The sequence below is a fragment of the Mus musculus genome, chromosome 11, assembly GCF_000001635.26.
Source record: "Mus musculus strain C57BL/6J chromosome 11, GRCm38.p6 C57BL/6J".
NCBI lineage: Eukaryota > Metazoa > Chordata > Mammalia > Rodentia > Muridae > Mus > Mus musculus.
Window position 1 is genome coordinate 46,731,817 of NC_000077.6, and position 71,866 is coordinate 46,803,682.

The 71,866-nt window shown below is 42.4% G+C and overlaps 1 protein-coding gene and 1 long non-coding RNA gene across 9 annotated transcripts in view; one reads left to right on the forward strand and one right to left on the reverse strand.

Moving 5' to 3' along the window:
- Positions 1–8,005: 8,005 nt before the first annotated feature.
- Positions 8,006–47,762, forward strand: Havcr1 (hepatitis A virus cellular receptor 1). 8 transcript variants are annotated; one of them, XM_006532393.3, is made up of 9 exons: positions 8,006–8,451; positions 19,352–19,409; positions 20,488–20,826; positions 24,313–24,471; positions 34,825–34,893; positions 38,675–38,724; positions 41,818–41,929; positions 43,674–43,710; positions 46,695–47,762. In XM_006532393.3, the coding sequence occupies exons 2-9, from the start codon at positions 19,361–19,363 to the stop codon at positions 46,795–46,797; spliced, it is 918 nt and encodes a 305-aa protein (XP_006532456.1). In that variant the 5' UTR covers positions 8,006–8,451; positions 19,352–19,360; the 3' UTR covers positions 46,798–47,762. The 8 variants fall into 8 exon arrangements, with proteins under 8 accessions (XP_006532456.1, XP_006532455.1, XP_011247086.1 ...); XM_030245623.1 differs by lacking the exon at positions 8,006–8,451 and adding an exon at positions 18,682–18,855; XM_006532392.3 differs by lacking the exon at positions 43,674–43,710 and having other exon boundaries at positions 46,695–47,758.
- A 19,035-nt stretch (positions 47,763–66,797) lies between these two features.
- The window catches only part of Gm39817, a 6,342-nt gene continuing 1,273 nt past the window's right edge, over positions 66,798–71,866 (reverse strand). Inside the window, exons 2-3 of the long non-coding RNA XR_879818.1 lie at positions 67,058–67,123; positions 66,798–66,961 (exon numbers count right to left, since the gene is read on the reverse strand). This is a non-coding gene — a long non-coding RNA (predicted gene, 39817). The remainder of the gene's footprint in view (positions 66,962–67,057; positions 67,124–71,866) is intronic.

A 71,866-nucleotide genomic window follows, 5' to 3' on the forward strand; every position in this document is an offset into this window, starting at 1 on the left:
ATGGTTTTTATTTCCCTTGTTATTGTTCAACTTTTTGTCCTGAAATTATTTGCATTGTCAGCAAAATCACGTGTCTCTGTAGTCATACAGTTTCCTCTAATGTCCGCAGCGAACACACCATGGAATCTTGATCAAAATGAAGAGAGTGGCATGGCCCTGTGAACTGAGCCGTGTTCCTTACTGGGAGTCCTGAGATTGATTCCTCGAGTTTGACTGCTTTAGCTGGGTGTGGTTGCTCATGATTATAATTCTAGCACATGGGTATAGTTCCAGCACTAGGCTGGGAGATTGCTAGTATAATGTCAGTATATAGTATATAGTCTACATAGCAAGAACCTGTGTCAGAAAACCAGTGGTGGTAATGCTACTTAGTGGTAGCATGCTTGCCTCGCGTGTGCAAAGACTTGGTTTTGATTTCCAGCACTAAAAAGAAAAATCAAATTGAAAAGTGTATAGTACAGGGTCTGAATGGATGGCTCAGAAGTTAAGAGCTCTTGATGCTCTTCCAGAAGATCTAAGCTTGGTACCCAGCACCGCTGTTAGACATCCAACAATTGCCTGTAATTCCTGCTTTGAGGGATTCCATCTTTTTCTGGTCTTTGGGAGGGGGGGTGAGGGTCTCAGGATTGTACATCAAGTGAATGTGGGTACACACACACACACACACACACACACACACACAGGAGAGAGAGAGAGAGAAAACACAAATATATATACATAAAAAGAAATATGTAAATAAATAAGAACAAAGACTGTGCTAATCTATACCAAAATTGTATTAAAATTAATATATTAACTATGTATTTATTATATTAAAAATTAACATAAAATATAGCAGAAAAGATGAGCATTGTGTTGCATATTTAAAATCTAGTTATTTGTACACAGAGGCAGAAATGTCATAGTTTAAGGTCAGCCTTGGCTACATTGAGAGTTCTAGGCTAGCCCAGGCTACATGAGATGTCGTTCAAAACGAATAACAAGAACAAGAAACTTCAGTCAACCAAACAGAAATGCAGTAGAGTTTAAGTTTACATTGTTTTACCCTTCCCCCCACCCTCCTCACATTCTCTGTCATTCCCATTTATCACTCCCACAGCCCAGGGGCCATCTGTGTAATGGCTTTGTACTTCTAGACTGGCACTCTCCAGCTCTAATGCAATGAGAACTACATAGGCAGTTTTTATTTCTCTACTATCCATATTTAAAAGAAACAAAGAAGACAGGGCTTGCTACATGGCTCGGTAGTTCAAAGCGTTTGCTGTACAATCCTGAGCCTCAGATTTGTAGATCCCGGCACCCCCAAAACAAACAAGATGTCATGCATGCACCTGTGACTCCAGCTCAGAGAGGGTCAGAGACAGAAGGCTCACTGGATGATGATGCTCACGTTAATTATTTTATTTATTTTACTTTTAGGTAGGTTCTCACTATGTAGCCCTGGATGACCTCAGATGTAGACCAGGCTGGCCTTGAACTCACGGAGATCCATCTGCCTGTGTCACTGATACGACATCTGCAGTTTATGGTCAGATGTTTGGTTATTTCCTCGGAGTCAGCTCTGACAGAGCCAAACCCTTACACAGCTCAGTCAGTGCAGCTCAGTTGTGCACTGAACTTGTTCACACAGCTTTTCATTAAAGGGGACCAGTTATAATGAGCAATTTTCTACATGCTTGTTCTCATGACGGATTTTTACATCAGATCTCAAGACCAGACCATGTCTCATAGGAATAGGCAGAGTGATTGAAGAGGATACCAGATGCCCTCTTCTGGACAGCATGCGCATGTACAGGTTCCTATACAAAGAGGCACCATGCCCTCCCCCCCATGCATTTTTAAGATAAGAATTCACTTGCCTTAACGAAATGCACTGGCAGTACTATTGTGTCAATGTGGAATAGGAAGAAAAATCACTAAGGAGGGTTCATCCTCTTTCTTTGTAAGTCTTAGGAATTCAGTGTGTATTTTCCATGTGTTACACAACAATATGCTCAGGGGCTGGAGAGGTGGCTCAGCAGTTAAGAGCACTGACTGCTCTTCCACAGGTCCTGAGTTCAAATCCCAGCAACCACATGGTGGCTCACAACCATCTGTAATGAGATCTGACTCCCTCTTCTGGTGTGTCTGAAGATAGCTACAGTGTACTTACATATAATAATAAATAACTCTTAAAAAAAAAAAAAAAGATGCTCAGTAGCCATGGGAGTATGGTGACTCCCTCTTCTGGTGTGTCTGAAGATAGCTACAGTGTACTTACATATAATAATAAATAAATCTTAAAAAAAAAAAGCTCAGTAGCCATGGGAGTATGGGTTAGTTCCTGTGACAACTGTACAGCTCCCATAAGGCATTGTTTCTCTACCAACTCCTAAAGTATTGCATATTTTAACGTTCATTTATTTATTTGTTTATTTTTGTCTTGGATAACACACTTTATTTAGGTGGATTTGTAGTGTTAGGTGGAACAAATAAATGCATGTGCTCTGTTAAACCATCTCATATAAAGAAGTAGTTTTTTTTTGTTGTTGATTTTTTTTTTTTGTTTTGCTTTATTTTGTTTCAAATGTGAATGCAAGAAATAGCCTTTAAAACAAAACCCCTATGGGCATTACTGTGCTGTAAAGGTATAGAGTTCTATGTGAAAAATTGTGTCAAAAGAATGGCACATGGTGAGCTGTGAGAGAGGGGAACTGTGAGAGAGGCTCCGAAAAAAATAAAAGGAGAGAGAGAGAGAGAGAGAGAGAGAGAGAGAGAGAGAGAGAGAGAGAGAGAGAGAGCCTTTTACCTCAGGTGCATTTTGTTCCCTGGATGGCTCTTGGATGTGATTTCATGCCTACTGTGTTAAACATTTACATTACATGTTCATTTCTGTGGGATGTCAGAACACAGCTGTAGAACCCAATCTGGTCAGTGTACCCTGAATCTGGATATGGCCTCCTGCCTCGTTTTCATGCCTTCCCAGATATAATCTATAGTACATGCCAGGCACTTGTGTTTAAATTGGTCTGTCCTAAGAAAGTCCTGGGAAAGGGCTGCTCTGTTAATGATTAGTGTGTGCTTACTGACATTTATTGACATGATTTTTTTTGATTCTGATTTTTTTTTTAACTCAAGCAACCTTCCTTGGATCATTGCTCTCTTTGTTACATTGGTGTGTGAGTGTACAGAGAAACTGAAGGAAGGCTGTCTACAGCATCAGACTGTAAGCCGCCCCATTCTTTCAGGTCCTCGAATCCCAGGTCCAGCAGACAAGATCGACACAGGTCGAAGTCAGCAGATGTGTCAAAAAGTGTGATCTTACTTAGGATACTGTGAGTATAAAACAATTAACATTTTAAAAATCACATCAGTAAGTGTGCAGCTGCACTCATTGGTTTTAGTCAGCACCACAACTGGAGACTCCTGGGAAGAGGCAGCCTTGACTGAGGATTGGCCTGCAGGCCTGATTCTGGGCATTGATTACTGATTGATGTGGGAGGGTCCAGTCCACTGTGGGTGGTGCCAGGCTGGGCAGGTGGTCTCCTGTTGTATAAACAGGCAGGCTGAGCAAGCCAGTAAGCAGCCTGCCTTCATGTCTTAGCTCTGTCCTGGCTGAGCTCCTGCCCCTTTCCTCTCTATGGCAGAGTGTCCTCAGGATGTTCAGGAAAGTCAAATAAACCCACTCAGCCCAAACTGCTCCTGAGCACTGTGTTCATCTGTTAGCAACAGAAAGCGAGCTGGGATAAGAGCCAAGTGTCCACTCTCTATTACAAGGCAACTGTTCAAACAAAGAAACAAAACATAACTGTATGTGTGAGACAGGCTCTCATGTAGCTCAGGCTGGCCTTGAACTCCCTACATAGGCAGGCAGTGCTGACCCTTGAACTTGTTATTTCACCCCCACCTTCCAAGCCCTGACCCTGCAGGTGTGAGCCACCATGCTGAGTGTGAAACCCAGGCCTTGGTCCAGGCCAGGCAAACACTCACCTGAGTTACATCCTCAGTCCCTAGGAAATTCCATTTTGATTCCAGCACAGGCCCTTCAGAGTGGGTTTTGCTGTTTAATTCGGCTGAAGAATTTAGTTAGGCTGGTGTGAGGTACACACCCTCAATCCAGCAGTCAGGAGACTGGGGCCTGAGGAGCAGAGCTGGAGACAATCAAACCAATCAAAGCCCGAACACAGTAAGCAAACCATAGAGGCCAAGCAGTTCTCACCAGTTTTCTGTTGGAATCCCAGTGATTTTTATCCTCATTCTCCTCTCCCCTTCTAGCAATCAGTGTCCAGCCTGGGGCCTCTCCTCACTCTTGCTCTCCTCGCAGTCCATTCTCCTCCTGTGACAGCCCAAGTGGTCCACTTTCTGTGATTATCAGAAGGCTCCCCCTGCTGTGTTGTTCAGGTCCCTTCAGTCACTGCCTGGAGGGACTGCCTCTCTCCTGCTTTTGCCAGCCCCTCCTTGTCCTCTCTGTTTCAGCCACACTGCCTTCCTGTCTGCTTCTAGGATAGCCTGAGTTCTCCCGGTCCCTGCACCTATTCCAAGGCTAGTCCCTTTCCTAGAACACTTGTCTCTGATGGCCATTGGAGCTTCTTCATAACTTTCATTCTCTGGCTTACATTTGTTGTCCAGAAAACAACTCTCTTGTTTGTACTCAGTTTATTTCTTGGATAATTTATCCCAGTTAAACTCTTACCTATAGTGTGAACTCTAATATGCCACACCTTAGGATCCTACAGGATGTTTGACCCATAATTGGCACAGAGTGAGCTGGGCACTGTGATGGGAAGGACAAGCACAGGCCTGATTCATTGCCATCCCATGAAGGACGGGGCAGGAGAACTGGCTCAGTGGTTATTGATAGGTTATTTCTCCTCCAGTGAAATGACCAGTTCAAACCAGATTAGATTATAAAGCCAGATTTACTGGAAAGCTGCTCTCTGGAGAGTGGGGGGAGGGGGAAGAGAAAGAGAGAGAGGGCCCATGTGCAGAGAGGGAGAAGAACAGAAGAGAGAGAGAGAGAGAGACCAAAGTATTTGATTTATATGAAGGAGCCTCTGGGGCAAGGGCAGCCTAGCCCCTTGGCTGGGAAGTTCAGGGCAGGGTATGCCAGGTAGGGACTGAGTGATGGTGGGAGAACCTGGAGGCCAGGTCTGCTTTGAGATGCAAAATGTGCACATCTGTCACTCGACCATGGTCTATAACCAGTTAGGAGTTCTGGTCTTCCAGAGAATCAAATACTACTGCCCCCACGGTGGCTCTGGTCTCTGTGGATGCATAACTTCCTTTCCGGCTTCCTCTGGCACCAGGCATGCGTGTGGTGCACATACATCTGGGTGGGGAAAATAGCTACACACACAAAAAGAAAACTGTTTTTAAAAGAAAGGGAAAACTATTCATGAGTTTTTCTTTCAAGGAAGTCAGACTGCAGTAGGAAAGTTTCATCGCCAAGCAAAGTATTTCAGCAAAGCAAACTGAGCACGGAGCAGACATGTTGCCACTACATTCCGAAGGACACTAGGAAGGCGTTCTTTTGACCATGTCTTTTGTTTTTCTCCCACTGTAGAAATAGAAATTTTTAGTGTTATGTTATCTTAATTAGTTCTACAAAATTCAAGTGACTCTTGCTGCACAGAGATGGCCCAATGGATCAGGTGTTCCATAAGTAGGAATTGGTGGCTTCATGAACTACCGCCTGTGGCCGAGCCTAATTTCCACCCGTGGTGTCTTAATATGTTACTTGGTAAAGGAAAAAGTATTTCTTAGTGTAGCATTTGTGTGCTTGTAGCCTCCTATCCTTCCACATGCTTGGTGATGTCCTTCCAGGACAATCTGTCTTACTAAAAGAAGAAGGAAGAAAAGAAAGAAAGAGAGAGAGAAAGAAAGACAGACAGAGAAAAAGAAAGAGTAGTGTAATTAGGCTGAGTAAAATGAAATGTTAATTACAGTACTTTGTAACAATGCATACTTTGGAGATTTGCTATGCGTGTGGGTTTCTTTTTTTCCTTTAAAAAATTATTTACTTTTGATTCTTCTAAGGCAGGAACAGCCATTGGCTCACAGTTTGAGGATATAGCCCTTTATGGCGAAGTCCATGCCGGCAGCAATGTGAGATGTCTGCTGGCATTGCATGCACAGTCGGGAGGCAGAGAGTGATCAACGTTGGTGTTCAGCTGGCTTCCTCTGCTCATTCAGCTCAAGGCTGTGGACTCTTGCTCCCCCCTTGTCTAATTTTATTTACAACATTTAACTTGTGGATGGAGAGATGTGTCTGCAATGCTTGCTGCTCTTCCATTGGATCTGGAATAATTTCCCAGCATCTATGTGGATGGGCTATAATGGCTTGTAACTATCTCCAGGGGATTCAGTGTCCTCTTCTGGCTTCCAAAGGAATGCATACCCATGGCATACACTCATGTACATACACACACACACACACACCACTATTAGACAAATTTAAAAACAAACAAAAGAATCTTTTTAACATACAAATATTAATGAGTCCTTTAAAATACTCAAATGATAACAAAATGACAAATAACAACAAAAAAAATGATACTGCTTCATATGAAGGCTCTGCCATTTCAGCCTGCTTCTCTACAAGAGAGAGCACAATGAAGAGTCTGTGGGGGTTTGTTCATCACGTTTCCACCTCTAGACAAATGTATGCAAAAATGTTGTTATTGTCTCCTGTTCTCACAAAAAGAGGTTCCAGTGGAACTATTTAAATTTTTAAAAAATTATATTTCTTGGAGATATTCTGAAGTCACAAAGTTCCAGTGAATTGTTGACATTCTCTTTGAGCACACATTGTTAATAAGCAGAGTCAACTTTGTTTTAAGTCAGGAGCCCTGACTAGGAAGTTGGCAAAACATAGCACACATTTTAAATAGCTGCTTAAGGGCCGTTCAACTTGGCTTTCAGGGACTCTGGGACATCTTGATTTGAGGGTAGACAGTTCTTTGTAAGATGACCATCCTGGCTGGGATGTAGCTCATTTTTAGTGGACTTGCCAAGCATGCATGAAGTTCTGGGTTGGATCATCAGCACAGCAGAAACCCATAGGTGGTTGCACACACCTGAGATCCTAGCACAAGGGGAAGCAAGAAGATGGGAAGTTGAAAGTCACCCTGGGCTACACAGGAGTTTTAGACTAGCCTGCATTACATAGTGAGACCCTGTGTGTCTTAGTCAGGGTTTCTATTCCCGCACAAACATCATGACCAAGAAGCAAGTTGGGGAAGAAAGGGTTTATTCGGTTTACACTTCCATACTGCTGTTCATCACCCAGGAAGTCAGTACTGGAACTCAAATAGGTCAGAAAGCAGGAGCTGATGCAGAGGCCATGGAGGGATGTTCTTTACTGGCTTGCTTCCCCTGGCTTGCTCAGTCTGCTCTCTTATAGAACCAAGACTACCAGCCCAGAGATGGTCTCACCCACAAGGGGCCTTTCCCCCTTGATCACTAATTGAGAAAATGCCTTACAGTTGGATCTCATGGAGGCATTTCCTCAACTGAAGACTTGTGACATTTCACAGAATAACCTTAAGAACTCCTTGCTTGGTTTACTTAATTATTTATTTGATTTCAAGCTTAGAAGAAGCCCTATGAATTGACCATAACTTCTGGAAGCATTTTGCTTTGAACAATGTAGCATTTTCTAGATGCCAGAACAGAAAATGGTCTTATCCAATTTCCTGTCTTATTTAACTGCCTAACTCTGGAAGCTTCCACAGGTGAGTTAATAAGCCTGAAGGGGGTATCAGGAAAATGGGAAAAGCTCCTCTTCGAAACCTCTCCCTACATTTCTGCAAGCAGAGACTCTAGCTTTGTTTGCTTAAACTGTTCACTATTAGCATGGGCTATGTATAAACATTTTATGAGGGTGATGTTAGCTGAATGTCAGACAAGTGTATATAATTAGTCAGTTTTCACTTCTGCACCACGAGCCTGACTGGGTTCTATTCATATTCTATTCCTCTTTCTGACTTTCAGTTTATTCATCTACAATTAAGAAAGCTGGCCCAGTAGATCAAAGCTCCTTTCTACAGGAACCTCCTCAAAGCCAGCGTGATCTCCAGACCTGGCGTCTGAACTCAATGAAGACTTGGCTGAAGCTTTAAAGATGGCGCAGCAGAAAGTTAGCGTTTGGTTGTTTGTCGGTTGTGGGGACAAGGTCTCACGATGTAGACCAGGTTGGCTTTGAACTCAGAAGAGCCACCTGCCTCTGCTTTCCTGAGTGCTAGTTTGTTTTTTTAAGTATTTTGTTATAAGTTGAACAGATACTATCGGCAAAAGGATTGTAGAACTAGAGAGACGAGATTTTCAAACAAAACACTTGAAGGTGTGGCCAGGAGATAAGGATGGAATTCTGGGACAGATTCCTCTTTATCCATCAGCAGCTCTGGAAGAGTCCATGAGCAGCAGAGGATTAGAAGGAGACACTAACCAGAAGCTACGGCTCTCTCCTAACTGGTAAGTTCCGTCTTCTGTAGGCTCCTGTTAGAGAGAAGCAATGAGGACAGTGCTTCCTGGAGGTTCTGTGCCGTGTGGCTTTGAACTTGGGATGATGTGGGGTTCTATGGGGGCACTGGGACACCGATGAATCTCTCGACGAGAGGACAACTTAATATCCAATAGAATTCTTCGATTCTTGGAAGGTTGATCCTCATTTAAATGGAATAATGGACTTTTATAGGTGAGCTATGAAAGCCTTCTTAGATGGAGTTAACATGAGATATAAGATGGAAACTGTAGAAGAGAATAGTCTGGTACTTTTAGACTAAGCCCTATATAGTTAGGCCTACATCTGTAGATAATATGCAAATTTGTATAAAATGATAATAGGATCAGGAAGTTGAGGGCATAGATATATTTTCAGTCTTGTTCATTGACTTTTGTTGTTTGCAAAGTAAAACTATTTGTAAGGATTGTTGGTTTGGGGTGGAAATTGAGAGCTTCAAATTGGCTGCTAGGATTTGTGGTTTGTAGTTAGGTTTGTGAACTCGGCAAGGCCAGATGTAGAAAAGTTTTGCTTCAGTTGGATTTTGGGGGCACGGGGGTGAGGTACATGGCCAGTTTGGGGAAGGGGTACCTTTTAGAGTTTGGAGTTTTTAACTTTTGGTGACTGAGTTGTCAGTGAATTCTTTCTGTGTTGGGGGAGATATTTAGAGGCAAGCTTGAGAACATATTTTTAAATGTGTGTATTTATGTCAAGCAGAACAGGTGCAGCCCTCCTCCAGAAAGCAGCCTCATCCTCTTCGGCCATTGCATGTCTGATCGGTACTTCACATACTTTGGCATGTGCTTTCATGCCCCAAAGAATCCTCCCCCAAGCCTCTCCCCCACCTACACTGTAAGTTTTTAAAATGAGCCACGAGTCAGACAGTGTAGGAAATACATCATAGTGAACACTCATCAGGTTTTTACAACGCAGTTGTGAAACCTCACTGGCCTAGATCTCCAGTCTTCCCCTGAGTTCTGGGATTCCAAGCATAAAGCTCTGTGACTGGTTCTTACTGTCACTGTCTGTGAGACAGGGCCTCTTGTGTCAGGATTTCCTCAGAATAGAAGCTTTGCTGAGGATGGGCTTGAACTTCTGGTCCTCCCTTCCCCAGTCGCTGTGATTTCTGGCACTAACTCTAGACCCTGTTTATCTGATGACAAACATTGTACTCAGGGCTCTGGCTTGCTTAGCAAGGTGTCTACCATCTAAGCTGTACCCCAGCTTCTAGTCTGCTCATTTAGTCATGAAAATACCAAAGTCCCAAAGCAAGTTGACAAACACTTATAATCCTAACCCTGGCAATTCCAGTCCTTGGGAGACAGACACAGTAGCACTGGTTCAAGCCCAACTTTGCTACAGGGTCAGAGGCTAGCCTTGCTACTTGAGAGTTTGAATTTAAATAAATAAATAAATAGAGAGAGAGAGAGAGAGAGAGAGAGGTCCCCAGTGGAGGAGTCAGAGAAAGGACTGAAGGAGCTGAAGGGCTTTGCAACCCCATAAGAAGAACAACAATGTCAGCCAACCAGACCCTCCAGAGCTCCCAGGGACTAAACCACCAACCAAAGACTACATACACAGGGAGGGAGGGACCCATGGCTCCAGCCGTATGTAGCAAAGGATGGCCTTGTCAGGCATCAATGGGAGGAGGGGCCCTTGGCCCTGTGAAGATTCAATGCCCCAGTATAGGGGAATGCCAGGGCAGGAAGGATGAAGCGGGTGGGTGAGCACCCTCATAGAAGCAGGGGTTGGGGAAGATGGAATAGGGGGTTTCCAGAGGGGAAACCGGGAAAGGGGATAACATTTGAGATGTAAATAAAGAAAAAAATTTCTCTGGCTCCTTCACTGGGGACCTTGAGCTCTGTCCAATGTATGACTGTGAACATCCACTTCTGAGAAATACCCAGGGAGCTGAAGGGGACTGAAGCCCCATAGAAGGAACATCAGTATGAATTAACCAGTACCCTCAGAGCCCCTTGTAACTATACCACCAATCAAAGAAAACACATGGTGGAACTTGTGACTCTAGCTATATTTGTAGCAGAGGATGGCCTAGTTGGTCATCAACGGGAGGAGAGGCCCTTGGTCCTGTGAAGGCTCTATTATGCCCCAGTATAGGAGAAAGCCAGGACCAGGAATGGGAGTGGGTGGGCTGGGGAGCGGGGGGGGGGGGTGGGGGGGGGAGGGAATAGGGGATTTTTGGAGGGGAAACTAGGAAAGGGCATAGATAACATTTGAAATGTAAATAAAGAAAATATCTAATAAAAAAAAAGAAAAGAAAACTACAAAAAATTTATATATATATATATATAAAAAAGAGGGTCTTTATCATGCTACCCAGCCTGTCTTCTCTTTCCTTGTATATGTCTGTCTTTATCTCTCGCTATCTGTGTGTGGGTATGTTATCAAACTCTGGCCATTTAAAACTTTGGACTTATCTTTAACGTGGTAATAAAATAGTTTATTATGATACAAATTTGAGTAACTGGTTTTAGGACATCAATTCTTCCTGAATGACATTCCACAATGTCAAAAATGGAAAAAAAATTACATGAAGTTCTTTTTCATTTGCAATCTTATTTATTTTTTGAGACTTGCTCTTACCATGGACCTTGGGCTGGGATGGAAGTTGCTGTGCATACCAAACTGGCCTCGAACTCACAGAGATCTGCAGGACTTTGCCTCTTGGTTCTGGAATAAATGCAATGTCTCATACTTGGCTCTTTTGTTTCTTTCTCTGTTTATCTATTTGATTTTCCTCATTTTTGTGCTTGTAAAAGATGTAAACAGGGTCTCTCTGCCACTGACCTTTAAATCCAGCCATCCAAACCCATTTCCCCATTTTTTATTTAGAGAAGTTGCTCAGGTAATCTAGGCAGGCCTGAAGCCCATGATTCTCCAGCCTCAGCCTCCTGAGAAGCTGGGGGTACAGAGCTGGGGTACAGAGCTGGGGGTACAGAGCTGGGGGTACAGAAGGCTTGTACTACCAGGTCAAACACGAACTTTGACAGTCCCAGGAATGAAAGTGAAGGGTTAGTGTTTGTACAAAGCCCAGAGGGCAGACTGGGTGTGTTGGGTCATGCCTGTAATCACAGCCTTCTGAGGCAGGAGGATCTCTATTTGTGAGAGACCAACCTGAGATAGAAAGAGTTCCAGGTCGGCCCTACCAAAATAACTAAAAAAATGAATAAACCAACCAACCAACCACACTGGTGGGCCATGAGGTGGGAGCTACAGCAAGGCAAAGGGATTTTTGGTTATGAGATGTCGAGTTTATTGCCTTCCCAGCCTCAGAGCAGATGAAGCTAGCTGAAGCGAATCCAGGCTACATTTCAAGTTTCATCTAAAAGTTAAGAGATTGTTAGAAGCTGAGCTCAGTAGCTAATGGCTACTCAAAGATCTAAGATACCCTGAGATAGCTTTGGCTCTGGTATTCTATCCCTCCACCATCAGCAAGTTCGTCTACTCAGTCAAGGTCAAATAGCCCACATCCAGCCCCTTAGACATCAGCTGCCTAGAGAGTTTCAGTTCACAGCACCTTAAAGGTCTTCTGGGTTTCCAGCCAATGCCTTGGTCTCTTCTTGGTTGACATCATTGCCCTGTGGTTCTTAGCCCTGATTTTTTTGCAGTCTTGGCTTGGGAAGATTGCCTACGCCTATGAATTTGTCTCCCCTGACTTTCAGGACCCCCTTGTCTTTATGCTCCTCTTGCCTCCCTGGGCTGCTTCTGGCTGTCTCTGGGCACCTCTTCCTCTGTTGCCCTTTAATGGAAGGCCATCCCCAGGAGGCCCCAGGGCCTTGCCTCAGCATAAAAACAACAAAGCTTCAGCCAGGCCATTCCCTTCAGGACGATTTGTCCCAGAGTACCGAAGTCTGGCTTCTGCCTTTCAAAGACCATTTCTAAGTCAGCTCTTCCCAATCTGCATCTTTAACCTAGACCTTCCTTCTTTTTGTGGACCCAAAGATATCTCCTACTCAACATGACAAAAAACCCGTGATATCTTTTCCCAACCCTGTGGTGGGCGAGGCTCTTCCCTTCTCTACCAATAGCCCCTCCCCTCATGCACAGCTCAGGCCTGAGTACCTAACTCATCCCCTGCAGACCCCCAGCCTACAGGAAGCCCCTGTGCTCTGCCTTTTGAGCCCACAGACGTAGTCTTGATTCCTTCCACCACGTTGCTCTCTGTTGTCTCTTCCACAGTGAACTCCTGCAAAGACTCCAAGGTGCCCTTGCTTGTCAGCCTAGCAGTCACAGCTGTCCTCAGAGGGCACCAGCTCCTGGGACCCCTACACCCCAGAGTGACTCTCTGTGTCCTTGGGGAGAGGAGAGTCTGCACAAAGTGATTCCTGAGTCCTGTCCCTGCTGTGTCCCCTGTTCTTCTCCATGGCTGTTTCTCACTGTCCCAGCTGCCCTGCCCTCTCCCCTGTCACAGGCACTCTCCTGCATCTGAACCTTTGCCCTCTCTCTCTTCTCCCCTCACAGCTTTCTGGTTGGCTAACCCTCTTCAGCCTTGCTCAGATCCCTTCTGTGTGACAGTGTTAGATCACAGGGCCCCCAATGGAGGAGCTAGAGAAGGTACCCAAGGAGCTAAAGGGATCTGCAATCCTATAGGTGGAACAACAATATGAACTAACCAGTACCCCAGAGCTCTTGACTCTAGCTGCATATATATCAAAAGATGGCCTAGTCGGCCATCACTGGAAAGAGAGGCCCATTGGACACGCAAACTGTATATGCCCCAGTACAGGGGAACGCCAGGGCCAAAAAGGGGGAGTGGGTGGGTAGGGGAGTGGGGGTGGGTGGGTATGGGGGACTTTTGGTATAGCATTGGAAATGTAAATGAGCTAAATACCTAATTAAAAAAAATATATATATATAAAAGAAAGACATTTCAGCCTGACAGTGCAGGGTAAGCTGCAGCCCTGCCCTCCAGCACGGCCCACATCCCTGGGCTTGCTGGATGCTTTCTTTGTCTTTTCCTGACTCGGATCGCTTGTCTATCCAGCATGGTTAGGAGTACGGTCTGCAAACTTACGCCCTTCGTGACTGGCGAAGTTTTACCCTCTCTTACATATATAGTGAGTTAAATGTTTATACATTTTTCTTAATGTATTGATTTCTCACAAAGACACAACCTTCTTGAGACCTGGTCTTTGATTCATTGGTATATACAAAATTGATACAATCATATATAATATACTGTAGATATGTAATAAATGTGAAATGAGCCAAATTTTAGTATGACTAGTAAAGTTTGCTGTACTAAATGTGATAACTTTATAATATCTTTCTGATTTCATAGTCATTTAAATTCTGTGTATATGTGTTTGACTGTGTGCTCATGTGCATATAAATACAGAAGCCTTCTCAACTGCCAGATTCTCTGGAACTAGAGCTAAGGGTGGTTGTAAGTCACCTGAGGTTGGTACTAGGAGCCACACTCAGATCCTCTGCAGGAGTAGTAACCCCTCTTTACTGCTGAGCCCTCTTCAGCCCCCATGTTGGCGTTTTTAGTGTGAGTAGTAAGTGAAGGGAAATGGCTGGCTTACACAGCAGCCAGGACTGACTGGCCAATGGCTATGGGACATAAAGAGACCACTCTGGAAGGGGTTTCAGGACTCTGGTTATAGATGGAGGCCTAGCAGAAGCTCATGGAGTTGGGATACAATTGAGTGCATGCAGTGAGTACCTAGTAGTACAGGGGGAGCAGCGGGGCATGGCGCAGGGGGAGAATAAGGGAATTCAAGATGGTGTACTCCTTCAGAGAGGGCTGCAGTAAGCAAGAATGGAGACTCAACTGAGTGTGTGCTTTGGCAGCATGTTGTTCCCATGTTTCCATGAATACACAAATAAGCTCTTTAGTGAGTTCTGGGAATTCAGTGATGGTCATTGAATCCTGTCACCTCACAGTGCTGCCTTGTGGGTGGTGAGTAACCTTCATGGGATGCCAAAGTTGACCCTAAAATGCAGTGACTCAGGAAGACTGCAAAGTTCAAGTTAACCAAGAAAATTCCATCACCCAAGGAGAAGGCTCAGGGGAGCAAAGGGCCTGGGCAGCCTGACAGCTGAGTTTGCTGTGGAACCCTCCTAAAGGTGGAAGGTGAGACACAACTCCAGAGGGGTTTTCTCCCCTTCTCACGAGTCCATGGCATGCCCACATTCATACACAGCTAGGCGGAGTCAGTGTATTACAAGGGTAACAGATAACACAATAAGACATCCCACTGCACTATGTCCTCTGCAAATGTTAGGGCTCAGTGTCTGGTCTTATGGGAACCCATGGGTTAATGTGGGGAACTTCGACCCTGAGGATTTGGTTATTTGATGCCTCTGTTCCTCAGCTCCCACCTTCTTTACATCCTCACTGCTGATGCAATCTGCCCCTCACCTGTTCTCCTTCAGCTCTTAGCCTGTCCTGTCACTTGCTTTTATTTTGCTTCTTTAATTTTTCCTGTTTTGTAGACCAGGCTAGCTCAGGACTGTCAGTCATACCGCCTCAATCTCACCAATGCTAAAATTACAGAAGTTTGCCACCAGGCCTGGCTTACATCTTGTGCTTCACTTTATTGGAGGGGTTTTATTCTGTAACATTGGCTAGCTTGGTATGTAGTCCAGGCTTCCCTTAATCCTCCTGCCTCAGTCTTATGAGTGCTGTGCATATAGTTTGGAGCCATCATTCCTAATTCTCACTTGTCAAATTTTAAGAGATTTCTTTTTGTTCTCTTATCTTGCTAAGCCTGAATGAAGGAGTCATCTTTCCTGCTACCATTAAATTTCCGTCTGTCCATCCCTTCTATCCACACTTAAATTGCCTGAAAGGGACATAATATGCTACAGTTGGGTGTCATCCAACATTGTAGTCATCTGAAATAGCTTAATAATTAAGACCAAATTAGGTGGAAAAATAAAATGAGGTTTACTCAACCGTGGGCTGCAAATGGTGGCTCATCAGTCAAGAGCATATACTGCTGTTGAAGAGGATATGAGTTGATGTCCTGGCATCCACATGAGGGTTACCCAGAATTCCCTGCAATGCCAGTTCTACAGGATCTGATGTCTCTGGGCTCAGCTGGCACCTGCTATCAAGTGCACATATCCACACAGAGACATATATAACTTAATAGATTATAAAAATCAATGTTTACAAAATTTACTCAGTCTAGCTGGGTGTGGTGATACAGATCTTTATTCCAACAGGTGGGAGTCAGAGGCAATGGATCTCTGTGAGTTTGGGGCCAGACTTATAGACATAGTAAGTTCCAGGATAGCCAGGGCTACATAGAGAGACCCTGTCTAAAATATATATATATATTTTACTCACCTGTACTATCCACATTTCAGGTGCTAAATCAGTCACTAGTGACTACAATATTTCACACAGCTCATATATAATACCATCCTCATTGGAGACATTTCCATTGACTGGGCATGGTGGCACATACCTGTAATCTTAGCATTCTGAACCTGGGCATTGAAAATTGCCATGTGTATTAACTGGAAAATTTAGTGAGTGAGTTTCTGGCATACACACACACACACACACACACACACACACACACACACACACACACACACAGAGAGAGAGAGAGAGAGAGAGAGAGAGAGAGAGAGAGAGAGAGAGAGGAAACCCTATCTCAAAAATAAAACAAAAAGGGGTTCTTGAGTATTCCAGTATTCGTTACTGGGGCCCCTCTACTCTTAGGATCTCTTTTTCACTTTTCCTTACTAAATTCACTTTAGCTCTGCTAATATAAAGAAAAACAACAACACAAAGAAGCAAGGTCCTACTCTAGGAGGGAAGAGATGTGGAGACTAGGCCATCACACCCACCCCAATGGATATTCATAGAACAAAAAAAAAAAAAAAAAAAAAAACCAGATGACAGCTATGAGGAACTGAGATCAGTAAGAGGAGCTGGAGGCTGCTTTAGACTGCAGGTGGACCAGGAGGAACAAACGTCCCACACAGTTAACCAGGGGTCAGTAAGAAAAGAGAAAGAATGGCAGCTGTGGATTAGGAAGAAGAGACAAGACAGGACACCACCTGGGAAAGACCTGAGGTGATGAATTGGGAAGGAAGTCCACGTGGCCTGGGGACAGGTGGTCAGGACAGCAAATCTGAGCCCTAGGCAGGGACCAGATAAGTGAGAATTTGCAAAAATCTCTGAGCTAGGATTGTCAGTGGGACATGTCATGGTCTGATTATACATTTACCATCTGTCTCACTGTTTGTGAATTTATTTGCTAGCTGTTCACTTACCCATGCATGTAAACTGCTTGCGCAATTCTGGATATTTTACATCCCTGTTGGTGTGACTAACACACCTCCATCCTCAGATTATTAGTAATAACTGCATTGAAATAAAATTCTGTTCAAAACTCCTTCTGATTGACAATGATGTTACCATGGCCTTTAGCTATAGAACCACTAGAATGAAAACATTTTGCCTTCCAAATGAATAAGATGTGTGTCATTTCTGTGTGAGACACTTTAGCATGTGTTCTCCTATCTTTTGACAATGCAAAATGGAGCCAGGCCTTGAGCCCTTGAGATGACTGGGCAGATAAAGTCCTCACTTCAACCCCCAAGGTCTGTAAGTAGAAGGCCAGAACCTCCTCCATATGGCTGTTCTCTGACCACATGTGTGCCCTGGCATGTTCATGCACTGCATGACACAAAACTATTTCACATGTAATCTTTAAAAATTACAATAAAAATTACAAAAAAATATAGCTCTTATTCCAAAGGAAATAAGGATTGTAGTGATCCAACTTGGAGTGACTGGGCTCAATAACATGATGTAGGCTAGGTTATTAGGAATGAATTCTGGGTTCCACTGTAGGAGAGGTTATGTGAATTGTTAGAGTGCTAAAAAAAAGAGAAAGCCATAAATCAGGGCATTTTCCAAATATCCTAATGGAAAAATCAGGCAGATAGGCCACAGCAGAGCACAAAAAGTCAGTTTCTCTCTCTCCCTCTCCCCATCCCTCTCTCTCTCTCCATATGTGTGTGTCTGCCTCTCTGTTTCTCTTTCTTTGTTTTGTTTTGTTTTGTTTTGTTTTGTTTTGTTTTGTTTTGTTTTGTTTTGTTTGAGACAGGATTTCTCTCTGTATCCCTGACTGACTCACTCTGAGGACCAGGCTGACCTCAAACTCACAGAGATCTGCCTGCCTGTTCCTTCATAGAGCTGGGATTAAAGGCATGGCCACCACCACTTCACTAGAAATCCCTTCTGCAGATTTCAGATCGTCTAAAAGTCTTAGCTTCAGGGTTGGAGGAAGCTAGCAGTGTGAAAATGTAACCGTACATGTCAGAAGTTGTTCTGACTGTCACAAGGATGTTAGGTGAGATGCAGGGGTTGGTATAAATGACTACTGAGGAGACATTTGAGAATTAAAGTTTGTTATGGCTCTTGAAACAATCTGTTCTATCCCTCCACAGTCTCCCTGCAGGATCTTCACAGGGGTGGCTTCAACAGGGAACCACAACTCAAACTCTGATGTTTGGGATGGACTCAAGTGCTCTTCTCAAACATGTAAATGCAAAAGTAAAAGGATTTCAAGCAACCAGCAAGGTGCTTACAACATGGTAGATCTCATCTAGTTACTCAGTTGAATTCCAGAAGGTGAGAAAGTTAGCTTTGGGAACATACAGAGCTATTCACAGTCAATGTCTGTTCCCTTCCTTTTCAGAGAGTAGGCCATAGGACACCCTGTGAGACACTTCAATGAGAGTTATTTCATGCCAAATGGTAGCCAACTCTGTTAGACAATGAATGCCCCTTTCCATGACCTACCTTAATAGAACTCTTAAAGGGACAGAATGGCCGGTACCATGTTCTACTCACTATTTTTATATGCGAAAGTAAAATAGTTATGTCTCATGTGGGTTTTATATGTTCTGACGTTGTCTAGTGTCCATGGCATTCTCAGTGTTTGGCTACCAGTTCCCAGTACTGGTTTTCTGATCTCTTCTGACGTGTAGAGACTGTTCCTGTGATTAGTGCGGGACCCCAGCCTGAATGCTGAGCTTATGGTGGCCTCAGGAGAACTAGTGCTATCTTTAAGACTGGTAACAGCCTTCTCTCCTCTCTGACAGGAAGTCAGAGAATCTTCTGACCAGAAATGGAGTTAATGAAGTACTAGGCAGGCTTACTCATGTTTTTATGGTTTAGCAATTAAGAAGCAGAAGTTGAAATCTAGAACTTGGAATCTGAAGACATGTAACATTCTCCGTAAATGGGCTTAAAAGTAGCTGCTCTAGGAATTTCTTGAGTATTTGATGCCTGTGAGTAAATAGCTCAGGGTCTCCTTCACAGCAGATGCTTCAGGAAGCTGAGCAAACATTAGTGCTATTTTACCTAAGAAGAAATCTAGGTATGAGAGCTCTGTGGATCTAAGGTTTGGATCTGTAGCTAGTGCTTTTCTAGGTGTCTCTAGACATCTCTCGGCAAGATATAGTCTCTGTCACCATGTGTGACTGCATTCTAGCTCAGTCCATCTTGTTGTGTTTAAGGTAGCTGAGGTCTAGGCACCAAACAGTATGGCTCTGAGCAGAAACAGTACTGTGTCCATCTGAGGGCAAGTGTGACGTTGCCATTAGAAAGTTGGCCTTGGCTTAGAGTTCTACCCAGAGCACACAGTCTAATTTCTGCCCTCAGTTTTTTCTCTGTTTGCTGCCTTATTTGTGTCCTGGCCAGAAGTCATATGGCTGGCTGTACGTGAGAAAGGACCAGGAAAGAAGAGTGTATTTTGGAGGACAGGGTATCCTAGCGGAGAGGCCTGTGGGATTCATACATTCAGGATGAAGACTTGATCAGACATAGTGTGCTGATGCCACAGCTAACCAGAGTGTCTTGTCACTGTCCTTCAGGTCAGTACCATGAATCAGATTCAAGTCTTCATTTCAGGCCTCATACTGCTTCTCCCAGGTAAGTGAGTCAATGGGCTGGGGATGCTGAGAAGTCTAGAGGTGGCAGGAGAGATGGCAAGCCTCTGGCTTGTTTGATCATGGGTTATATAGTTAGCAGAGAACCTGGATAATTTGTAGGTCCAAAGAACTCCCTTAACATGTATGAATTTCAAAACTGATGGCTAAGTAAACATGGTTCACAAGAACCTGCTGTGTTTGGGTCAATCATTAGATGTTGAGAAATTGTTTTGAAATTGTTTTGAGATTGTCTTGGACCTTGTAGAGTTGATGTCTGTCTAGAGACTCTATACTTGGTCCCATGTGAGAACATGCAGCTTCACTAACCTTGTTCCGAAGACAACCCCTTCCCAACCTGGTGTTTTTACTTTTGCTTATGGTTAGCCATGGTCAAAAAGGACATATATTTGTACGAGCTGTCTGCTGTTACTAGAAGCAAGGACAGGATAACGTTTGTAGCTGGAACTTTTCTCAGCTCCAATTAACCTTGTATAATGTTTGTATAAAGTGTCTGGAGTGAGCAAGTTTGGGGACGGTCTTTTCCAAGAAGGCTGAACCCTCTGCTCCTCTGGTCAACGAAGGCTTAGCATCTTCTCTAGAGGTAAGAAGGTGAGCTTGTTTCTCTACTGCAGCATCTCTGATCAATACCATTCAACAGTGGAGTGTACATAATAGTCAAAGATTAATAACAAAATCAGAAACAGTGCTTTCCATGAATGATGGCTAGTCAAAATCAGCCTTCATTCCACTTCTTTGTACCCATTTGGTTAAGTACTTTCAGTTATGTAATATAAAAAACATTCTAATTTAAGGGGCTCTATGGGAGAGGGGAAAGAAGGAATACCATTAATTGTCTTTGAAACAAGGTCTTTGTTAGTCCAGGATGGCTTCAGAGGAAACATGGACAATAAAGAAAGGCCAGAACTGTTCAGCACTCGCCTCTCTTTCACAATACACGTTTAATTCCACTTGAGTCCCACCCCCTTTAATTTTTCTGAAAGGAAATAAAAACAAAATTGTAGGAAAATGTTGAATACTAATTCCCCAATTCTTTTCCTCTCCCTTTTTAAAAATCACAGGCGCTGTGGATTCTTATGTGGAAGTAAAGGGGGTGGTGGGTCACCCTGTCACACTTCCATGTACTTACTCAACATATCGTGGAATCACAACGACATGTTGGGGCCGAGGGCAATGCCCATCTTCTGCTTGTCAAAATACACTTATTTGGACCAATGGACATCGTGTCACCTATCAGAAGAGCAGTCGGTACAACTTAAAGGGGCATATTTCAGAAGGAGATGTGTCCTTGACGATAGAGAACTCTGTTGAGAGTGACAGTGGTCTGTATTGTTGTCGAGTGGAGATTCCTGGATGGTTTAATGATCAGAAAGTGACCTTTTCATTGCAAGTTAAACCAGGTAAGCTTCTATGTATCCTTTGTTTATATTTTGCCAGGGAGTGGGGTCTTTTGTTTGCTAATAATTTGATCTTTTCCTATGACAAGGAAACTGAAGGTCTTATAAACATGTTGATGATTAAACACTTGCTTTTGATTTTTTTAAAGACATAATCTCATGTATCTTGTGGCCTGAGAGTGCAGGCATATGCCACCAAACTCAGTCTTAAGTATTCTCTTTTGAGTAGCAGAACAACTTTATTTGCTTGGATGAGGTCCTAAGATCAATCTTAATATAAGACCAGCATCCATGTCCTAACTGTACGTGGGACCACCTTGTTTGCTCATGAAACTGCATTCACTATCTATCCTGCAACACAGCTTTATTTAAGCTGAATCTATTTGACTTTAAGAACGGCTTCTATTCTATAAGTATACCTTAGGACATTAAAACACCCGTTCTCAACACTGTAGAACTGTAACTGGAAAAGCCGTCAATGCAGGGTGGTACTTTACAGATGAGCTGTCTTCAACAATGGTCAGCTGACCTTCTGAGCACAGGGCACAGGTATAGGTGGGAGGTTCTACTCTCATCCTTGCCCTGATTTAGGTTTTTGAAGTAGGTCTCATATCATATCACAAAAGCTGTTGTTTGAGAAATGGAAATGTCCTGACAGAACAGTGTTTCCCTCCAACACTTGCAATACATCTGTCAGTGTATTAGCAAATGGACAGCAGTGACGAGCCTATAAACAACCCTGACATACAATTTACTCCAATGAACTTTATTTGAACGAGGAAGCCTCAAGGCCACAATCAGAGCCAAAGTTGGGAGGGAGAACATTTGACAGAAACAACACACCTACACTCACTGTATGAGTTCATATCTTGTCAGGATATGAAGAGGCTGAGAAGGAAGGGGAGGCTTCTCTGTAAAACCTGGAGAGAAACTTTATTAAGAGCAATAATGAGAGCATGCTAGGGGAGGAAGAGCGAGAGACTGCTGCCATGGCTGGAAAGGCAGGGCAGTCAGAGCATCCTCTTCAGACAACAGCCTTCAAAATGATCTTAGCAGCCCTCCTGAGGATCTGAGTCCAATCCCCAGAGCGCAGGGCAAGTCTGACTTTTATAACCTTTTAGTCATGGAAGTGAGCATCCTGTCATATGATTTAGTTCACCATAGCACAAGTGACAGAGTACAGAGCAGCCAAGTCTTGGTTATGTCAACAAATCGGGGGACTGCTGTTAGGACACAGAGCAGAGTGCTTAACTGTGTCTCAGCCCAGTGTCAGGGAGGTGTGGCTGGATCTTTTCAGATTGGGATCTGGTCTGAAGGGCAAGCCCATGCTCTAACAGTAAAAAGGTCATGAAAGCCCTGAATCTGGACTTATTACATTATTATGTTTCTCTCCCTCTCCCTCCTTCTCTTTCCCTCCCTCTCTCTCTTTCCCTCCCCCTCTTTCTTTCTCTCTCTTTTTGTGTCTCTGTTTCTCTGTCTCTGTCTCTTTCTCTCTGTCTGTTTCTGTGTGTGTTTGGTTTTGGTTTTGGGGTTTTTTTGAGACAGGGTTTCTCTGTGTAGCTCTGGCTCTCCAGGATCTATAGACCATGCTGGCCTCGAACTCACAGAGCTCTGTCTCCTGAGTTCTGGCATGAGCCACAGCCTCCCAGCTTTACACTTTGCTTTTTGTTGTAGATATCCTAGTTTTCTTGCATTGACTAAAAAAGTGAATTTCTGAGGACTTTCTGGCTTGCGTTTGCTAAGGGTTCACACTGACAAAAGACATCAATAATAACCTTTTTCTGTAATTTTTAATTAAATCATTATTCTGTAGTCTCTCAGATTCTACACTTTGTTATTCAATCATCTATTCACTTCTTTTTATGTTTTATTTGATTTTTAAAACTGTATTTATTATCACGTGGATATATGTGAATGATTGTGTGGTTGGTATGTATACCATAATGTGTTTTTCAGAGGGCAAATTTGAACAGTTGGTATCTATCTCTTTATTCCTTTATGTGAGCCCTAGGGTTCTCAGTCAGGTGGTCAGGCTTGTAAGCATGCTTAATAGCATATAGCTACTAATTTCAGTTAATTAATTGAAGCTTTTATAAAGCTTAAAATTTGACAAAGCATGAGTGCTTAAGAAGCCATTGTGTGACCACCCAGGGAGTCTACAAGTGAGCCAGCAGCTGTTTCATCTTAACAACCAAGTGGACATTCTCTCAGGGCTAAGCACACTGGGCTTCCTCAGCTTCCCAGGACCCCCATCAGCTCCTTTGCACTTTCCCATCCATATACCTGACATCACACAAAGACACAGATACGTGCATCGAATAAATGCGTTAAAACTAAAAGGAGGGCTCTACTCTCACTACTTCCGTACACATAGTAGAGACACTTTAGGGTTTTTTTTTTTTCTTTATTTCAAGGTAAAAACACACTGGATTAAGGGATTTCAGTGTATCTCCCACAAAGCAACTGTTGCTTGTTCCCGAGCTTTAGCTCTTAGGTTGGGCAGTGAGGACAGGCAGGTTACTTAGAGACCACAGGTCTGCTGACACAAAGGAGCCTGAGTGCTTCACTGACTGTTCCCTTCCAGCACCATTTTGCCTCTGCTCTATCTTGGAACTCTGCACACTGAGACCATCAGTAGCTATCTGCATGCTACTGGCAAGTCTGATGCTGTTGGTTTGTAAGTTGCAGGCTGACCATGCCTAATCCAAAACCCCCAGTGTGCAGTGCTCCCAAATCTGAAACCTTTTGAGCATGGACTTGATAATATATCTGCAAAATTCGACACCATGGAACTATCCTGTGCAGAATTATCCACAGTCATAACCTTACCTTAAGCTATCTATATAAAGAAGGCATGTGGATGCTACCTCAATCCATGTTTATACTTGTGCCCTACCAATAAGATACTTTCTATATGCAAATATTCCAAATTGCTAAGAAAGATTTTAATTCTGAAACTCCTGATCCCAAGTATTTTTGGATAGGGGATACTCACCGTGTCTCCTTTAGATTGGAAGAAACTGTTTAAGACAATGTCACTCATTATCAAATATACAAATCCCTTTCTGATGGCCCTTGTATGGAATCTGCATGCTAAGAGGCAGGGCTATAGTGTGTGTCTTCTCAGGGCTGACTGGAATGAGCATGCTGGACTTGAAACTGGGTGAAGTCAGTCACCACTGAGGGGAGTCCCAGCCCCTATACCTCCTCAGTCTCACAGATGCTTAGAGAGATCTGAGGAGCTGACACCTGTCAATCATAAAGTGTTTCCATGGAAACCCGGGCCCTGTTCTCATGCATGCTGTCAGTGCAGCTGCCTCCTATTCGTGAGCCTCTCTCCATTGCCCCACCCTGCCATATCCTAGTCGATAAGAAGTTCAGGAGCGGAGCCTCTGCCTGGTCACAGCCTCTCGCAGGTGCTATAGTCGAAGCTCTTGTCACTTCTTGCCTGACTCATCCTTGCTTTCTCATCTTGATTTCCAAATCCAGAGATTCCCACACGTCCTCCAAGAAGACCCACAACTACAAGGCCCACAGCTACAGGAAGACCCACGACTATTTCAACAAGATCCACACATGTACCAACATCAACCAGAGTCTCTACCTCCACTCCTCCAACATCTACACACACATGGACTCACAAACCAGGTAAAACCCAATGTGTTTTAGGGTTCAGAGTCCTTCTTATAAGAGAAGGTAGGACACACAGACAGTTCTCCCAAATAACAGTTACCAGGCCTGTGATTTTTCAGGCTCAAGCTGTATTCACACACGGTTGTGTTACAACTTGAAGATGGAGGGCACCGACTCTCTTGATCAAATCCCCAGGGCATTCACTAGTAGCCAGATGTAGGTGGATCATAGACCTAGAAAGGTTGATGAGGATGGTGGGAATCTGGTCCAGCTGGGCATGACTCTCTGATGAAGAAATAGGGAATGACTGAGAACCAGGGCCACTGTGGATCATTGTGTCCATTCTGAAATTGTCCCACCCAGCTGAGACCATAGTTCAGTGATGCTAACGGTTAGTGTGTGTTTCCTGAGCACTGGGCAGGAGTCTACATGTTTTATCACACCATGTTTGTTCTCAGACAACTGGGGTCTGTCCCTATTGTATAGTGACAGGATCTGTCATAAATTTGATGGTGGGGTTATGAAGCTAGAAAGTGGCTGAGACTCTGTCCCTGTTTATTTGAGTCAGAGCTGGTTCTTTTAACTCCAGGGTCAGGCCTCCTGTTGTGGACACAAATACTTGTACAATTTGTTCTGTTTTCACATACCAACGGGAAAAAGGCTTCAGAACACCCCCTTTAAAAAGAGGCAGTGGATGCCCAGTAAGGATTGGCTTTAGCATCTTTTAATTCCTTCATGCAGCATGAAAAGTGCACAATATATCCTTGGAGTGAAAAAAGCTCACATCGAATTTGAAGGTTTTAGGAACCCATTTAACCTGCTCATGCTTTTGAGTGAGGCTATGTAGTCCACATTTCAAGTTGCCTACAGGTAAGAGTTCAGAGTCAATATTGATGGGTAGTAACGTGACTTAAGAACGGAAAAATCTTCTCATCTTGGAGGCAAGGTTAGGTCAAACCTTCTACATCTAGGAGTGAAACAATCACTGTTGGAGAGGTTCTCAAAGCTTCCTAAACCCCGTCCATGCTGTGAGGTATGTCTCCATTCTGACAAGCAGCAGAAACCTCAGAGCTGTTTTAGATAGAGGAAACTGATGGCAGGTATTGCTTTCCCTCCTGTCTCTTGGCCTGCAGATACATTCAAGCAGCAGAGTCCTGAAGGACTGGGTGACAGGCTGAGCTTGCAGAGGCCTCTAGGCTTTACCTAGGATTTTAGAGAATGGGATTTGTGAGAAAATCCACTTTGTTCCAGGCAGCTGCACACGCTAAGGACTATGAGACTCTCAGGATGGACAGAACTTTTCAGTTCTTAGCTTTTGGTGCTTTGGAGGATGAGCCCATGGGCTGAGTTTGGAGAACATGGATAAGTTACTGACTTCATTGAAACCTGAGATTTAGAAGAGAAGTGTTGGCTCATCTGTCCATAGGGCCTCTTGGGAGTGGTGTTAGTGTAATCTTATTTGTTGTATTGTTAGCTTCCTAAAGAATTGCAGTTGTGAGTTGAATTGTGCAGCCCGTAGAGAAGACAAACAACCAGGTTAGTGTAAGAAAAGGACACACATCTTCACACCCACTTCTTGTGCTCATCCTGGCTGCCCTAGATTCTGTTCATGGAATATGTGATGTGAGGGTGTAAGTCCAGTGGAGAAAAGTGACCCGGGCTGGGGAAACAAGTTAAGCTCACGATGCCTTTTACTGAGAAAGAAATGGCAGGCATGCAACCATCTAACATCTGTGCTGTCCCGTTTTTAATTCAGAAGGACAGCCACATCATTTTCGATGCTTGAGTATTAGGGTAAAACAAGACAAGAGTGCAGAACGGGGGGCATTGTTCAAATGTGAGCATCAGGTTGTAGTGAGGTAGGGCATCCAGGAAGACCCCTCAGGGGTCCTGAGGAAGCTCAGCTTTAGAATTCCTGTGTGGCCTCAAGCAACTTCCTCTAAGACCCTCTGTCGTTCTGAGAAGGGAAGCATTTATTGGACTCACAGAGAGGCAAGTGCTCAGCATTTCATGTGAATTGTGCCATTGTTGAGGAACCTGTAGGGACTCCAGGAGGAGAAAGGGAAATACAGGCTGTATTGGAGAGTTCCACGTGGGAACCTTTGGAACTCTCTCTCCAAAGCCTTGGAGAAATGGAAGATAAATTAGATAATGAGAAAGTATTCTCAGTAAAGGAATTAGGAGAAGGGGAGAGAGGAGAGCTGGCTTCAATTGGTCACTCACTTAACCAATCAAAGAGTCATAAAGAATTGTTTCTTTGTTTTTAAAGAGAGAAGGATAAAAGAAAATTCTAGAAGGTGAGACAGCTTGCAGGGCAGGAATCTTCATGAGTGAAATGGCTACCTTGTGAAGGACTTTGAGACAGAACAGTGTGTCTACTCCATATTGTGCAGTGAGCACGTCTCCCTGCAACAAAGTGGGAATAATCTTGACCTGGAGTAAGTAAGGCCTGTAGTGAAGACTGGAGTGAGAAACTTCCAGGCTCTTTCCTAGAGAGTCAAATACTGCTTGTTTTAATCCCGATCTTAGCTGAGTATTCTGTTCTCTCTGTGTTAGTATTGATTGTATGTTCCACATGTGTTTATGAATTTAGAAGGGAAGGGGTTAAAACAATTCTGAAGACTGATAACATCTAAAGTTTGAGAACATAGAGCTCACTTGTTTAGGATCGTGAAACAACTACAGACAGTGACCATCTCTGTATACATTTCTTTTTTTTCTCTTTTATTATTAGGTATTTTCCTCGTTTACATTTTCAATGCTATCCCAAAGGTCCCCCATACCCACCTCCCCAACCCCCTACCCACCCACTCCCCCTTTTTGGCCCTGGCGTTCCCCTGTACTGGGGCATATTAAGTTGGCAAGTCCAGTGGGCCTCTCTTTGCAGTGATGGCCGACTAGGCCATCTTTTGATACATATGCAGCTAGAGTTAAGAGCTCCGGGGTACTGGTTAGTTCATAATGTTGTTCCACCTATAGGGTTGCAGATCCCTTTAGCTCCTTGGGTACTTTCTCTAGCTCCTCCATTGGGAGCCCTGTGATCCATCCAATAGCTGACTGTGAGCATCCACTTCTGTGTTTGCTAGGCCCCAGGATAGTCTGGATACATTTCTAAGAGGAGTCAGCAAGTGCAGAAATGGATAGGAAGGAGACATTACTGCTTAAGAAGGTTAGGGGAGGCAGTGTGGGAAGGTGATGGTAACTTTTGCGTTAAGTTCGGTTTCCATTTTCCTTGGTCATTGACAACCTGCTTCACAACTGAAATAGCCTTTTTTTTTTTTTTTTTGAGATCCAAAAGAAAGCAATTTATTTTTTTTTTTTTATTTTTACAAGGATAACATTTAATTGGGACTGGGTTACAGGATCAGACTTTCAGTCCATTATCATCAAGGTGGAAGCATCCAGGCCAGCATGGTGCAGGAAGAGCTGAGAGTTCTACATCTTCATCTGAAGGCTACTAGCAGAATACTGACTTGCAGGCAGCTAGGATGAGGGTCTTTTTTATTTTATTTTTTTTTTCCATTTTTTATTAGGTATTTAGCTCATTTACATTTCCAATGCTATACCAAAAGTCCCCCTTACCCACCCACCCCCACTCCCCTACCCACCCACTCCCCCCCTTTGGCCCTGGCGTTCCCCTGTACCGGGGCACACAAAGTCTGTGTGTCCAATGGGCCTCTCTTTCCAGTGATGGCCGACTAGGCCATCTTTTGATACATATGCAGCTAGAGTCAAGAGCTCAGGGGTACTGGTTAGTTCATAATGTTGTTCCACCTATAGGGTTGAAGATCCCTTTAGCTCCTTGGGTACTTTCTCTAGCTCCTCCATTGGGAGCCCTGTGATCCATCCATTAGCTGACTGTGAGCATCCACTTCTGTGTTTGCTAGGCCCCGGCATAGTCTCACAAGAGACAGCTACATCTGGGTCCTTTCAGTAAAATCTTGCTAGTGTATGCAATGGTGTCAGCATTTGGAAGCTGATTATGGGGTGGATCCCTGGATATGGCAGTCTCTACATGGTCCATCCTTTCATCTCAGCTCCATACTTTGTTTCTGTAACTCCTTCCATGGGTGTTTTGTTCCCACTTCTAAGGAGGGGCATAGTGTCCACACTTCAGTCTTCATTTTTCTTGAGTTTCATGTGTTTAGGAAATTGTATCTTATATCGTGGGTATCCTAGGTTTTGGGCTAGTATCCACTTATCAGTGAGTACATATTGTGTGAGTTCCTTTGTGATTGTGTTACCTCACTCAGGATGATGCTCTCCAGGTCCATCCATTTGGCTAGGAATTTCATAAATTCATTCTTTTTAATAGCTGAGTAGTACTCCATTGTGTAGATGTACCACATTTTCTGTATCCATTCCTCTGTTGAGGGGCATCTGGGTTCTTTCCAGTTTCTGGCTATTATAAATAAGGCTGCTATGAACATAGTGGAGCATGTGTCCTTCTTACCAGTTGGGGCTTCTTCTGGATATATGCCCAGGAGAGGTATTGCTGGATCCTCCGGTAGTACTATGTCCAATTTTCTGAGGAACCGCCAGACTGATTTCCAGAGTGGTTGTACAAGCCTGCAATCCCACCAACAATGGAGGAGTGTTCCTCTTTCTCCACATCCTCGCCAGCATCTGCTGTCACCTGAATTTTTGATCTTAGCCATTCTCACTGGTGTGAGGTGGAATCTCAGGGTTGTTTTGATTTGCATTTCCCTGATGATTAAGGATGTTGAACATTTTTTCAGGTGCTTCTCTGCCATTCGGTATTCCTCAGGTGAGAATTCTTTGTTCAGTTCTGAGCCCCATTTTTTAAGGGGGTTATTTGATTTTCTGAGGTCCACCTTCTTGAGTTCTTTATATATGTTGGATATTAGTCCCCTATCTGATTTAGGATAGGTAAAGATCCTTTCCCAATCTGTTGGTGGTCTTTTTGTCTTATTGACGGTGTCTTTTGCCTTGCAGAAACTTTGGAGTTTCATTAGGTCCCATTTGTCGATTCTCGATCTTACAGCACAAGCCATTGCTGTTCTGTTCAGGAATTTTTCCCCTGTGCCCATATCTTCAAGGCTTTTCCCCACTTTCTCCTCTATAAGTTTCAGTGTCTCTGGTTTTATGTGAAGTTCCTTGATCCACTTAGATTTGACCTTAGTACAAGGAGATAAGTATGGATCGATTCGCATTCTTCTACATGATAACAACCAGTTGTGCCAGCACCAATTGTTGAAAATGCTGTCTTTCTTCCACTGGATGGTTTTGGCTCCCTTGTCGAAGATCAAGTGACCATAGGTGTGTGGGTTCATTTCTGGGTCTTCAATTCTATTCCATTGGTCCACTTGTCTGTCTCTATACCAGTACCATGCAGTTTTTATCACAATTGCTCTGTAGTAAAGCTTTAGGTCAGGCATGGTGATTCCACCAGAGGTTCTTTTATCCTTGAGAAGAGTTTTTGCTATCCTCGGTTTTTTGTTATTCCAGATGAATTTGCAAATTGCTCCTTCTAATTCGTTGAAGAATTGAGTTGGAATTTTAATGGGGATTGCATTGAATCTGTAGATTGCTTTTGGCAAGATAGCCATTTTTACAATGTTGGTCCTGCCAATCCATGAGCATGGGAGATCTTTCCATCTTCTGAGATCTTCTTTAATTTCTTTCTTCAGGGACTTGAAGTTTTTATCATACAGATCTTTCACTTCCTTCGTTAGAGTCACGCCGAGATATTTTATATTATTTGTGGCTATTGAGAAGGGTGTTGTTTCCCTAATTTCTTTCTCAGCCTGTTTATTCTTTGTGTAGAGAAAGGCCATTGACTTGTTTGAGTTAATTTTATATCCAGCTACTTCACCGAAGCTGTTTATCAGGTTTAGGAGTTCTCTGTTGGAATTTTTAGGGTCACTTATATATACTATCATATCATCTGCAAAAAGTGATATTTTGACTTCCTCTTTTCCAATTTGTATCCCCTTGATCTCCTTTTGTTGTCGAATTGCTCTGGCTAATACTTCAAGTACTATGTTGAAAAGGTAGGGAGAAAGTGGGCAGCCTTGTCTAGTCCCTGATTTTAGTGGGGTTGCTTCCAGCTTCTCTCCATTTACTTTGATGTTGGCTACTGGTTTGCTGTAGATTGCTTTTATCATGTTTAGGTATTGGCCTTGAATTCCTGATCTTTCCAGAACTTTTATCATGAATGGGTGTTGGATCTTGTCAAATGCTTTTTCTGCATCTAACGAGATGATCATGTGGTTTTTGTCTTTGAGTTTGTTTATATAATGGATTACATTGATGGATTTTCGTATATTAAACCATCCCTGCATCCCTGGAATAAAACCTACTTGGTCAGGATGGATGATTGCTTTAATGTGTTCTTGGATTCGGTTAGCGAGAATTTTATTAAGAATTTTTGCATCGATGTTCATAAGAGAAATTGGTCTGAAGTTCTCTATCTTTGTTGGATCTTTCTGTGGTTTAGGTATCAGAGTAATAGTGGCTTCATAAAATGAGTTGGGTAGAATACCTTCTACTTCTATCTTGTGAAAAAGTTTGTGCAGAACTGGAGTTAGATCTTCTTTGAAGGTCTGATAGAACTCTGCACTAAACCCGTCTGGTCCTGGGCTTTTTTTGGCTGGGAGACTATTAATAACTGCTTCTATTTCTTTAGGGGATATGGGACTGTTTAGAAGGTCAACTTGATCCTGATTCAACTTTGGTACCTGGTATCTGTCCAGAAATTTGTCCATTTCGTCCAGGTTTTCCAGTTTTGTTGAGTATAGCCTTTTGTAGAAGGATCTGATGGTGTTTTGGATTTCTTCAGGATCTGTTGTTATGTCTCCCTTTTCATTTCTGATTTTGTTAATTAGGATTTTGTCCCTGTGCCCTTTAGTGAGTCTAGCTAAGGGTTTATCTATCTTGTTGATTTTCTCAAAGAACCAACTCCTCGTTTGGTTAATTCTTTGAATAGTTCTTCTTGTTTCCACTTGGTTGATTTCACCCCTGAGTTTGATTATTTCCTGCCGTCTACTCCTCTTGGGTGAATTTGCTTCCTTTTTTTCTAGAGCTTTTAGATGTGTTGTCAAGCTGCTAGTATGTGCTCTCTCCCGTTTTTTCTTGAAGGCACTCATAGCTATGAGTTTCCCTCTTAGAAATGCTTTCATTGTGTCCCAAAGGTTTGGGTACGTTGTGGCTTCATTGTCATTAAACTCTAAAAAGTCTTTAATTTCTTTCTTTATTCCTTCCTTGACCAAGGTATCATTGAGAAGAGTGTTGTTCAGTTTCCATGTGAATGTTGGCTTTCTGTTATTTATTTTGTTATTGAAGATCAGCCTTAGTGCATGGTGATCTGATAGGATACATGGGACAATTTCAATATTTTTGAATCTGTTGAGGCCTGATTTGTGACCTATTATGTGGTCAATTTTGGAGAAGGTACCATGAGGTGCTGAGAAGAAGGTATATCCTTTTGTTTTAGGATAAAATGTTCTGTAGATATCTGTCAGATCCATTTGTTTCATCACTTCTGTTAGTTTCAGTGTGTCCCTGTTTAGTTTCTGTTTCCATGATCTGTCCATTGGTGAAAGTGGTGTGTTGAAGTCTCCCACTATTATTGTGTGAGGTGCAATGTGTGCTTTGAGCTTTACTAAAGTTTCTTTAGTGAATGTGGCTGCTCTTGTATTTGGAGCATAGATATTCAGAATTGAGAGTTCCTCTTGGAGGATTTTACCTTTGATGAGAATGAAGTGTCCCTCCTTGTCTTTTTTGATGACTTTGGGTTGGAAGTCAATCTTATCAGATATTAGGATGGCTACTCCTGCTTGTTTCTTCATACCATTTGCTTGGAAAATTGTTTTCCAGCCTTTCATTCTGAGGTAGTGTCTATCTTTTTCTCTGAGATGAGTTTCCTGTAAGCAGCAAAATGTTGGGTCTTGTTTGTGTAGCCAGTTTGTTAGTCTATGTCTTTTTATTGGCGAGTTGAGACCATTGATGTTAAGAGATATTAAGGAAAAGTAATTGTTGCTTCCTGTTATTTTAGTTGTTAAAGGTGGCATTCTGTTCTTGTGGCTGTCTTCTTTTAGGTTTGTTGAGGGATTACCTTCTTGTTTTTTCTAGGGCGTTGTTCCCGTTCTTGTATTGGTTTTTTTCTGTTATTATCCTTTGAAGGGCTGGATTTGTGGAGAGATAATGCGTGAATTTGGTTTTGTCGTGGAATACTTTGTTTTCTTCCTCTATGATAATTGAGAGTTTGGCTGGGTATAGTAGCCTGGGCTGCAGTTTGTGTTCTCTTAGTGTCTGTATAACATCTGTCCAGGCTCTTCTGGCTTTCATAGTCTCTGGTGAAAAATCTGGTGTAATTCTGATAGGCTTGCCTTTATATGTTACTTGACCTTTTTCCCTTACTGCTTTTAGTATTCTATCTTTATTTAGTGCATTTGATGTTCTGATTATTATGTGTCGGGAGGAATTTCTTTTCTGGTCCAGTCTATTTGGAGTTCTGTAGGCTTCTTGTATGTTCATATGCATCTCATTCTTTAGATTTGGGAAGTTTTCTTCAATAATTTTGTTGAAGATGTTTGCTGGACCTTTGAGTTGAAAATCTTCATTCTCATCCACTCCTATTATCCGTACGTTTGGTCTTCTTATTGTGTCCTGGATTTCCTGGATATTTTGAGTTAGGATCTTTTTGCATTTTCCATTTTCTTTGATTGTTGTGCCAATGTTCTCTATGGAATCTTCTGCACCTGAGATTCTCTCTTCCATCTCTTGTATTCTGTTGCTGATGCTCAAATCTATGGTTCCAGATTTCTTTCCTAGGGTTTCTATCTCTAGTGTTGCCTCGCTTTGAGTTTTCTTTATTGTGTCTACTTCCCTTTTTAGGTCTAGTATGGTTTTGTTCATTTCCATCACCTGTTTGTATGTTTTTTCCTCTTTTTCTGTAAGGACTTCTACCTGTTTGATTGTGTTTTCCTGTTTTTCTTTAAGGACTTGTAACTCTTTAGCAGTGTTCTCCTGTATTTCTTTAAGTGATTTATTAAAGTCCTTCTTGATGTCCTCTACCATCATCATGAGATATGCTTTTAAATCTAGGTCTAGGTTCTCAGGTGTGTTGGGGTTCCCTGGACTGGGCGAAGTGGGTGTGCTGGGTTCTGGTGATGGTGAGTGGTCTTGGTTCCTGTTAGTAAGATTCCTCCGTTTACCTTTTGCCATCTGGTAATCTCTGGAGTTAGTAGTTATAGTTGACTCTGTTTAGAGATTGTTCTTCTGGTGATTCTGTTACCGTCTATCAGCAGACCTGGGAGACAGATTCTCTCCTCTGAGTTTCAGTGCTCAGAGCACTCTCTGCTGGCAAGCTCTCTTACAGGGAAGGTGCGCAGATATCTTGTATTTGGACCTCCTCCTGGCCGAAGAAGAAGGCCCAAAACAGGACCTTTCTCAGACACTGTGTTGCTTTGGCAGTTCCCAGGTGGTACAGACTCTCACCTAAGCAGACTAAATTCCTAAGTTCCTTGGAGTCCCGGGACCAAGATGGCGACCGCTGCTGCTGTGGCTTAGGCCGCCTCCCCAGCCGGGCGGGCACCTGTCCTCTGGTCCGGACGGTGGCCTGCTGTCCCCGGCCCACAAAGGGTGCTGCCTCAGCGCCTCTGTGCCTCCGCCTGTTCCAGAAGCTGTCAGGTTCTCTGGCGCACCCTCTCACCTGTTCAGACCAATTTCCCAAGTTCGGCGGGTCCCGGACCAAGATGGCGACCGCTGCTGCTGTGGCTTAGGTCGCCTCCCCAGCCGGGCGGGCACCTGTCCTCCGGTCCGGAAGGTGGCTGGCTGTCCCCGGCCCACACAGGGTGCTGCCTCAGCCCCTCTGTGCTTCTGCCTGTTCCAGAGGCTGTCAGGTTCTCTGGCGCACCCTCTCACCTGTTCAGACTAATTTCCTAAGTTCGGCGGGTCCCGGACCAAGATGGCGACCGCTGCTGCTGTGGCTTAGGCCGCCTCCCCAGCCGGGCGGGCACCTGTCCTCCGGTCCAGACGGTGGCTGGCTGTCCCCGGCCCACAAAGGGTGCTGCCTCAGTGCCTCTGTGCTTCCGCCTGTTCCAGAAGCTGTCAGGTTCTCTGGCGCACCCTCTCACCTGTTCAGACTAATTTCCTAAGTTCGGCGGGTCCCGGACCAAGATGGCGACCGCTGCTGTTGTGGCTTAGGCCGCCTCCCCAGCTGGGTGGGCACCTGTCCTCTGGTCCGGAAGGTGGCCGGCTGTCCCCGGCCCACACAGGGTGCTGCCTCAGCGCCTCTGTGCCTCCGCCTGTTCCAGAAGCTGTCAGGTTCTCTGGCGCACCCTCTCACCTGTTCAGACTAATTTCCTACGTTCTGAAATAGCCTTTTTAGTGCCCTCCTTCTAGAACCCACTACATTTTGTCCCCATGAGACAACAGCTGAGGTGACAGGAATCCCATCCCATACTCCTACAGGTAACTATGTTCACCTTCCTGAATCCCTTGGAAGGACCAGATACTGATAAAGCTGGTTTTTAATTGCCCACACCCTCTGCTACAAGACAAATCTAATATTGTCAGTGCCTGTAGTAACAGAGGCAGAGTTCTCTTCTATCAGCAGACTGAAGAGCCCCCTTCCCTACAAGAACCCGCCTTCTGCCAACCTAGGCTGTGTGGCTTCTTTGAGAAAAAAAAATGTCAGGGAGAATCAATGTGACAGAGAATTAAGGGTTTCTCAGTGGATATTTAACACAGATCCTAAGCACAGTGATTATTAGGAAAAGAGATGCAAAGGGATCAGATGTAGTAGGGCATGCCTATGGACTTTTCCATGAAGGGGACATTAGGTTTCTTTACATTAATTATATGTGATGTTGGTGGCTCTCAAGTTGAATCTCTGGAGTGCTAACAAGTAACACCCCCGCCCCAATCCTACCACTGCTATTTGTTTAGAAACAAAGCTCCAAGATTTAGTTTTACAATAATGTTATACTTAAATAATTTTATTCCATTGACCATGTTGTCATAGAGACTACTGAGTGATCTTTATTATAGTCATGACTAGGAGAGAAGGGCTAGAAATGGGAGGTTCTACATCATTTGACAACAAGCGTGGCTTGTTTATTGCTTACACCAACTTGGTTTAGATGTCTATCAGTAGCATAGATTGCCTCAGTAGGAATCTCAGTGTTTCTTGAGATTTCTCAACTTCATCAGAAGAATAAACAATGGAGCCGCCCTCCCATTTTCCTTTACCAATTTTCCTTCTCCAAGTCTCAGGCTACCATTAGTAGCCCATTGATTACTTCTGTCTTTCTATCCTGGTTGATTTCTGTCTCAGCTAAGTGTTGTGTGCCTTATAGAAATGTCACTATCTTGAATTGGTTCTATTGTTTGTTCAATTAACAATGTCACTGGTTGTTTAAATGTAAGGTTACTTTACTGTGATAAATTTTACAGAGTATTATGGCTATGAAATGTGATGAAGTACTTGAATCCTATTTGCAAAGGGGCTGATCAATAGAAATGATGACAGCCGCCATTGTTACTCACAGTGCCAGGGCTCTGGAAGACTAGGCACAGGATTTTGGAACATCTATGTTCATGTGCCTGTTTTACAAACCAAATCACCCAAGAGCATTACCATGCTTAATCCTTTGGGCCTTAAAACAGTGAACCCAGACTTCTGGTGTCTACACTAACCTCTCTGCAACTAATACTTCCTTCAATATAGCCAAGAATCTCTGTCTGTGTTTTATCAATCTGTGCTTGCATGGGAAATCTGTGGTGTTGCATTGTGGTCTGAATTTTTGTATTTCCATGAATTCCTTTGTTTTAGTGATATAATCAGTGCAGTAGATTAAGAGCTGGATGCATCTGGAAGACCATTACGTTAAGAGGAAGATGTTCATGCATGGTATTAGATTCTTTATAAGAGGGTTGAAGGTGCTGGTTTTCCTTTTCCTTCACTTGGGGATACACAAAAAGTACCAGCTATGAAGAAAGGACATTCAGCAGCTACACAGTCAACCATGTTGTATTCAACTCTGGGACTCCAAGACTTTAGAACTCTGATCAATGCATTTCTTTTTTTATATTTTATTCACTCTAAGCTACTTTGTTATAGCAATCTGAATGGACTAAGATGGATTAAGTATGCCAACAGCAGCACCCAGTGACTTATAGCCCCAAGACCCTCATTCTCACTGACTCTGACCCTCGATCTCATTGTCCACACTCTGGGTGGATCCCGTACTATCTCCTCTCTTTAAACCTATAGTAGTGGCATGACTTTGCTTGATCAAATAAGGTGATGCTGAACTCTGCCATCTTTCCCAGCTAGCTCTAAGCCAACAATAGTTACAAGTTTTCAGAGTGTCACATGCCTTTGTGTTTCAGAGATGGCTAATACGTCCCTGAGGAGCATCCAAACATGATCAGGCTGTCTAGGAGTCTGCATGTGCACATTTGTAACTCAATATTCTCAGGAGATTATCTGTGGTTCCCTCTATTCCATGTGACCTATCTTTGCCCAGACATTTCTGGACACTGGTTAATTTAGTTACATGCAGTCAACTCATAGAGCCCAGAAGATTAGATAATAATGACCTCAGCTTTTGAAAGGGAAATCCTTAGTATGAACAGTTTTCAAACAGGAAAAAACAAAATGAAAATAGTTAAAACAAACAAACAAGGATGCAGGAACAGCTGTCTGCCACTGTTCCCTTGTGTGATGAAGAAGGAAAGGGAAGTGGGGGATCAATCTATGTAATACCTTACCCTGTTCAAAGAAGCAGTTTCCAGAGTGGAGGAAACACTGGAGCAACTGTGTTCCTGGTGTTGTTGAGACTTTGGCATTTTGGTTTATTATTTGTTATTGAGGCTCCTGGGCTAAGTTCTTACTGTGCCCATATCAACCCTCTGTTGGTGTACATTTTGGAAAAGCAAGAAAATTAAGATCGAAAGGGATTTGGGTAACCACATGGCCCGCTACCTGCCTTTATAGCCATGTCAGTCAGGAATCTTTTTTTTTTTTTAAGATTTATGTATTTATTATATGTAAGTACACTGTAGCTGTCTTCAGACACGCTAGAAGAGTGTGCGGGATCTCATTACGGATGGTTGTGAGCTACCATGTGGTTGCTGGAAATTGAACTCAGGACCTTTGGAAGAACAGTCAGTGCTCTTCTCAGAACCCCTGAGCCATCTCTCCAGCCCATCAGTCAGGAATCTTATAAACTATCTCATTGCATTCTTTCATGGTAATTTATGTCACTGCTAAATTGAGGAGACTCTATAATTCTTCTTTGGCGACACAAACCTTTCAATTTATCCACCAATACTACATACATTTCTTTTGACAAGTTGTTGACATTTCTCATTAGAGATACAATATTGTTAAAGTGAACTCCACAGTATTCACTCTCCTCACTGCTCCGTCATCACATAGCAATAATAATATCACCTGTGTTTTCCAACACAGTGTTGAATGCTCAAGAGTGCATTCTAAGTGCTTCTGTCAGGACCTTGAGGAGGAAGGAAGGTCACTTTGTAATGCATGTGATCAGCATTGAATTCAAATTTTGTCCGATTCAACCTCACCCTACTGAGTCACTCACTCTGATGCCTGGAAGGGCTTACTTAAGGGCCTACGTGCCAAACAGAGCCTAGACTGTAGATGTTGCCTAAACCTAGCCATTGCCTTTGGCTGCTTGGAAGGGCTCTGCCAATGAGTAAAATATAAATACTGGAAAGGTGGAGGGCTAGGAGTCATCCAAAGGGCAGTGCCAGCTTTGGCGGTTGTTAGGGACTCCCACAGACCTGCAGTATTTCCACTCATTGTATGGGTGTTGGGAGGGGCAGGGTTGCCAACAGAGTTGTCTGTCATTTGCAAAAACTAGAATTATATAATCATCTGATATTGGCTTCATCTGTAAATGCAGTTAAAGGATTACTTGTTAGAATGTTATAACCCTTATATGTGCTAGATACTCAGTGGAAAGAGGATGCTGTATTTCCTTCATAGACACACAGAAACAATGAAACCATTGTATTTCTTTTTACAAAATAGACTTCAAAAGTAGTTTGAATATCTGAGTGTTCAAAATTTGATGCTCAGTGACTTTCTTGACATATTAAGTCCTAATCCTCACAATGTGTAAAACACACTGGCCTTGTGGATATTATCTACAGATATAGTAAAAAGAAAAACCCCATATTTTATATTTGTAGTTGATTTTCCTTTTTTGTTGAGCAGACTGGAATGGCACTGTGACATCCTCAGGAGATACCTGGAGTAATCACACTGTAAGTTTATTCCTCCCGAAGTTATTAGCCATGTTCATTTGTATATCTTTCAGGAATCAATTTGTATTTAAAGATTTTTTTGTCTGTAAAATGTGTTCACATATATTTGAATAAAAAAGAAGAAAAGAAAGAGTCAGATATAATGGTATATTCTTTATTCATAGGACTCAGGAAGTTAATACAAGATCAGAGGTTTAAGGCCAGCTTTGACCAATAGGGAACTTGGGACATAGTGAGACCTATTCCAAAGCCTGTAGATAAATATATTAATATATATATATATATATATATAATGACGAGACTGATGCTTACAAAGAATGTTTGAATTCAGAAAGTTCATCTAGAGACCTCTAATATTGTTTATCTCCTCACTGACCACTCTCCATAGTGTCCTCTGATGATGATTTTCCCATAAACAAAACTCCACATATGGTATTAAAGTCTTAGATTCTCAGATTAGTATGATTTTCCCCTAGACTTTCTCTATACCAAGCTTGAGAACAATCTAAGGCCCTCCAGTTCAGAGTTCTTGCCAGAGTTCTATCGCTACTGAAAGGGTAGATAAATTCACCAGTGGTGTGTTTTCCTCTTGGCTTCAGGAAGAAACAATGTTTGTTTTAATATTTCTAAGTAGCACAGGAGAAATGGGGTTAGAGGTAAGAAAAGAGCCAGATATGGAGCTATGAGGAATATTTGACTATTGAAAGTAGCAGAGCCCTTGCTGGGATGTGCAAGGCCTTGGGTTTGAGCTGCCAGAACCCACACAACAACAACAACAACAACAACAACAACAACATAAACCATTCAAGGTGAGCTAGAAATATCTATATAGGACCAATGGCCATATGCCTTATCTATGGACAGTCAGAACATAACAAGTAGATGCTAACAGTAAGACCCTTTGGTTTGTTTTTTGAGACAGGGTCTCATGTAGTCCAACTGATCTTGAACTTACTACATAGCTGAGGATGACCCTGAACTTCTGATCATACTGCTTCTATCTTCCAAGTACTGAAATCATAGTTGTGGATGCTACCATAACTGTCCCCTTCTTTGAGATATCACCTTATTTAGTAGCTCAGGCTGGCCTGGAACTCATAATCTTCCTGCCTCAGCCTATTGAGTGCAGGGTTAATAGGCCTGTGTCACTTCATCTAGCCTGACTCTGAAAAATGTAATGACTTACTTGACATTAGCACCCAGTGGTCTGGCAGATAGGGGAGAATCCGTGTATGCTGGTTAAATATCAGAAACCATCATGCCAGTGTTGCTAAGGGACCAGACTATGTGTGGTTCGGTGTAAAACTAAACAGCCCTGCAGACTGAGGTGGTTCTTGCCCTCAGTCACTAGTGAAGCAGCTGTGGTTAGTAATGAGGGGAAACAATTTAGAGTTAAGGTCAAAACAAGTAATAGAAGAATCTGGACTCTGAGACATGAAACTGACACTCGGCGCATTGAAAACGATGCACGGCAGCACACAGCACTGTTTTCAGATGTGTGTTTAGGTCTCTGAGACAGAATCCCATGTAGCTCAAGCTGGCTGTGAAATTGTTTTGTACCTGGGAAGGATCTTGGCCTCCCAACCCTCCTGCTTCTACCTCTCAGGTTCTGAGAGTAAGGTGTGTTCCCCCATGCCTAGCAACAGCAGTATAGGTCCTGACTCAGTAGATCAACTTCCTGGCCTCTATCTCATGGAACATTGAAGGAAATTCGTGAAGATGAATGAGAAAGGATAGGCTTTGCTTCCATTAGGAATTAGGAAAATGTTATGAAGTAGATAGATGTTCATGTGGGCATGGTGACAGGGCTGTGATCCCAGCAGGTGTCACAGGAGGATCAGAGGTTCAACATCATTGTCACCTAGTGAGTTCCAGAGGAGCCTATGATGCAGAAGGCCCTGACAGAATAACGAACAGACCTTGTTTTCTTCTATATTCCCTGGTATATTTGGCATGAATCACCTGAGAGTACCTTACCCAAGAACCCCACTGAGCATGCCATTTGTAGCTGTAGAGACAGAGCTCACAGAGCTTAGCTAATGTGTCGTGGTCTCACTGACTAAGGAGAGGAGCTGGGGTTGTGATCCAGAGATGAGGCTCATACATGGGCAAAGACCTGATCTCAGGTCTGCTTCCTGCAGTTAAACCCATGCCTCAGGGTCTGCTTATGGCTAGTAGATCAGTGCTGAGCTATGACAGGGCCTATGCTGATGTCCTGTCTGTCTCATGCTTATTCCAGTAGGTAGTGGTCCCTGGTCACCTGCAAGAGGAAGAGAGTCTGCATTTGTGTCTGAGCACATGCTATTAATCAGACTGCATCTATGAGTATAGGCTTTTTAGTTTTTTAATTTTAGGAATTTATTAAATATAATTCTGTCATTTCCTCCTTTCTTCTCCTGGTCCAAACCTTCCCATATAACACCCTCACTTTCTTTTTGATTCGTGATCTTTAATTGTTGGTATGTGTGTATATAAATACATATTTCATTGTATATAAATTATATACTACATATGTTCCTAAAGTCATAACTATAAGCTGCTCAGTCTGAATAATGTTATTTGTGTGTATATGTCTTCAAGATTATCATTTGGTATTGGAAATCTGTAAAGATGTGTAACGTTGAATTGCATCCTGGGATGAAAGACCAGGACCAGCAGATGAGCACACTGAGAATAAGTAGAGTTAGAGATGAATTATTTATTTCTCTTTTATTATCATAAGATGATGCATTGATGAAATATTCCACTGACTATTAAAGCAGACATAACTGGATACATGATATATCAATGTACATGAAGCAGGTAGTTAGAACTGTGACTGGGGTGTACACACATGTACACCTTGAGCAACATAGAACACCTTCCCATCTTCTTTGAAGACACTTTGAATTCTCTTGTCTCCAAGTCCCACTAACTATTATTACCACTTCAGATCTTTGGGTCTTGCTCCATATTCCGGACCAGCCGCAGGCCAGTGAGGATGAAGGTCTAGGTTTAAGGTCTATCTTGTGTTTTCTGTTCCTCTCCCTTGGTGTCCCTTTGGTTTGTATTGCTTATTTATTACTACTGTTATTTTATTTATTGTTTCCTTAGGAAGCAATCCCTCCAGGGAAGCCGCAGAAAAACCCTACTAAGGGCTTCTATGTTGGCATCTGCATCGCAGCCCTGCTGCTACTGCTCCTTGTGAGCACCGTGGCTATCACCAGTAAGTAATTTCATGACTGTCCCCAGGGAAGGAGAGCCAGGGTTCTCAGTCCTTCTGACCGCCTTTAAGCAAGTGTACATGCCACAGGGGTTTTGAGTTCCCATGCTCAGATCCAAGACACTTGGTAAGCCATCACTCTCTCAGGGATGTGTCTATACAAGCAGTGCAGATGATTTCTGGTACTCAGTGAGTGCTCAGTATCTTGAATAATTGCTACTCTGTCTCCAAAGGTCCCTCTTCTGTAAAACTCACAGAGTTTAAATATCAGTGACAATTTTTTCAGTTAACTCCAGTTTTTGTTTTGTTTGTTTTTAATTTTTCATGCTTTTGTTTTGCGTTTAGTTTTTTATATAAGTTGATCTCATGTAGGCCAGGGTGGCAGTGAAATTATTAGGTAGCTAAGAATATCCTTCATCTGAATGTGCCTGCCTCCACCTTCCAAGTTTTAGACACACAGGGATAAGCTGCAGTGCTAGGTAACACTGCTCCTTCTTAACCTCCTCGTTTGTAAAAGGGAAATATTATTTATATTTTCTATAAAAGAAATCAAATACTATGGCATGAGAGATTTTGTATAGGCTTGAAAATTTTTGTATTTTTTTATTATTATATATTATCTTTATTTACATTTCAAATGCTATCCCAAAAGTCCCCTATACCCTCCCCCCCCACACACTCCCCTACCCACCCACTCCCACATCTTGGCCGTGGCATTCCTCTGTACTGGGGCATATAAAGTTTGCAAGACCAAGGGGCCTCTCTTCCCAATGATAGCTGACTAGGCCATCTTCTGCTACATATGCAGCTAGAGACATGAGCTCTGGGGGTACTGGTTAGTTCATATTGTTGTTCCACCTATAGGGTTGCAGACCTTTCATAGCTTGAGATTTTAAGGCTAGTTTAAGACCTATGATGAGTTCTCTCCCTTCTTACCCTTGGGATCTAGTTTCTTTCCCGTGATAATGGTATTGAATGTTTTGGAACATGTTTAGTAGGAGAGAAAGTATCAGTGTTGGGAAAGTCCCACGAGTAACACTGGGGCAGACTACTCGCAGGTGGCACACAGGCCTACATAGCCCTTTCTAGGAGGGTTTGTGCAATTGCATGAGATATTCCAGTTTGCGTAATTCAGACACTGTGTAACACTTTGTTGACTTGTCGAGATGCCGCACGTGAGCTCATTACTGACTTGTTTCCCACAACTGAGCAAAAATGGGAAATAAGAATATGCCTGTCAGATTTCAAGATGTAGTCTTCTAATTACTTAAAACATGTTTATTCAAAATGATTATTTAAGGCGGCATGTGGCTATAATCGCAACATTCTACAAGTCTGAAGCTAGCCTGCGATATCTATCAGATAGTGTCTAATAGGGAGAATTACTTAGATATTGGGTAAAATGCCACAAATGTGTTCCCTTCCCTAGTCAAAGATTGTTTATTCTCCCCTCAAGGACTTGTTCTCTTGCAGCCCATTAGAAAAACCTACACTTCTCTGTTTCGTTCTGTGAACAATAATTTACAATGTCCTTCTAGCAACTTAGGCTAGGTGGGTGAGTATACCAAACAATGAATAAGAAGATCTTTCCTGCACAGCACAGGAAGGAATTAGCCAACGTTACCAGGGAGGGAATCAGTTAAAAACAGAAACAATATCTTTGATTGGAAGAAAATATGATGAGAGTTTCTGATGACATGTTCAATTCTCTTTTCAACTTCTCTTATCACACCCTGCCCCAATTTAGGGTACATACTTATGAAAAGGAAGTCAGCATCTCTAAGGTAAGCTGGCATGGACTGTGCATTTTTGAACTAACAGTCTTGAAATTTTCCCTCTCTGCTCTCTATTGCAAGTAAAGTATTCTTCACTGATGGGTTGCATTGTTGGTTACTTTGAGATAGGGTCTTACTACGGTGGCCCAGACTGACATGAAACTTCCTGTGTAGCCTTTGTAGACAAACTGGAACTCACAATCCTCCTGCCTCGGATTCTATAGATCTGGGATTACATCTGTGTTTCTTAATGCTTAGCTCCCATTGTATACCTTCACCCCAAAATGTAGTTTAAGGGGTCCCTTTCTTATTATCCTCACTTCTCAGAAATATTTTTTCTACATTTGTATTTGTCTGCATTTATGGTGGGACAGGAACAGAAAACCCCTCAAGATTAGAATTAGAATTCAAATCTCTTATGGACAGATGCTGAATTGTAGGGTTTGCCTCCTGGTGCTGGTATTTAATGAGTAGCTTTGATCCACTCCTGTTTTATTCAGTTTTCTTTCACTGAGACCTACCCGATTAAAAACTGATAAAGTATATAACAAAGCACAAAAACTAGTAGACAGGTCCTTTCAGGCAAGTAAAATAGGGATGACAGGGTGAAGTGGTCCACTGTTTGAGGGAGCCTTAAGGGAGCAGAAGATTTAGCGGAAGATAATTCCTGAGGCGGTGAGGAGTGGTGTGGAACTGTGGCATGGCCAGTGTTTCCTCAGCTCCAGGCCAGGCCCCTTCACTCACTACACTCGTGTCTGCCTTACAGGTTCTTCAGTTTACTGTAATTGAGATGATCTTTCAGTCATCTCTAGTCTAAGTCCTCTGTGTCTTCTCTTTGTCACATGGCTTCCCTCCCTGGTATAAAGCCACCTAGTTTCCTTCACTGGGCTAAATATTGGCTGTACACAGGGCCATTTCTTTCAGTCAAAATCCATGTCCTTCAGGCTGCCATCCATAGCCTCACCTGTGTCTCTGTCAATCACAGAATACATCCATAGACTGTGTCTTGAACAGTGTGAGGCCGTCATGAGTGCCTCATAGAGTCAGCTCTTGTTAAGTTCCAGTCATACCTTCCCTTCACAGTAATAAACCTTTAAGGTCAAACGGCTCTAAGTCTCATCTTACAGGTTAGAAAACAGGTTCACAAATGGAAAGGAGCATCCAAGTCCTCAACCTCAGGAGCCCATGCTTAGAAGTCTAAGTGCTAAATGAAATATAATATAAATCGAACTAATTGCTTCTGAAAATGGACAAGAAATAAATATCATAGTTGAAAGGAAAAATCATTTTAGTCCAGAAGTTTTGTTCCTGTATTGGTAAGGTATCTTTTAAAAAATATTTAATTTAAATGTATTATTTGTATATGCGAGAGATAGATAGGGGTAGGGATAGTCAGGGAGGTAGAGGTGGGGCAGAGGGAGGGACAGGGACAGGGACAGGGAGAGGACAGGCACGTGGGTGTGAGGTATACATGCATGGAGACCATAGGAGACAGTGAACAACCTCTGCTTCCCCTGTTTGTGCAACGAGAATGCTTAACTGCTGAGTCATCAATTCAGCCCTAATGTTGACTTGTTAATCACTTCATTTAAAAGAAAATATTGGAGAGTTATAGGATAGCCAGGGCAACCTAGAGAGACACTGACAAAACCAAGTGAATAAATAAATAAACACAATAAAATATAAAATAAATAAATATCAAGAAAGAAAGCCAAACTAAGCACTACTTAACACATTCATGGGCTTCCTCAGTTGTATCTATCACACTGACTCCTGAGTGTCTTGACCCTACTCTGTCTCCCTACATATGCGACTGTCCCAGGCAGAGTGAAGCTGGATCGATCCTTTTCCTTATAATTCTCAGCACAGGTGTCCCTTATGTGGCCGGCTAGAGACCTTCATTTTGGGTCTACATTTCAGTAGGAGAGATAGCCACTGTGTAAAAATGACAAAACTCTACTAGGTCATAACATCACCGACAGTTAAAGCTGGTCTCTTGTCTTCTCTGATTTGCTCTTCCAGGAGTTCCATACTCCCAGATATCAGCCCTCGTGCGTATGCTGATTAACAGGGAGAGCGAATGAGCTCTCCAAGCGAAGCCCCTCCCATAGCTGTCAGGATGGGCCAGCCACCAACACTAGCAGTCCTCTCCCCAAATTAATTTCCTTCGGTTCCATAGGTGATGTTTTTGCTCACATGACGTAAACAAATGTGTGTCATACAAGTAGTCTTTGTCACTATGGCACAGACACCAGTTCCCAGGAAAAAAAAATGACAGCTTTTCGGTTTTAAATGTGTTTCTACTTTATACTTAATGTTAGAGGATGTAGGTGCGATGCAGGTTTCAAATCCCTCTCTTTAAAAGAAAAAATCAACCTTGTATTGTTTCATTCATGGTGTGTGTGTGTGTGTGTGTGTGTGTGTGTGAGTGTGTGTGTGTGTGAGTGTGTGTGTGTGTGTGTGTGTGTGAGTGTGTGTGTGTGTGTGTGTGTGTGTGTGTGTGTGTGTGTGTGTGTGATGGCACCTGTGGAGGTCAGAGGACAACACTGTGGCGCTGATTCTTTCCTTATTCCTTTTCACGAGCTTCAGGGTTATCAGGTCACCAAGCCTTCCTAACCCTTACTAAAGGTTTACAGCCCGATTCTTAGCACAGCCTCAAAATGCACATCTTGACTGGGTACCTTGGTTTGATAGCAGTTATAGTCTCATTAGACCTTCCACTTCACTTTCACGTTCTGTTACATGAGTAATTTGAAGGATTCCAATATGAGCTGGTTTTTTTTGAAATAATTCCTAGCTAGTCTGATACTTATTAAACAAACTTTTCTATGACTTAATACCAAGGCCCTGGGTGGTACTGTTTGCTGTTATAGTTTTGTGTGTGGGGCTCCTGGAGTCCTTAGTATATATCATAAATGTTCTGCTCAGATCAGACATTAAAGATGACCTCTTGTCCTTTCAACATCTCTCCCTCTCTCTTTCTCTCTCTGCAGCGTGGTTGCCTTCCGTGTCTCTAAGATTGAAGCTTTGCAGAACGCAGCGGTTGTGCATTCCCGAGCTGAAGACAACATCTACATTGTTGAAGATAGACCTTGAGGGGCAGAATGAGTACCAGTGGCCCTCTGAGGGACCTTCTGCCTGAGATTTATAGAGACTGTCACTGATGTCATAGAGTCACACCCATTACAGCGCCAAGGCGATTTTCTGTGTTGGTTCTTCCAGCTGCAGCAGAGAGGGTAACCCTCTACTGTGTATACTCAAAACTCAGATTAACATCATCCTAATTTTGGTATCTGCACCACCTCCGTGTCTCTGCTCACTACAGAGATTCTCTCAAACATGAACGTTTTAGAAGTTTGTGTTTCCCTTAGTCAATGTAATCATTGGTAATACTATTCTATTCTTGGTTACTAAAACCATTACTAAGAGAGGGATAGGAATTAAAAGTTGGTGTGAGGGGCCTCCTGAATTTAGAAGCACTTGATTCTGTTTTATCTACTTTCTTGAAATGTTACTTCTACCCTTCCCAATGGGTAAAATCATGGGAGCATGGTGCCCTCATAGATAAATAGAAGAGAGTCTATTGCTGCCAATATAGATGGTTATGCTTTCTCATAGCTCTGAAAATATGACACATTTATTATGAGGTTGATCTTAGGATAAGGATAGGTGTTTTATGTCAGGAGAGGTTATCATGGTGAATATGGACCAGCAGACAGCAGTGGAGGAAAATAATGAACCAAGGGATTGAGTTCATTAGTGCTAATTCTACTCCACTCCTGTCTTTATGCTCCTAAACTTACTGACTGAGCTCTGAATTAGGTGCTAGGAGGAGACAATGCAGACATGAAAGGGGAAGGAGCGCCTTCAGGACACAGGCTCTCTGCTGAGAGAAGTCCTATTTGCAGGTGTGATAGAGGTTGGGACAATCTCTGAGTTGTAAATTTCTAATTGTCTTCAGGCCATATTTATAGTTAAATTCATTTCCGAAAGACATAGCATCTTCCCCAATGGGTCAGTTTGTCAAAATCAATAAAATATTTTGTTTTGCTAAGAATTAACAAAGACTGTTGCAATCTGATTGTTGAAAAGAGCAGATTGGCTAGAATGTGTTAATGTCTATTTCAGGCTGAGTGGTTCCTGATACCAGGTCAGAGACATTCATCCCATGGTAGCCAAGGAGAGCAGCGTGGTGGCTCTTGGTCCACATTCTCAGTGCTGCTCTATAGAGTTCTAGGAAATGAATATGTGTAAGGTTTTGTTTTGTTTTGTAAAGTCAGACAGTGGAAAGTTGCGTTCTGGGTTTGCCTAATGGAGCTTCCCTCATCTGCTCTAAAAGTGTATTGTGTTTAAACTACAGTGACTTCTGTTTCTTAATTTGTAGCAATTCTGCATCAAATCAAGGCTTTAGCAATGCCATCCCTGATTTGTAGATTTTTCTACAGATTAACATCAGCCTGAGTTCTACATCAGTGAGACCACTAGATGGGGCCACCCTCTCCCACACTCTCCTTCCTGCCACCTTTCTCATTCTTGCCTGGTGACTGCAGGGCTCTGAGGTTTTGATGCCTGGTCTGTTCTTCGGGCTTCCTAGAGATGTGGGATAGATGTAAAAGGGTCTGAGAATCTGTCTAGCTGTCCCTCCTAAACTTTCCAAAACTTGCTTAAACTCAACAAGATGATGACTAGTGGTAGTCTGCGAAACAAAGTTCGTGAGACTCCATGGAAAACATGTCTTCTGTTGGGCTCCAACACTGTCAGTAGTAACAATTGGGTAACTTCTTGATGTCTGTTTCCCATCTATTTGCTGTCATCATTTCCACCCTCACCTTGGCAGATAGTGGCCATTGCAATGAAAGATTATTTGTGAGGAGTCTTTCAGCAGTGGAAAATATTCCAGAATGCAAATCCCCATTCTAGCAGATATACTAGCAGTAGCCATTGTTGAGCTGGAGCTAAGTCAATAATTTTATGTTATTACAACCACAAATCTATTTTTATGCGTTATCTGATCTGTTTTTAAAATAACCACGTTTCCTTCTGACACAGTTGGTGTTTGTTTTGTTAGAGTCCTGAAAAAAAAATCATCCATTGAGATGATTGATAGAAAGAGCCTAGATAAATTTTGTTAATATTACCATAGATACATCATTTGTGTTGATTTTTTTGAACTTTTTTTTGAATCTTGAGCTTTCAAGACACCATTGATTCTGTTACCTATAATAGGCAGTGGAATAGTGCATTATAATACTTAATAATTATACTTTTTGTTTTCTTAGATAGGGTTTCACTGTGTAGCCCTAGGTTGACTGGACGTCCCTCTGTAGACCAGGCTTGCCTTCATGTTTTTGCCTATTGCCTCTGCATCCCAAGAGCTAGGATGCCTAAAACTGACTTGCCATTTACTTTTATAAGTTCACTAGTTCATTTGGACCAGACATCTTCACCTTACTATGTGTAGGCTCACAGGACATGGGAAAATTGGGTTAAAATTTGTCATGATTTAACCAGATGCTAAGTGCCTGTCTCAGTGTTGGGGACAGAGCTGAGTCCATTGCTGAACTATAAGCTCCTAAGAAGCTGCAGGTTAGGAGGTAATTAAAAGGACATCATTTTGGGCCCATTAATCTGCTGATTAATTCTAATAAAAGAACGGATGTCATGATGGCACTTGGCACATGACATGTGGAACTAGGAAACTGACATGGAGGATGGCTTGAGACCTTAGCAGAATTTCTAGTCGGCCCACTGTGAACCAGCTACACTCTGTAGTTGTGGCTTCTGGGAAGGTCTTTTGAGTGACAATGCTGTAGAGAACCTCTCTATCAGAGGGAACATAGCCTGTCCCTAGGAAAGAGTGATATTCCAGATGAATCCAAAGGCATGTGTAGCAATGGGAATATCTCCTGAAATGCATCAACCAAGTATAGAGGCTCCTGGATTGCAGGAAGCTGTGTTCTCAGGACTAAAGTATCTGGCTGCCATCAAGGGAGGGAGGAGTATGTGGAGGAGTGGGACTGGAGAGGTGAGCAGAGTCTCATAGATGACAAGTATGAGGGCAATCACTGGTGTGCACCCCACTTCTGAATTGTAGTTCATTCCAGATATAGTCAAATCAACAAATGGGAATAGCCATCACAACAAGGTACCTAGGAACGTATCTGTTTAGAGGAGTTCCCCTTTTAGAAAATGTAACATTTTATAAAGATGTATCTGCTACATAGTACACATTGTTTTAGAATATAGGAATTTGCTTGAGCAGCCTGTTTCTAAGTTAGTTGGCTTGCTGTGGAAAATGGGGCAGTAGGGGAAGGTAGATTATTTACATAGTTTCTTTTTTTAGAGAGTATAATAGGTTTTCATACAGGAAGGTAGAGAAAGGGTAATTTACAGAGCCTGTCATCATCTAAACCTAAGAAAGATCCTGGAGAAGGCAGACAGGATTGGAAACTTCCTCCTAGGTACTCTGAGTTGAACAGGAGCTGAGACCAAACTTCTGACTTTGGGATGGTGATGTTACAGGAGTGATGATGGTCTACAACTTGGTTTTATATATGGTATTGAAGTTTAATTTTTTATGCATTTATACGTATGTAAGTATATGTATAAATCTTTTATAAATATACGTATATATCTTTAATATGGTCATCTTACTTTGTCTTTGTGATTAGCTGGAGGAGAGTATTGAAGTATGGGGAAATGTCAAGGGCTCATCACAACCTGTACTTTTCACTTTGGCCTCTCAGCTGAGTCATCTGGAAAGCTGAAAATTGTCCACTGGCCCATTAATTGCTGCTGGTGTCCAGAATGTTCAATTTCTTTGGATGATTTATGTGTGTCACTCAGACTAAAAACCACTGACCTAGGAAGGCTGAAAAGAGAGAGGATGGAGGACAGAATGCCTTCATGATGTCTGAATAAGTCCTCTGGAAGAACATAAAATGTACAAAATGGAGTAGATCAATACTAACAATGGGCAAAAGCAGGTGTACAACCAAGTTGTGGTCAGGGCGTGAGGTGAGTGAGAGCAGGTCTGGCCCAGGTCTGGCTTCCAGGAGGTAGTGTTGGGAACAGGAAGTCTGAGTGCTCCCATGCATCTGTGAGGCTCCCCAGGAAACTGGTGCACAGCTGTTAGCTGACTCTGTCCCTGGACCTTCTGAGGACTCAATGTTTCATCACAAAAACCATTTTAAAAAAAGCAAAAAAGAAAATCCCCACTGTGCTGTGGGGAGATGCTCGAAGGTGACCCCTGTTCTGTACTGCAGAATGCTGAGATGGGCTGGCTGTCTTCACCAGTTTTTGCACCTGCAGGAGCCTAAAAATACTTTGATGATGACCAGTCACATTTTTAGCAGATTTTGTTTTTTAAGAATAGTTTTATGCTCACAGCAAAATTAAATGGAAAGTACAGAGATTTTCTACAAAATCATCTTCTGCATTCAATACACACACAGACATACACACATTCTGATTGAGAAAGACAATGAGAGAAGCCAAGAGGGAGAGATAGAACAAGGGAGAGAATGGGAGAGAGGTGGAGGAGGAGGGAGAGGAGGAGCAGCAAGAGGAGGAGCAGGAGGAGAAGGAGGAAGAAAAAGATGGAAGAAGAAGAAGAAGAAGAAGAAGAAGAAGAAGAAGAAGAAGAAGAAGAAGAAGAAGAAGAAGAAGAAGAAGAAGAAGAAGAAGAAGAAAAAGAGGAGGAGGAGGAGGAGGGGGAGGGGGGAGGAGGGGGGGTTGGGAGAAGGAGGAGAGGAAGAGGAGAGGAGGGGAAGAGGGAGAGGCCTTGTCAGCATCAGTATTCCCCATCACTGTGACACAGATGTCAAGACAGATGAACCAATGTTGGCACAGTTGTCAACTGAAGACCAGAGTCTTGTTCTCTTGCTGTTCTGTATTCTGAGTTTTGACAAGTATACACTACTATTGCTTCATGGAGAATAGTGTGTGACAGGCCAGGAAATAGTGTGTTCCATCTGGCCATTACCCCTTCTTAAACCCTTATAACATCTTTGTAGCTTTGTATTTGCTCCTCCTACTTCTCCTCCTTTTTTCTTCTTTCCCTCCTCTTCCTCCTATTTCCCCTCTTCCTCCTTATTTTTAAAGACATGTTTTTTTTTCTGTTTAGTCCTGACTGTCCAGGGATTCACTCCATAGATAATGCTGGCTGGGGGGACTTCCAGGGGAGATGGCAAACCAAAGACTGCCTGTTTGTGAATAAAAAACAGGCTGCTTCCCAAGAAAGGAATCACAGAGCTTCAGAAGTGCAGCAGGGAATGAAAGGGTCCCTGAAAGGGGGAAGAGAGGGTTGTGTGATGCAGAGAAGTGAGCAGAAGCCTGGGTCTCATCCCTGCAGTTTCCCAGGAAGCAGAGGGGGAAGAAACAGTTTCCAAAGGTGAGCAGGAACAGAGATGGGCAGTCCTACCACAGGACAGGCCCACAGCCCTCACAAGCCCTGAACCCAGCTGTGGGTTTGATTGAGCTGATTCCTCTGGCTGATGGGTCAGCAGGAGAGAAGAATCCCATTTTCCTACTTGGGACCTAGAGGGCCTCACACAGAAGCCATCTTGAAACAAGGCCTCAGTTGAGCCAGTCTTCACTGAGGGAAGGCCCAGAGTTATAGCTGTGGGAGGACCTAGGATGTAGGGGAGAGAGCCTAGCCTTGCCTTCAGAGTCAGGACAGACCTCACCAACTATCAGTATGACTGGAGTTTGTGTCTCTGAGCCTGAACCAGTAGGTGGAACAAATCCTGGAGTCATCTATTGTTCATTGTTGTAAAGCCTGGGAATTTGGAACTTCTGCGGGTTCGCATGATATCCATACTGAGAATCCTTCCAGCCCTCATAGACTCCTGCTTTTTAAGAAAGAAAAAGTCATATTTATTTTGTGCCACCACTGATTGATATTTACATGCCTTTTATTACAGTTTTCTCTTGATCTTTACTTTCTATTTGCCATGCAAGGGAGAGTTTAGATTTTTAAGTAAGATCAAACATAAGTATGAGTTTCAAAACTTTTGTTGGGAAATCATTCTTAACTATAATACTAGAAACATGAACAACTGAGATAATAGTTAGACATTATCAAAATGTAAACCTTATTGTGTCAAAAGATGGTATCAAGAATGTAGTTGAGCAAAGAGACACCTTGGTGGTGGCGGCGTTCTTGTATCAGTCAAGAGCAGAGCAGTTGGCAGTCCTTTGTTCATCCTAGTTTGATGCCTGCCTTGATGGCTGAAGCTATCTTGTTCCTAGGACTCATAAAAATCAAGTCAAGTCAAATCCAGCAGCAGAGCATAGGAGGAGGAAGACAGAGACCTACCAACTGCAATGCTGCCCACAGACCTACCCTACTGTGTATGGGACAGGTGGGTCACAGATACCTGCTTGCTGCCATTCCACACAGCATGGGTGGAGGATGTCACCCAGGGGCCTGTCAACTGTATGCCCAGCCTACAGTGCGAGCCTCCACAATGTGTGAGCATGTGGTGGTCAGTTGGGAGAGAAAGAGAAGTGGAGCAGCATGAGCATTATGAAGAGATGGAACGGGAGGGTGAAGAGGAGTAGCCTTGAGTGGTCAGCCCCATGGTGACTACCTCAGGCCATGGTGATCTTCCAGCCCAAGTTGCCACTGAGGGTCATGTATGAGTCAGTTGCTATGCTAAGACAGGAACTGGTGTCAATGTCTGTGGATCATATCGCCACTAGAGAACATGGGGTTATCCCTGGTCAGGGCAGCCACAGGGGACAATGTGGATTTCCAGGGCTTGTGTATAACTGGCTCCACCCCTCTCTACATGGCTCCCTCTCTCACTAGCTACAGTATTGAAGAAAGCAGGCCCTGCACTTTGCCCAGGCAGCAAAGTGGAACATGTCATGGCGGTGTGGGTGAGACAGCCTTGGCTTGAGTGAGGGAGAGCTGACCCTGTCACTTGTTTGCTGTGGGATAGCACAAGCTGATATCTCTCTCCCCACCCTCCCCCCACCTCCAGCCATTGGGAATGCCCACTCCATGACCACAGGGTCATGAGTTCCGGAGAACTATCTTCACCCCTTACCAACTGCAGCACTCAGGAGAGCAGGCCCTGTACTTTGACTTGAGAGCACAGCAGAAATGACGTGGGGGCAAGGTAGTGGGAATGAGGGGTGGACAGGTGGGGGCATAGGGAGATGGAAGGGGTACAGGTGAGTCAGCCCCGAGGAAAGAGTGAGGGAAAGCTAGCCCAACACTCATCTGCTGTGAGGTGGTGTGGGTGCCTGCCTGGCTGATGCCCTCCCCATCCTGCCCCTTACCACCTACAGCCTTTGGGAGAACTGGTACCGGGGTCATGAGAGTGGCTGAGTTGGCCCTACACTTTGCCTGGGCAGCACAGTAGAGCTGGCCCTGGTAGAGGGGCACAGGTAAGACAGCCCTGAAGACAAGAGTACTAGAGATCTGGCCCTTCCACACTTCTGCCAAGAGGTGGCCTGGGCATGTCCTCTGCCCCCTCGTCTCTTGCCACCCGAAGGAGTCGGGGCCCCAGGGTCATGAGAGCTGGAGAGCAAGTCATGCTCCCTCACTGGTGTAGCATTCAGGGACCCTGAACCTCAACTGGGCAATGCAGTGGAGTGGGCCCTGATGGAGAAGGTATGGGTGAGCAAGCCCCAAGTGTGAGAGAGAGCTGGCCCAGTCTCTCACAGGCTGCAGCACTCAGAAGAATGAGCTGTGCCTTGACTGGGAAGCACAATGGTATTGTAGAAAGGACACTGTCAATAAGACAAAAAGGCAACAACAGATTGGGAAAAGATATTTACCAATCCTAAGTCTGACAGGGGACTAATATCCAATATGCACAAAGAACTCAAGAAGTTGGACTCTAGAAAACCAAATAGTGTTCTATTAAAAATGGGGTACAGAGCTAAACAAAGAATTCTCAACTGAGGAATACCGAATGGCTGAGAAGCACCTAAAAAAATGTTCAACACCCTTAATTATCAGGGAAATGCAAATCAAAACAACCCTGAGATTCCCACCTCACACCAGTCAGAATGGCTGAGATCAAAATCTCAGGTGACAGCAGATGCTGGCGAGGATGTGGAGAAAGAGGAACACTCCTCCATTGCTGGTGGGATTGCAAGCTGGTACAACCATTCTGGAAATCAGGTTGGAGGTTCCTCAGAAAAATTGGACATAGTACTACCGGAAAATCCAGCAATACCTCTCCTGGGCATATACTCAGAAGATGCTCCAACTTGTAATAAGAACACATGTTCCACTATGTTCATAGTATCCTTATTTATAATAGTCAGAAACTAGAAAGAACCCAGATGTCCCTCAACAGAGGAATGGATACAGAAAATGTGGTACCTTTACACAATGGAGTACTACTCAGCTATTAAAAACAATGAATTTATGAAATTCTTAGGCAAATGGATGGATCTGGAGGATATCATCCTGAGTGAGGTAACCCAGTCACAAAAGAACACACATGATATGCACTCACTGATAAGTGGATATTAGCCCAGAAGCTCAGAATACCTAAGATACAATTTGCAAAACACATGAAACTCAAGAAGAAGGAAGACCAAAGTGTGTATATTTCGATCCTTCTTAGAAGTGGGAACAAAATACCCATGAGAGGGGTTTCAGAGAGAAATTTCGGAGCAGAGAATGGAAGAATGACCATCCAGAGACTGTCCCACCTGGGGATCCATCCCATAAACAACCACCAAACCCAGACACTATTGCAGATGTGAACAAGAGCTAGCTGACAGGAACCTGATAAAGCTGTCTCCTGAGAGGCTTTGCCAGTGTCTGACAAATACAAAAGTGCATACTCACAGTCATCCATTGGACGAAGCACAGGGTCCCCAATGAAGGAACTAGAGAAAGTACCCAAGGAGCTGAAGGGATTTGCAGCCCCATAAGAGGAACAACAATATGAACTAACCAGTACCCCCAGAGCTCCCTGGAACTAAACCACCAACCAAAGAAAACACATGGTGGTTGGGACTCATGGCTCTAGCTGCATATGTAACAGAGAATGGCCTAGTCAGCCATCAATGGGAGGAGAGGCCCTTGTTCCTGTGAAGGTTCTAGGCCCCAGTATAGGGGAATGTCAGGTCCAGGAAGTCAGAGTGGGTGGGTTGGGGAGCAGGGGGATGGGGGAGGGGATAGGGGAATTTTGGAGGAGAAACTAGGAAAGGGTATGGCATTTGAAATGTAAATAAAGAAAATAATAAAAAATCTAGAACACCTTTTTTAAAGCTAAACAACTTTTTATTTTTCTTTTTATGCATACCCTACTTTGTCAATTCTATTTATTGATACTGATCTTTCTCCATATATGATTTTTGACACCTTGTCAAGGTGTAGATTCATGGAAAATTTCTAGAAGTTTCTACTAGTTTTTATGTTGACACTGCACAGTCATGGTTACTGTAGCATGCTTTGAGATCAGGTAGAATGATGTGACCAGCTTTCATCCTTTTTGCTTAATACATCTTTGTCTGCTCAGGATCTTGTGTACTTCCATATGGCTTTTAAGTTTGTCTGCTCAACTTTTTATAGCTCAGAGAAAAGCACATTAGAATTTTGATGAGATTGCATCAAATCTGTGAATCACTTTGATAGTATAGCCATTTCAATGAGAAGAATTTTGAGAAAAACAGGCTGCAATACAGCTGTGAGGGGTTTCAGCATCCATTGATCAATGAACATATATCCTCATCCTGAGACCTGCCCCTACACCCCACAAACAACAACAACAACAACAACAACAACAACAACGGAACATCAGAGTCAAACTCGACTGTCAACAAAATGGAGTTGGCATCTAACACTGTGCTGTTCTACCTGCCACCCCCCCACCCCCACCCCCGTGGAACAGACTCCAGGATAGTCCATGGATTAAGTTACAAAACAAGTTTCAATATGTACAGAAAATCATAATCTCAGATTGTGTGTCCTCTGGCAATTATGCAATAAAACTAAACTTACAAATTGTACAAATACATGAAAGTAAGCAACAGGCTTTTGAATGAACACTGAGCCATCGAAAAAACTGAAGGAGAAATAAGTTATTAGTGCACACATTTTTATTCATTTTGCAATTATTTAATCATTATTTTTTTAATTATGACTGATGTGAAACCTTTGCCAGAAGATTCCAGTATTTGATGCATCTTTATCAGGAGTTGTTGCATATTTTCTTTAATTTCTATTTTGAGTCTCCTGATTTTGTTATGGTGACTGATTTTTGGTAAAACCTGAAAAATAATACTTTGTATTCACGTAGTAATTTCCAGCAGAAGACAGGTCTCTGGTGAAGGAGAGGGTACAGGGTGAAAGTGCAGGTGATCACAATGCCTCCTTCTGCCATGTTGCAGATAGGGAGATAAAGTTTAGCTTTCCCATAGCCACAATGACCACTTTGAGTGGCATTGCTGCCTAACATTTCTCCTCTGTCTCCAAGGGTACATTATACATACAAGGGTGTGGGAAGAGCCGTCTGCAACCTGCATTCATTCATGAGTATAGAATCAGCTCCTTGTCCCCCCGGCCTTCATGCAAGGGTACAGGAAGAGCCCCCTGCTCCTATGACTGCATGCATGATTACAGAATCAGCTCCGTACCCCTTTAACTTTTATGCAAGGGTTTAGGAAGAGCCCCCTATGACTTCATATGTGATTATAGAATCAGCTCCTTGCTTCCTTAGCCTTCACATAAAGTTGTAGGAAGAGTGCTCTGCTCTTATGATACCATGCATGAACATAAGACCATCTTCCTGACCCTCTAATTTCTAATCAGCTACTTATCTCTCTGCCTTAATATATAGATTTAAAATCAGCTCAGTGCCCTGCTCTTTTCATGCATGATTGTAGGATAATCTCTATGCCCTTGTGTCTTGATGCATGGATGTGAATCAGCTCTCTGCCTGGCCTTGAAGGTACCAGGGAATAAGGATAGAAGCAACACAAGTTCCAATTAACATCTTGTCTAACCACCTCTATCTTGTATATATAAGTGAATATTCAGCAGCTGTGAGGTCTGCTGATACTAGGGGAGGAAGGTACATTGACAGTCATGTCTTCCACTGCCTCATAATGGAACATGTTTTTGGTGTTTTTTTGGGGGAGGGGGTGTTAAGAGTAGTGACTAGTTTTCCTTCCCCTTGCCTTGTTCTCTCTGAGGGTAGAGGCTAAGGAACTCACTATGCTTCACTGAATGGGGGTCAGGTAATGTAAATCAGTGGTAACTAGCCTCCCTGTCCAGTGCTTTGTGATGGTTTGAGATGGTTTGTTGGTTACTAGCCTTATATGAATGACAATTGAATTTTTGATGGTTTGAATGAAAATGATCCCCATAGATTCCTATATTTGAATCCTTGCTCCTAAGTAGGTGGAACTATTTGGGAAGAATGAGGACATGTGACATTGTTAGAGGAAGTGTGCCATTAGCAGTGAGCTTGGAGATTTCAAAAGCCTATGCTAATTTCAATGACCAGTTTCTGTCTTCAGCCTGTGGATCAGATGTAAGCTTTCAGTTACCTTTCCAGTGCCATGTCTGTCTGCCTGACGCCATTTCCCCAGGCAGAACGGTTGTAGACTCACTCTCTGAATCTGTAAGCTTCAATAAACTCTTCTTTCAGTAAGTTGCCTTGGCGAAGGCATGATGTTTCTTCACAGCAATAGAAAAGTAATTAATACAGGAACTCTTTCAGCTTCTAGTGGGTAGATAATGGATGGTCAGCTCCACTATGTCTTCATTAGAAAACTAATTTCCACCATGTGCTTCTGCTGGGTATTGGGTATATCACCCAATTCTACAGGATAATGTGGTGGTGGTGGGAGATCAAACTATTATCTCTACTAAGGTCTTTAGCTGCAGGAGAAGCTCTGACAGTATTGAGTCTACACCATGTTGGTGTGTCTAAAAGTTTCATGTTGAGCATTATTTAGTATTCTAAATTTTTAAAAAAGATTTTGAGTCAAAGAAGTATGGCCTAGGAGAGTTTGGGAAGCAATCTTTGTCAACAAGATTTCGAAAGGATGACCTGAGATGACTTCTGAAGAATTGCTGAACACTAAACCAATGAGTTTCTCTCTGAGCATTATCTTAAGACAAATCATAACTATCACATATAAATGTTTAGAAAGAAGGATGTTTGTTCTAATAGTATTCAATTAACTATTTACTTAAGTGCTATCTTGATTTACTGTTTTGACTAGTACACTAATGTTCACTCATCACAAAAGTTCAAACAATATAGAAGAATAGAAAAAGATTAAAAATAATTTGCTGTGCATACACCTGCGGTTGCCCAATGTCTGTTAGGCTAACTGATTTTCCTAGGTATGTGTTGACAGGTAAATAATTGCAATCATAAATAAGAGAGCCCTTGGTCATATTGTTTGTTGTTATTGTTTGTTTGTTTGTTTGAGATGTGTTCTCACTATGTGGCCCTGACTGCCCTGGATTCAATGCACACTCCAGTTAGATTCAGACTCACAGAGATCCACCTGTCTCTGCCTCACAATTGCTGGGATTAAAGTTTTGTGTAGACACTTGATCTGTGCATGCTTTTTCTTGGCTTCATTTTTTTAAAGCTTGAAATGATTTTGTTTTAAGAAAATTAAACCATTCTATCTATCTATCTATCTATCTATCTATCTATCTATCTATCTATCTATCTATCTATCTATCATGTGTGTGTGTGTGTTTTATAAACAGTACTGATGGTACTGATAGTCTATGAAACAAAGTGGGTAGCAATTTACACAGAACAGTGATAATTGTTTGGCAAAGATGGAAAGAACAGTAAGAGTAAGAAGTGGCTAAATGGATAAGTTGCTTGCTATCCAAGCATGAGGACCTAAATTTTCACCCCTAGAACTCAGCAAAAAGCCATATGCAGTAGTATGCTTCTGCAATCCCAGCATTTCTTGGGTGATGTGGGAGGCAGAGATAAGAGAATCCCTGGAAGCTCAAGGACCAGCTAACTTGGGGTGAGCAGTAGCAAATTATGAGAGACCCCTGTCTCAAACATGGTAGAAAGGAAGACTGACACCTGAAATTGTCACTTGACATCTACATGCATGCCATGGTTTGTGTATACCTGTACATGTGCATGTACTCATATACATCATAGATAAACAGACATACAAAGGTTTTAAATGAAGAATTCGGGCTGGAGCAAGAGATAAGCAGTTAGAGCACTGGCTGCTCTTCATGAGGGCCTGGGTTCCATTCCCGGTATTTACATGGTGTCTGTAGCTCCAGTTCTGAGGCAACTAACACCTTCTGCCTTCTGCCAGCACCAGAAACTCAAATGGTGCACAGAAATGCAAGAAGGAAAAATATCTGCACATATACAATGAAATAAAAGGTAAAGTTAAAAAAAAATCTAGGGTTGGAGAGATGGCTCAGTGGTTAAGAGCACTGACTCCTCTTCCAAAGGTCCTGAGTTCAATTCCCAGCAACCACATGGTATCTCACAACCATCTGTAATGGGATCTGATGCTCTCTTCTGGTGTGTCTGAAGACAGCTATAGTGTACTCATATACATAAAATAAATAAATAAATATTAAAAAAAATCTAACTGATCTTTTCAGACCAGAGACTAGAAGGCATTGAAATGATACTATACTTGTCTAAATTTTGTCATTTAAATTTTGGTCAACTATAAAGATTTTACTAAATTTGATTCCATTTTTTCTGCACTAGAGAGGCCCATTGGACATGCAAACTTTATATGCCCCAGTACAGGGGAACGCCAGGGCCAAAAAGTGGGAGTGGGTGGGTAGGGGAGTGGGAGAGAGGGTATGGGGGACTTTTGGAATAGCTTTGGAAATGTAATTGAGGAAAATACCTAATAAAAAATATTAAAAAAAGAAAGAATCCTTTAGAGGAAATGAAGATGCAGCTAAAGGACATCAAATTTTAATAGAGAACAAAAAAAAAAAAAAAAAAAAAGAAAGAAAGAAAAAGCAAGCTATAGATAATTTTTAGGGACTAGGACACTTTTTAAGGTGAAGACTTTTTAAAGTGTTTAGTTATGTATCTCTAAAATATTAGAACATACATAACCACTGTCATTGCATTTTACTTAAAGTAGTCATAAAATGATAATATTGTTCTGTGTTTGATGCTGGGGATGGAACACATGACCTTGTTTATGTCCCCTGAGCTAAACTTCCTCTGGCAATTCCTTACCATGAGTTATTATTATTAATTATGGTGTGTGTGTATGGTGTGTGTTTATGTGTGACACTGTAGGCACATACATTACATGGTATACCTGTGAAAGTCAGAGAACAACTCTTGGAAGTTGGTCTGGGGATTGAATTCAGGTAGAATTCTACAGCATCCACCCAATGTGCCATATCACTGGCCCATAGTACAGATCCTTATGGAGACTTCCTGTGTTCTCTCCCATTTCCATTTTCCATCAAACATCTTTTCATAATTCATTCTTTGACACCATCATATAGGCAGGACCTACAGATTGTGTTGGGGTGTCTTTTTAAAAAAGTTTCTTCTTATTTATAACAATGACACCCCCATTTTTCCGTGCCACTAGCTTGTTGAAGAAACCAGATGAGTTCCTTAAAATGCCTCCCACTGTGGAGTTTCTGGGTGGTTTCATTTCCTATAAACTGGAAGTCAGATCTGAATGCTTGATAAGATTCTCTTTTAATAATTAGGGGGAGAATTCTTCATAAATGGTATTATTAAAGTACAACTTCTAATAGAAAAATTGCAGGGGAAATCTCTCTAGTTGAGAATAGTTATTTAAATAAAACATCAAACACCAGTAGGGTATGCAACCAATCACAAAGAGTGTTCAGTAGAAAAAAAAGTTTAAATTAAAACTCTAGGAATATCAAAAATAGTTGTGGTACAGGAAATGAAAAAATCTGATTAAAAGCAGATGTGTTGATAGATGTGTCTGCTTACACATGTCAGTGTCATCCCTACATTTGAAGGGTGGAGGCAGGAGGATCAGAGATCAAGACCTTCCTGGGCTATGCAGCAAATTCAAGGCCAGCCTTGCATTTTCCTTTTCACTGAAACACTAATCTTTCTTGATCAAGAGACTACCATACTCCAGAAGGACCTCAGCCCATCCATCTATTTAGGTCTTCAATAACCCCACAGCCAAATAAGATCATATTCTGAGGTCTTAAAAGTTGGGATTGTAGCCTCTTTTTTGAGGTACACAATCCAACCCACTTATAACACATTACATTAAGTATAATGATTGTAACCTTAGAATCCAGACCAGGCAGGAAGCCTACAGAGCCTCACTTTGTTGGTGAGTTTAATTGACAGACATCCAGGTGCAAGGATTGCTTACCTGGGGAATGAGTATTGACACAGAGTAATACCCTCTCTGGACATAGCATATAGGTTATTGCTATAAAAGCAGGTATTGGTGGCTACATGGTCTCTTCCTTTCTTACCTCCTGCTGAGAAATTAGTTCCAGACTCATGTTGTGGAACCACTCTTTTCTGAAAGATCTGTAAGAAGAGATCTCCCCAATTCCTGCCTCTTGGGCTCTCATCTGTTTGTGATGTTAATGACCCTCCTAATAAACTCTACCCTCAGCTGTCCATCTTAGTGTTCCCCTAGAAGCCATATTCTAGAACTTTCAGTCATGGGTTGCCTAACAAGTGGGTATATCATGTGTTATTGTGACAGTCAGGGGTGATGTCTCTCACACACTATTAGAACTGAGATCTTGACCTGTGGCTGTTTCTCCTCAGTAGATGTGGAGAAAGAAGAGCAGAGTGATGAACTCTCGAAACTTTATGATACTACTCACAGAGCAGTGGTGGAAGGTATTTGAGAAAAATCCCTCACCAGACATCAACAGTGATGATGGCCCATGTTCTCAAGGACTTTGGGTTCTTGTAAACCTTCAGCGTATGCTTACTAAGGAGGGCTTGGTGACTCATATTTGTACTTCTAACCCTCAGAAGGCTGAGGGCAGAGGTTTACTGCAAGTTTGAAGCCAGCTTGGTCTACATAGTAAGTTGCAGGCTAGCTATGCTATGTACTGAGGAAAGACAGAAACACAAAACCTCCCCCAAACAATAAAATTAACAAAGTGTGTTGAGTCACAGAGACAGAGATGGTACAAGATAATGTTCTCTCTCATTAGAATTAGGAATAGTAGGGGGTGGGAGAGATTGCACAGTGGTTAAGAGCATTGGCTGCTCTTTCAGAGGTCCTGAGTTCAATTTCCAGCAACCACATGGTGGCTCACAAGCTATCTACAATGGGATCTCACTGCCATATCTGGCATGCAGGCATACATTGCAGACAGAGTACTCATACACATGAAATACATAAATAAATAAATCTTCCCAATTAGAAATAGGACACAAGCCAGGCAGTGGTGGCTCATGCCTTTAATCCCAGCACTTGGGAGGCAGAGGCAGGCAGATTTCTGAGTTCAAGGTCAGTCTGATCTACAGAGTGAGTTCCAGGATAGCCAGGGCTACACAGAGAAACCCTGTCTCAAAAAACCAAAACCAAAACCAAAAAAAAAAAAAAAAAAAAAAAAAAAAAAAAAAAAAAAAAAAAAACCAAAAAAACAAAACAAAACAAAAAACAAAAAAGAAAGAAAGAAAGAGAGAAAGAGAGAAAGAAAGAAAGAAAGAAAGAAAGAAAGAAAGAAAGAAAGAAAGAAAGAAAGAGTACATGAAGCTGGGCAGTAGTGATGCACACTTTTAATCCCAGCACTTGGGAGGCAGAGGCAGGCAGATTTCTGAGTTCAAGGTCAGCCTGATCTACAGAGTGAGTTCCAGGACAGCCAGGGCTACACAGAGAAACCCTGTCTCAAAAAACCAAACCCCCCCCCCAAAAAAAAAGAAAGAAAGAAAGAAAGAAAGAGAGGAAGAAAGAAAGAAAGAGAGGGAGAGAGAGAGGAAGGAAGAAGAGAGAGAGAGAGAGAGAGAGAGAGAGAGAGAGAGAGAGAGAGAGAAAAAAAGAAAGAAAGAAAGAAAGGAAGAAAGGAAGGAAGGAAGGAAGAGAGAGAGAGAGAGAAATAGAACAAGAAGCTGGGCAGTAGTGATGCACACTTTTAATCCCAGCACTTACTTGGGAGGCAAGGGCAGGCAGATCTCTGAGTTTGAGGTCAGTCTGGTCTACAGAGCAAGTTCCAGGACAACCAGGGCTATATAGAGAAACCCTGTTTCAGAAGAAAGAAAGAAAGAAAAAAAAAAAAAAAAAAAAAAACGAGCAGGGCTGCTTGCTGCTCCACCCAACACGGGTCAGATTGAGGAAGCCCCCAGCATTCAGATTTTCTGTCTCATGACAGACACACTGGGCTGTCACCCTAGACACAGTCCAGACTATGTCATGGGGCTACCCTCCCCCAGTCTGTGGTAAGGAGTATCAGAAACCAGCTGGGCAACAGATGGGAAAGGAAGACCTGGCTTTTGGTACCTTGACATTTCTCAGGGTTCCTTCGTATGTGGCCGCCACACCTTTACCACTTCTTGTTTCTAAAGCACTTCCCACTCTAGTCTCTGTCATCATCCCGCAGGAGCTTCGAACCATCGCACTTTGTGGAGATACCTCCTGCGTCAGAGGGAGGGTCCGGCCCTGCCATTTCCTAGCACACGTCCTCAGACACACCGTTCACAGTCCCAGGATTCGGTCTATCCAAAACATCCTGGGTCGCGTGAAGGGTAAAGCTGAGGGATTTCTAAATATTTGATAACTGTGTCAACCAGGATTTGAGACTAAAACTGTAAAAAAAATCATTTTTCTTCACCCCTTTTCTATTTTTCAACCAAATATTTAGCAGAAAAGAGTATAAAAGTAATTTAGAAGATGCATATTCTTCACACATCTTCATATTTAGCATAGCTAGAAGAAGTTAAAGGGATAGGGAACAATGATTCCAAATGAGTTCTGCTGTAGATTGTGCCTTGGAGTGGCATGGAATGTTATACTTTAAATATAATACATATTTTCATGGTCAAGTCTCTCTTATCTTAGTATTAAGAAAAGAATAGTGTGTGTGTGTGTGTGTGCGCGCGTGTGCATCCTTAAATTTCATTTATTTATATATTCACTTATTTAACTTTTTTGACACAGAGTCCTGTATAGCCTAAACTGGCCATATATTTATCACATAGCTGACAATGACCTTGAACTTTTGATCCCCTTACCCTACCTGCAGAACACTGGGATTACTAATGTGTGCCAGAGTGCCTAGCTAATGCAGTGCTGGGAGTTAAAAATCATGGCTTAGGGGATAGAGAGGTGGTTCTCAGATTAAGAGCCCTAACTGCTCTTGCAGAGGACGTGGATTTGGTTCTCAGAACACGGGACATTCAAAACAACCCCCTCCTGTAACTACATTCCTAAGGGGATCTGATATTCTCTTCTGGCCTCCTCCAGTACTGCATACATACAGTTCAGTTACCTGGCTTCAGGGAAAACACTCACACACATAAAATAAAGATAAACAATTCTTTAATTAAAAAAAAATCCAAGGTTTGATGCATGGTACGCCACTAAGCTAGATCCCAAGTTCTAGAACTTCATGTGAATATATAATAGTATAGAGTGTGGTTTTTCATGTGAATATATAACAGTATAGAGTGTGTTTTTTCATGTGAATATATAATAGTATAGAATGTGGTTTTTCATGTGAATATATAATAGTATAGAATGTGGTTTTTCATGTGAATATATAATAGTATAGAATGTGGTTTTTCTGGTCTGGATTTTCCATCTGATGTGGTGTTTTAAAAAATATATAATTATTTTGATTGACTTATAGAATGTGGCATATAACCAGAATTTAATTTTATTGCTGAGTGACATATTATCCTATGGATACTTGTGGCATATCCAGCTAGGAACTAGTTTAGAATAATATTGCTATGATCATAAGATATAAGTCCTGAGTGACCTGCTTTCATTCTCTCAAGGAAATACCAAACTGTGCAATTGCTGGGCATTGGGCTAAATGGTGGGAGGTGTTTTGTCAAAAAGTCTGTGTCAGGCTAAGGTGCTATTCCTATTTTGTGGATAAACTGGGGCACGAGGAAAATGTGATGATTTACTCAGACTTTTCTACTAACAACATGCCAAGACTGGGACACGGATCTCCAGTGCTCATTCCCTTTTGAATTGTCATTTTTCTTGCCTTTAAAATTTTTCGTTTCATGCAAAAAATATAAGTGAGTTTTTGCATAAGGTTGTTTAAGACAGGGTCTTGCGCTATGTTGCCCAGGATGGACAACAATGCTCAAGTGATCTTCTTGCCTCAGCTTTCTTACTGGTAGAGCTGCTGGTACGTGCTACAAATTTAGATAACCTTATATGGAATATTCACTTAGGCCTGTATTTGTGCATACATGTTCTTCTTGCATAAATGGATTAAGATCATACATAAGCTTTTGTATCTTGGTTGTCATATTTAGCTATAAAGTTCTCCTATTCTGGAGATCTCTCTATATTAGATGTGCAAGTAAGATGTGTGTTTGTGTGTGTATATGTGTGTGTGTGTATATATGTGTGTATTTGTGTGTGTGTTGCTGTGGATCTATTCAGGGTCCCTTGCATGTTAGCCAAGTGCTTTGCCATTGAGTATCATCCCAAAGATACATCCTTTTCAATGGTTGCTGAATCTTTACTTGAAGCATCTGTGTGACTCTTCATATTAATGTACATGTATTTAGGCCATTTTCTTTTTGATATCAATATTGTATATTGTATGTGTTTATGTGTATGTGTATATATATTTGTATTACCAGCTATTTTAATATACTGTTTTACATTTTGAGGAAATCACTTGATCTTAAGATTTGCCAACCTTCAAAAAAACATAACCAGAATTTATTATGTTCCCTAGAGATGTTGGTGAGACTTTGGACATGCTGTGTTGATAGGGAAATGAAACTCATTTAAGTAAGGAAGAGCCATACTCATTGCATAAGATATTCAATTGGAAAGTTGTGAATTTCAACTCAAATGTGTTTTATTTGAATGTGGAATTCCCCCCCCCCCTGCTTTGATACAAAGGAGCAACTGTGAATAACAATTTGGCAATGAATGGTCTGAAGAAGTGAACATTCCTTAATGATGTGGCCCTGGGGTTTCACTTCTCTTCTCCTTTTAAGTGAGAAAACACTTAACATGCACAGATCCAGCTGCAAAGTGCTTTAGTATTAGAGCGGGGCCTGGAGTGATGGCAAGAGCCAGTTTAGTATCCCAAAATTCAGTCATGCATCTGTGTGTTACTGTGACGAAGGACCTGCAAGCAATCAGAGCAGAGCTAGAAACACCCATTTTGTCCAATGGCGTCCAAAGCTTCCATCAATGGTTGATTGGCTTTATCTCTGGCAGATACCTGTGTCGAGGCAGAACATCACAGAGCAGAGTGCAGGGTGAAGGAGAGATATTTACACTGTGATCCCTAGGTAACAACAGAGAGTCAGAAAGGGGTCAGAAGGTAATATTCTGTCCAAGAGAATGGCCTCAATTATAATTATGTAACTTCCTTCTGTGAGGCCCATCTCCTAAAATCTCCACCACTTCCCAATAGTGCCATGGGCTGATCACCCAGGCCTTTGGCACTTTGCCACTGAATGATATATCAGATCCAAACCATAATACCCTTTGGGTTCCCTTAAAGAATGGATATGCTTGGTATCTCTTTGTCTGCAGAGATGTTAGGAGAGGAATACCATGAGTGAACATCAACCCATGCTTTTATAGTTTTCTATCTTGGCATTTTCCATTTCCATGAAGAATATTTTCAGGCTTGAAGTTGAAGGAAGCTCAGATATCTGTCGGTACAGCCTATCCATGGTACAGAAGCAGGAGGAGAACATGCTCTTTAGATCTCTCTCTAATCTCAATTTTCTTTTTGTTCTGAACGTTCAGTTCCCCAATTCTAAATCTGTGTGTTTTTGAAAAGGACTGTTCCTTAGTTCATCCTGAGTTTATAATGACCCACAGGGATTTCCACCTCTCTGAGTGTCTTCTCTGAGGTTTAAAATCTCTCTGCTCCAGGGACGGCTTGTCTAGTGTCTTTCATGTAACCTGAATATATATATATATATATATATATATATTTAAAATTTTTTAGTTTGCTTTTTTTCTGTTTTAGAGAAAGAAATATCCTACTTCCTTTGCAAATACATTTTTCCTATTTTTTTTATTACAAAGGACAAAATAGTTTTAAAATAGAAGTGTTAGGGCTAGAGAGATAGCTTGGTGATTAAAAGTGCTTGTTGCTCTTTCAGAGAACCTGGGTTTGGTTCCCAGCACCCAGATTGTGGCTCACAACCATCTGTAACTCTATTTCAAGATCTAATGCCCTCTTCTGGCCTCTGAGTGCATTGCACACACTTGATGCACAGCCCTACATGCAGGCAAAAATACAGACATTAAATAAAAATAAATCTTAAAAAAAATAAAACTGTAAGTATTGTGCTCACTTTATTAACACTGAAGTTTGGAACAAAGCATTAAAATGTTACAGGGAGTGTTAATCCCACTGGGTGAGAATAAGACCACTATTACAATTTTAAGCCAAATTTGAAGCAAGTTTTAATTAAACACTGGCCAAGATGATGGATTCTTGCAATTCCATTCCAGGGTTCCCAGATAATGATGATGAATCATGTCTTGAAGACATGTATGAAAGCAAGCCCATAAGGCTATGTATTTCTCACCAGGTCCAATCTGGGGAAACATACATCCTGATGTATTTCCAGCCTATGTACCTCCTGTCTACGCAAGATCAAGCACATCTGGTTCAGTTGGATCAAATACACTTGTTTAAGGAAGCAGAAACATGAGGCTTCTTATCTCCCATAAACAGTACCCCCTGGCATTTCAGGAAGTATCTGTCCTTGAGCAAGGGGCTTACTGGTTAGAGGCATTTTTATTGTATGGATGGCTTAGGCACAGTAATTACAACTTAAAACATAACTGGCTTTCACAGACCTCACCAGAGATGACCACTTAAAGACAGTGTATATCCAACTGACAGTCTTTGTTCCAGCTGCTGGGACCATGCCCAAGTGTTCAGGGGTCTTGAGTATAGCCCAAAGACAGAGACCTTATCCAGATAGCTCACTTGGCAGCTTCAGGAATCAGGAGGATACTTTGCAGAGCAGGCATTTTGAAGCAAGCAGTTTTAACAGAAGCTATGATAAGAAATTAACTGAAGGGGGTTCCACAAAAATAGGCATTTTTAAACAAAAGCAAAGATAAGTCAACTAGCATATCCTGACTTTTCTTTCCTAGAATAGAATTGGGTAGTTTTCCATGGGATTCTCCTCCATCTAGGTGATCAGATTCAAAGTTATATCTGAGCTGGGATTAGCAAGAATAAAAGATGGAGGAACCTTTCCACTGTCTTGCCCAGTCACAATAAAAAGCTGTGATACTGGCAGAATAACAAAATATCCAAGGATGCATAGGAGCAAGGATAGAGCTCTCATATCCACATTTATCTACCTGTCTGACATTCTACATCCAATATGTGGTAAAGAAAGATAGCTTTCTTAGTGGAAAACTAGATAGAAAAAACCTGCAGTTGGACATGGACCTTATGTCACAGATAGAAGTAAATGAGAGTGATTAAAAACCAATATGAAAGTAAAGTGTGACCTGACAAGAAGCAACTCAAGAAAAAAATGGTTTATTTGGGCTTGTGAATTGGGGGGTACAGATCACCATGGCGGTAAGATCCTTTCTTAGCTGTGATGTCAAGTCAAGAATGTAAGGCTGCTTGCTGAAGTCTGCATAGGTTGTGAAATACAGACAGGATAATTCTAGTACTCAACTGTGTTTCTGCTTTTGTAGTTCTGGACTCCATGGAGTAGGATGGCGCCACTCAAATTCAGAATAGATCTTCCCTCCTCAGTTAAGGAGATTGAAAAATGCTCTCAAGGACATACTCAGAGGTTTATGTCCTAGGTGTTTCCAAACACAGTCACATTGACAATGAAGATAAATTATCACAAGTAATAATCTGTTGTGTGGAATTTCAAGCTCTACTCACCTTAGTTCTGGGAGGTGATTGTACTATCAGCCCCTACCCAGCTTCCCTTGAATCCTCAGACAACACACACACACACACACACACACACACACACACACACACACAGAGAGAGAGAGAGAGAGGGGGGGGGGAGAGAGAGGGGGGGAGAGAGAGAGAGAGAGAGAGAGAGAGAGAGAGAGAGAGAGAGAGAGAGGAGAGTTTGTTCCTTTTCAACTTGCCTTCTTGGCACAATTGCTAGATGCTATTATCCTCTACCTGGAAAAGTGTGCCCTTATCAGTTTCTTATCTCAGTCTTTCCCACCTGTCCTAAACTTCAGTTGATAAACTCCTCTGACCACCTGTCTGTAGGAGCAGCCTGTGTGGCCACTCTGTTTTGAGATCTCATATGGTTGCCTGGTTCTCCTCTCCTCCCTTGTGTCTTCTTTTCCTCCAGGCACCCAGAGGTCCTGCCTGTACCTTCAGCCCAGCAATTGGCTCATGGCTTTCTTTACTGATGAATCAAGAACCAATTGGGGAAGAGGACCTTAACATCAGAACCACCCCCTACTATAACCAATAGAAAATTAGGCTAAGATGTGGGAATTCACTGAAGGAGAGACAAGTAGTAAATAGTTGTATGAAGGTGAAGACATGGACTTCTGAGCAAAGAAATTCAAAGAGATCAACACTGAGGAAGCCTATCACATCAATATTCATGGCAGATGTTATGATAAGGGGTAACAGCTTAGCATTCTCACCTACAGATGGTAGAAATTAAATGCTCAGAATCTTCTTGGGCAAGGCTTGGGGATACTTACTTAAATCAGTGTGCAAGTTGCTTATGATTTAATCATCCCATCTCTAGATACATACTTCTAACAAACAGGTTGTTCCATATCGATGAAAAGTTTATGTTCACCAAACTTTTGTATTAGTAGAGAATTGGAGGTGATGTTGAAAGACTCCAAAAGGAGCCCCTCGCTCAGGCCTCAGGACAATATTGGACACCCAAGAACTCACATTAGACCGAGCTTGTTGCAAACCACATGAGGCTTTATTCAGGGAAAGCCAGAGCTCTGGGGACGACTCATATCCCGCGCAGGGATAGAGGAGTCGACCTCGAGGGGAAAGAGGTCCCAGTTTTTATAGGCCCTCAGGGGAGAAAGGAGAAGGGGGGGAGTAGGGGATTTCCAGATGTAAACAATGTCTATTCTCAAGAAATGGGTATGGGAGGGGTACAAGGAAAGAGTCTGGTGCAGGTGTAGCAACTCAGGATTGGCCCGGCTGTGGTTGCTGGGGAGATTTTCTGACTCTTTCTCAGCAACCAATATCACAAACACCTGGCAATGGGCTTCATCAGTGGGCACACACATGAGTCAAGGAATGGTCAAAACATTGGCAGACACACGGGTTCAAGGAGTGGCCAGAGCATTGTGCGTCTCTATTTTTCTAAAGAGTGAAGCTAGTTCTGCTAACAGTGACATCTATCTTGCCAATTTCAGGGCTTCTGTGACCTTTTACATTCTGTCAGGATCTTTCAATGTAAATTTCCATCATTAATAATGTGGGTGTGTATTTCAAGGAATGTTACCCACATGGTATAATTTATATATATATATATATATATATATATATATATATATAAATTATATATACTTATATATAATAATTATATATATATATCAATGCAAAGCCATGTGGAAGTAGAGCTAGGTAATGAGTTGAAGAAGAAAACAGAAATATTGCAGACTTTTAAAACACATCATGAAAAGCTGTACTATACAACTTTCAAAGACACTTACATATGCAATGACATTTATCCAAAACATTAAAGTTCAAATATGCTTCGGGATGATTGGGGAAACACAAAGATGCTTAAAAGATCCATAATGGCATGTGTTATCTTACCAACTCAACTCTGAATATGTAAAAAACAATTCATTCATTTACTTACATAAAGAAAATCTAGTCATTCATCAAACACATAATGAATGTTGTCGTAGGGAAAACACAGGCCATCCCTCAAGTCCAACCACTTATAAAAGCAAAACAAAAACTGTTGGCATTTTGTGCATTTGTGTTCTTTTCTCTATTTCATTTCTGAATTCTTTCTTTAATTGTTCTTTAACAAAAACCATTTTTAAGTGTTTTGTATCCTATGTC

What these genes read in the sequence shown, in the direction of transcription:
- Havcr1 (XM_006532392.3), top strand. Translation starts at nt 19,361, where the DNA reads ATGAATCAGATTCAAGTCTTCATTTCAGGCCTCATACTGCTTCTCCCA. An exon ending in TTCATTGCAAGTTAAACCAG is followed by an intron (nt 20,827 to 24,312) that starts GTAAGCTTCTAT and finishes TTCCAAATCCAG; the next exon opens with AGATTCCCACACGTCCTCCA. An exon ending in CCCATCCCATACTCCTACAG is followed by an intron (nt 34,894 to 38,674) that starts GTAACTATGTTC and finishes TTTGTTGAGCAG; the next exon opens with ACTGGAATGGCACTGTGACA.